Source organism: Pelophylax lessonae (assembly GCF_965119305.1).
Source record: "Pelophylax lessonae genome assembly, chromosome: 7".
NCBI classification, from domain to species: Eukaryota; Metazoa; Chordata; class Amphibia; order Anura; family Ranidae; genus Pelophylax; species Pelophylax lessonae.
Window position 1 is genome coordinate 13,665,668 of NC_138774.1, and position 72,089 is coordinate 13,737,756.

The following is a 72,089-nucleotide window of genomic DNA, read 5'->3' on the forward strand; positions in this document are numbered from 1 at the left end:
ACCTGTGGATCCCTTTACATTACACAGCCCCCACACCTCTGGACCCCTTTATATTACATAGCCCACACACCTCTGGACCCCTTTACATTACACAGCCCCCGCACCTCTGAACCTCTTTACATTACACAGCCCCTGCACCTCTGGACCCCTTTACATTATACAGCCCCCACACCTCTGGACCCCTTTACATTACACAGTTCCCGCATCTATGGACCCCTTTACATTACACAGCCCCCCCCACCTATGGATCCCTTTGTATTACACAACTCCCACACCTGTGGATCCCTTTACATTACACAGCCCCCCACCTATGGATCCCTTTATATTACACAGCCCCCGCACCTCTGGATATCTTTACATTACACAGCCCCCACCTCTGGATCCCTTTACATTACACAGCCCCCACACCTATGGATCCCTTTACATTACACAGCCCCCACACCTGTGGATCCCTTTACATTACACAGCCCCCCACCTATGGACCCCTTTACATTACACAGCCTCAACACCTCTGGATCCCTTTACATTACACTGCCCCCGCACCTCTGGATCCTTTTAGATTACACTGCCCCCATCTATGGACCCCTTTACATTACACAGCCCCCCCCCACCTATGGATCCCTTTACATTACACAGCTCCCACACCTCTGGACCCCTTTATATTACACAGCCCCCACATCTCTGGGCCCCTTTATATTACACAGCCCCTGCACCTCTGGACCCCTTAACATTACACAGCACCGACACCTCTGGACCCCTTTAGATTACACAGCCCCGCACCTCTGGACCCCTTAACATTACACAGCCCCCACACCTCTGGACCCCTTTACTTTACACAGCCCCCATACCTATGGATCCCTTCACATTACACAGCCCCCACACCTCTGGACCCCTTTACTTTACACAGCCCCCATACCTATGGATCCCTTCACATTACACAGCCCCCACACCTCTGGATCCCTTTACATTACACTGCCCCCCACCTCTGGACCCCTTTATATTACACAACTCCCACACCTGTGGATCCCTTTACATTACACAGCCCCTCCACCTATGGATCCCTATACATTACACAGCCCCCACACCTCTGGATCCCTTTACATTACACTGCCCCCGCACCTCTGGATCCTTTTAGATTACACTGCCCCCCACCTATGGACCCCTTTACATTACACAGCCCCCCCACCTATGGATCCCTTTATATTACACAGCTCCCACACCTCTGGACCCATTTATATTACACAGCGCCCACACCTGTGTCTCCCTTTACATTAAACAGCCCCCCACCTATTGATCCCTTCACATTACACAGCCCACACACCTCTGTATCCCTTTACATTACACAGCCCCCACACCTCTGGATCCTTATACATTACACTGCCCCCCCACCTCTGGACCCCTTTATATTACACAGCTCCCACACCTGTGGATCCCTTTACATTACACAGCCCCCCCCCCCCACCTCTGGGCCTCTTTACATTACACAACCCTCGCACCTCTGGATCCCTTTACATTACATAGCCCCCCTCCATCTATGGATCCCTTTACATTACACAGCCCCCGCACATCTGGATCCCTTTACATTACACAGCCCCCCCACCTATGGATCCCTTTACATTACACAGCCCCGCACCTCTGGATCCCTTTACATTACACTGCTCCCGCACCTCTGGATCCTTTTACATTACACAGCTCACCCAACTCTGGACCCCTTTACATTACACAGTTATGCACCTCTGGACCCCTTTATGATACATAGTCCCCCCCCCCCCCCGCAGCTCTGCCCCTGTCTACCTTTTTTAGGCATGCAGAGCAGGAGACACAGGAGAGCGAAGCAGGGAGCAGGAGGCAGAACGGGTCCAGGAAACCAATCACCTACTGGTTAACTTGGAAAGGTAACTCTGACAGCTCTCACTGTCTATTCAGCACTGCGGTTTCTGTCTCCCGTTCTGCCTCCTGCTCCCTGCTCCACTCTCCAGTGTTAGTGAGCAGCGGAGGCATCCGGGTAAAGCCTGACACCACCTAATGTGTGGCACCTAGGGCATGCCCCCCCCCCCCGGGCAGTCGCCCCCCCCCCCCCCCTGTTGGTATGCCACTGGGGAAGCCTATATTTTTTGTGTGTGGGGTCCTCTATTAACATCTATACCAGACCCTTATCTAGTATAAAGGGATGGTATAGATCAGGGATCCTCAAGCTACGGCCCTCCACTTGTTGCGGGAACTACAGATCCCATGAGGCATTGTAAAACTGACATTCACAGACATGACTAGGCATGATGGGAATTGTAGTTCCTCAACAACTGGAGGGCCATAGTTTGAAGACCCCTGGTATAGATAAATGGGACCCCAGCTGCTTTGTTTATAACAAAAGCAAAGAAAATAGCATAGACATAGGATACCATTGTCACAATCAGGAACCCGCACCTTCAAATTCCATGAAGCCATCACTGGAGTTCATGTACACCTGAAGTAGTGGCAAAGAGGCTGTAGGGTATCAGCAGTGCTGATATGCCACATAGGACAAATACAATGTTTTTTTTTTTGTTTTTTTTTTTGTTTTTTTTTAAGAATTGTTTACACTGCACAGTGCTTTAGCTAACTCAATGTCCTTCAGTTAGACTCTACATCTTATTATAAAGGCCTGTGCCAAAAACATAACAGTGCTGAACCCCAGGAGCCAAGTCCAACTGCTTTATCTATTGTGAATAACAACACATTACTAATCAAACTGTCCCATTGTGAATATACAATATTTAGTATTATTCTTCCAATTACAGTCTGCAATGCCATTTTCCCTCCTTAAACATCTATGCTGCATTCTTACAAAATCAAATCAACAAGGCAGTTAATTTTTAATGAAAAATGCATTATTTAAATTGTATAGGATTTCTAATAAACTCACACAAAACAGAAAAAATAAATATAGGCTCACTATAATTATATTATTCTATTTGCATGCAATTACTTTTTATGAAAATATGGTGGCTTTACCTGTCTGGTTCAGAACAGCACTGTATGTGTGTAAAGCCAGATTTTTTTTTTATTTTTTTTTATTTTTTTTTATTTATTTTTTTTTTTTTTAAGTTTTGGATAGCATATGGAATGGTAAATAAAAGGAGATTCCGAATTCCTTTTTTTTTTTTTTTAATTTTGGATAGCATATGGAATGGTAAATAAAAGGAGATTCCGAATTCCTTTTTTTTTTTTTTTTTAAATTTTGGATAGCATACGGAATAGTAAATATAAGGAGATTCCTAATTCCTTTTTTTTTTTTTTTAATTTTGGATAGCATACGGAATAGTAAATATAAGGAGATTCCTAATTCCTTTTTTCTTTTTTTTTTTAAGTTTTGGATAGCATATGGAATGGTAAATAAAAGGAGATTCATAATTCCTTTTTTTTTTTTTTTTAAGAAAAAAACAAAGGCTCACTATAATTATATTATTCTATTTGCATGCAATTACTTTTTATTAAAACATGGTGGCTTTACCTGTCCGGTTCAAGACAGCACTTTTATGTGTAAAGCCATATTTTTTTTTAAGTTTTGGATAGCATATGGAATGGTTGAAGAAAAGGAGATTCCTAATTCCTTTTTTTTTTCATTATTCTATTTGCATGCAATTTATTTTTATGAAAATATGGTGGTTTTACCTGTCTGGTTCAGAACAGCACTGTGTGTGTAATGCCAGACTTTTTTTTTTTTTTTTTTACGTTTTGGATAGCATATGGAATGGTAAATAAAAGGAGATTCCTAATTCCTTTTTTTTTTAAAGAAAAAAACAAAGGCTCACAATAATTATATTATTCTATTTGCATGCAATTACTTTTTATGAAAACATGGTGGCTTTACCTTTCCGGTTCAAGACAGCACATTTATGTGTAAAGCCATATTTTTTTTTTTTTTTTTAAGTTTTGGATAGCATATGGAATGGTTGAAGAAAAGGAGATTCCTAATTCCATTTTATTTTATTTTTTTATGAAAAAAAAAATAGGCTTACTATAATCCAATTATTCTATTTGCATGCAATTACTGTTTATGAAAACATGGTGGCTTTCCCTGTCTGATTCAGAAAAGCACTGTATGTGTGTAAAGTCATTTTTTTTTTACGTTTTGGATAGCATATGGAATGGTAAATAAAAGGAGATTCCTAATTCCTTTTTTTTTTTTTTTTTTTTTTAAGAAAAAAACAAAGGCTCACTATAATTCTATTATTCTATTTGCATGCAATTACTTTTTATGAAAACATGTAGGCTTTACCTGTCCGGTTCAAGACAGCACTTGTATGTGTAAAGCCATATTTTTTTTTTTTTTTTTTTTTTAAGTTTTGGATAGCATATGGAATGGTTGAAGAAAAGGAGATTCCTAATTCCTTTTTTTTTTTTTTATATATAAAAAAAAATAGGCTCATTATAATCCTATTATTCTATTTGCATGCAATTACTGTTTATGAAAACATGGTGGCTTTTCTGATTCAGAAAAGCACTGTATGTGTGTAAAGCCATTTTTTTTTTTTTTTTTAAGTTTTGGATAGCATATGGAATGTTTAAATAAAAGAAGATTCCTAATTCCTTTTTTTTTTTAAAGAAAAAACATAGGCTCACTATAATTTTATTATTCTATTTGCATGCAACTACTTTTTATGAAAATATGGTGGCTTTACCTGTCTGGTTCAGAACAGCACTGTATGTGTGTAATGCCAGATTTTTTTTTTTTTTTTTTTTTTTAAGTTTTGGATAGCATATGGAATGGTAAATTAAAGGAGAGTACTAATTCCTTTTTTTTTTTTTTTTTTTTTTTTTTTCATTTTGGAAAGCATATGGAATGGTAAATAAAAGGAGATTCCTAATTCCTTTTTTTTAAAGAAAAAAAACAAAGGCTCACTATAATTATATTATTCTATTTGCATGCAATTACTTTTTATGAAAACATGGTTGTTTTACCTGTCCGGTTCAGGACAGTACTTTTGTGTGTAAAGCCATATTTTTTCTTTTTAAGTTTTGGATAGCATATGGAATGGTTAAATAAAAAGGAGATTCCTAATTCCTTTTTTTTTTTTCTTTTTTTTAATGAAAAAAAAAACATAGTCTCACTATAATCCTATTATTCTATTTGCATGCAATTTCTTTTTTTGAAAACATGATGGCTTTACCTGTCTGTTTCAGAACAGCACTGTATGTGTGTAAAGCCATATTTATTTATTTATTTATTTATTTATTTATTTATTTTTAAGTTTTGAAAAGCATATGGAATTGTTAAATAAAAGGAGATTCCTAAATCCCTTTTTTTTTTTTTTTTTTTTAGAAGAAATATATACATACATGTGTATGTATTTTTAATGAGAGATATTGCTAATGGATGTCGGAAATTGATAATTATGGTAAACCTCAGAGATTTTATGAAAACAATTAATAAATTCATTCATAAATAGGATTAAAATAATGTGGCAATCCACTCCTGTATATCAATACAATATGCATCCATATAGGCATGTGAATCTATATACAGTCATGTATGTCTGAAACAAATATAGCCTGTAGGTATTCATAATATGATGGCAATCTCGATACCCTCATTGAGGCCACCAGGTGAAAGAGAATCCAGGAAGTAGATCCAATATGTCTCTCTGGCACATAGTTTCTTATAACGTTCAGCTGCTGTAAGGGTTTTTGTTATCTGTTCAATAACCCACACAGTTGGACCTATATTGCATAGGAGGGGAGGTTTGGGACTTTGAATGAGGCGCACAGTGGGAGTGCTGTGCGACTCCATCCCGGTTCAATTGTAAAGGAAAGGAGAGGTTAGGACTTTGAGTGAGAGGCGTGACCAGGCTGGCAGAGAACAGTCGGCATGTTTATTGGTACATATAGTACAAATGACATATACAGTGTTTTACAAAGATTTACTGGGTATTGAAAAACAAATAAATAGTCCCATGGTCCAATTGCATAGAGATCAACAGAGTGGGATTCCATATATGATGGAGTATTGAGGAGTATACATAGTATCACAAATAAGAATTCCAAGTAGTAATGATATAGTAGTAGGATTAAGAACATCATAGGCTCTACGTGTTTCGTGGCCCGAATCGCCACTCATCAGGAGCAGATGAACATAATCTAAAAGGAAACATATAAGGAAATTGGCACAATGCTGATAATATGTATTGGAGAAAGGGGAGAGGGAGAAGGGGGGGGCGAACCCCCATACATACCCATGCTTGTATAAGGCTCAGATAGTATTTGGAGGGGAGAGTGGGTATGACCCCATGAAGTCTCACCGGGAGCTGAGGGCACACCAAGTCAAAATTGGACCTATAGTAGATCCCTGGTGAGCCTCAGCAAAGTGTCGAGGAACACTCCACTTGTCTTTGCCAAGTTCTATAGAACGTCTATGTTCTCCAAAACGTTGGCGAATTGGACAAATGGTGTGGCCCACATAGACCAGCCCACATGGACAGGACAGGCCATATATAACAAAATCTGATGAGCAGTTAAAAAATTCACCCAGATGAAAACTCTTTCCTTTTGTTTGAAAGGAGATTTGGCCGTGCTTGACAAACGAACACATTTTGCATAAAGGTTTCCGACATTGAAACATTCCTTTAAGGGGAATGAGGATTGGTACAGAAGTAGTCGTAGTGCCTAGGGTTCTGGGTCATGCCCTTTTTTTTTTTTTTTTTTTTTTTTAAAGAAAAAAGCATAGGCTGAGTATACTTCTATTATTCTATTTGCATGCAATTACTTTTTATTAAAACATGGTGGCTTTACCTGTCTGCTTCAGAACAGCACTGTATGCATGTGAAGCCAATTTATTTATTTTTTTCTACGTTTTGGATAGAATATGGGATGGTTGAATAAAAGAAGATTCTTCCTCTTCCCCAACCACTGCTTTCTAGCTGCTATTAAACATGTGCATGACGAAAAAATGTATTTTGTTTCATTTAGATTCGTTAATCTAGTTATTTTGTTTTGTTAAATTCGGTTGATTCGTTCAATTCATATTAGGGATTCGCATTCGGAATTCAAAATTTGTATTTTTCACATTTTCTTTGAGTTTAACAATTTTATCGTTTTGAAATGTTCAAGTCGATACATTTCGAAGTAACCAAACATCTGATTGGTATTTATACACAATTATCTTGTTTGTATTAATAATACATTTATTCAAAATATGCAAAGTGTTCTAATTATTTAAACTAGTATCTTACTTTCAACATGTTACTATTGTATTTGTACAATACTTGGCAGAAGTTTTAGCCAGCTGAGAAAAAATAATGTCAAGTACAAATGCTTTTATATATTTTTATTTTACTGTTTTTTTTTTTTTAATCAATTTTACACTTGCAAAGTGAACGAACAAAGGAAAAATCTTCATCAAATGATTACAATGACTCTTTAAATAACCTTTGGCTTAACAAAAACAGCATTATCTCAAAATGGTACTCTAATAACACGCAAAGTCTTTGATTTCAACAATATGTTTACAGTTCGAACTCGAATGGAATTCGATGTAAAATGTGAGTCGAATTTCAATTCCAAATTCAGAATTTCAAACGAATTTTGTTTCGTTATTCTGAGAATTCAGTAAAGTTGGTGTGTATTGTAATTCAGGGATTTCGGACATATCCTAATCTCCGAATAACAAAAAATGTGTCTGAATATTTATTTAGAACAAAACAAACCGCACATGTCTAGCCGCTATTGCCAGAAAATTCTGGCTGTAAAAATGACAGCAGGGACTTGCTCCATATCACATTATCAAATAGAGTTTGGAAGTGTGTCTGAAGTGTTCAGAAACTTTAGTGAGAAATTTGATGTAACAAATTTGTTATTGCTGATTTTATTTATTTATTATTTTATAAATTATTTATTTATTTTTTTATCTGATTGACTCTTAGGCCCCGTTCACACTGGGGCGACGCTACTTCCCGGGCGACCTCACAGGTCGCAGCGCGCTGCTCGGAGCGGCCGGCACGGACTTCATAACATTGAAGTCTATGCAGGTCGCTCCGGGTCGCCCCAAAGAAGCTCCGGACCCTTTTTCTAAGTCGGAGCGACTTGTGTCGCTCCTATTAGAAGGGGTCCACAACTACTCTATGGCAGGCGACCTACGGCGACCTGTCAGGTGACCAGGTCGCCTGACAGGTCGCCCCAGTGTGAATGGGGGCTTAGGGGATCAGGAAGGAATTGTGTATATGGAGGTTTTCCATTTGTGTTTTTTTTTTTTTTTTTTTTGTTTTTTTCAACCAGACTAACTATGTAACTATATATGTAACTATAAAAAGTGGAACACATAGTGCTCAAAAAACAGTTTGGGACTTTATATGAAATGTGGCCACTGTACACATGATGTTATAAAAGATAATTCATATACCTAGGCTGGTAAGCACAAAACAAGTATAGAATCAATAAACATCACGTGTTTTAATAATATGTAAAGATGGCAGTTAACAATAATATATTAAATAGAATGCAGCAATAGTAAAAACGGTATGTATATATAAATTCTGATAAAATCTGTAACAATGTAAACAGACAGTGAGAAGGTGTTACAAAACATTCATGTATGCATGATGAACCTTGTAGGTGAATTATTTACCTCGTAAGCTCGACGCGTTTCGTGAAATACATTTTCACTTCCTCAGGAGCAGGCATAGTCATAGCATCTAAAATATATATATATATATATATATATATATATATATATATACACATACAGTACATATATGATATTGCATAAAAATAAAATAATGTTTTGTAATAGTTGCGTAAGAGATAGGACTTACACAAGAATATGGAGTGTCAATGAGGTAGTAGGATCGCCCGGAAACAAGTCCAAAGTGGGAACTGAGAGAGCGGTCACCCCAAACACAGTCAAAACGCAAGGTCCATAGTGTGATAAAGAAATCAGGAGGAGGTATTGAAGGGCTTGGCTTGGTAGTAGCATAAAACTGTATAAAAGAATATATACAGTATATATATATATATATATATATATATATATATATATATATATATATATATATATATATATATTTATATATATATATATATATATATATATATTTTTTTTTTTATCAAGCCAGTGATCTATGTACGAAGATCATAAGCATGAGACTATAAAAGAAATGAGCCCAGATCATATAAAGATGTATTCCCCTTTCCCTATATTATCATATTGATCTAGGGATGGAGATGTGCAACCAGTGGTTCTATTTTTGTATCTTAACCATACATTTGGCACTATGCTTATTTATATGTTATAAACACTTGCATTTGGTATTGTATATTAATTTCCAATGTCATTCCTACCCTTATACCTTCTTCATTGATTGTCATGGGGTCCCTTGCATCTCCCGTATGGTCCACTCCTGGGAACTGCGATGCACCCCGTCCGCATCCGTCCTCCTCCCCCCTCCGACCCATTGGTCGGTGTGGGGGCGGGGCTTTCGGTTGCGGCCGCGACGCATCGGCGTCACATCCATCCGTGCGAGGCACGACGTCATACGTGGCGTCGGCGTCCTCACACGTGACTCCATCAGCGTTCATTTGAGGGAGACCACTCTGGGCAACACATGCTTGCCTGATGGACTCCCTCTGTGTTGAACAGCATTGTGACGCTGAGAGCCTCCCTACCCGGTCCGAACGTAGGTCCTTTTGTTGCATTTCATTCACCTCACTATTTCAACTTATTTTCTAGTCACATTCTTTGGCACCTTCACCTATGGGATCTCTCTTTCTTAATATTTGGTGTTAGTCACTTCACTTCTGTTATCCTGTTAGCACCCCCAGCCTTGGTGCTGTAGGGGAGTCACTTGTCCATTCAGTTTCACATTCCCCACACATGTTTCACTTTTTCCTTTATATGGAATGACTGTTCTCACAACTATACACTCCTGCCGTATTGTTTGGTAATTTGATTGGGTCTCATTTTCTTTATATGATCTGGGCTCATTTCTTTTATAGTCTCATGCTTATGATCTTCGTACATAGATCACTGGCTTGATAAAAAAAAAATGTATATATATATATATATATATATATATATATATATATATATATATATACAGTATATATATATATATTCTTTTGTACAGTTTTATGCTACTACCAAGCCGAGCCCTTCAATACCTCCTCCTGAGTTCTTTATCACACTATGGACCTTGCGTTTTGACTGTGTTTGGGGTGACCGCTCTCTCAGTTCCCACTTTGGACTTGTTTCCGGGCGATCCTACTACCTCATTGACACTCCATATTCTTGTGTAAGTCCTATCTCTTACGCAACTATTACAAAACATTCTTTTATTTTTATGCAATATCATATATGTATGTGTATATATATTTTTTAGATGCTATGACTATGCCTGCTCCTGAGGAAGTGAAAATGCATTTTACGAAACGCGTCGAGCTTACGAGGCAAATAATTCACCTACAAGGTTCATCATGCATACATGAATGTTTTGTAACACCTTCTCACTGTCTGTTTACATTGTTACAGATTTTATCAGAATTTATATATACATACCGTTTTTACTATTGCTGCATTGTATTTAATATATTATTGTTAACTGCCATCTTTAAATATTATTAAAACACGTGATGTTTATTGATTCTATACTTGTTTTGTGCTTACCAGCCTAGGCATATGAATTATCTTTTATAACATCATGTGTACACTGGCCACATTTCATATAAAGTCCCAAACTGTTTTTTGAGCACTATGTGTTCCACTTTTTATGTATACAATAGGGATGGAGACCTAAGGCAGAAGTCTCATTTAAAGTCCCACTAATCCCCTATAACCTTTCCCACTGTCCCTCCCTTCCCCCCCCCTTCCCCCTCCCCTCCCATAATTTTCCTTCCCCTTTCATTTTATTATAATATATAAAACTATGTTTTTTTTTTCTGACCACTTGCATTAAAAATGTGTACAAATAATTTTGAAAAGCGTTTACATTTTTTTTTACATCAAATGTAATTTTATTGTAATTATATGCGAGGCAAATAATAGAATAAAAATGTATAAAACCAATAAATTAATACCCGCGCTTTGATGTATAAATAAGTGAAGATAAAAAATTGATAATAAATCCTGAAGCTGCTGCTCACTAGGTAAAATACCAGAAAAGTTAAAAATTCATATAAGGCAGCGCTAACAGGTAAAAGACAAAAAACTATATATATAGTGCTAAAGGTGTATAAAAATATATATCCGTGTAACTGTGATCAAAATATTAAAATACTAAAATACATATAAAATAAAGTGCATACGTGATCAACAAGTACAGAAATCAATACATATTAAAGTGCAGAAATATATTGCATCATGTGTCCATTGTGCAACCATATGCAAGGTGCAAAATATATAATAAAGTGCAGTCCAAAAAGATTTCTTTCAAAGAAACTATGGTGCTGGAAAGGTGCTCAAATCCATTAAGTGCCCAGGTGCTCTTCAGGAAAAAACCCCCTATGGGGATGCACTCCCTTGGCCAGATGGATAAATTAAATGCAACCTCGTTGAATGGCTCCCTTAACCACTTAAGCCCCGGAAGATTTTACCCCCTTCCTGACCAGGGGTTTTTTTTTCGATTTTTTACTGCGTGACTTTAACGGACAATTGCGCGGTCGTGCGACGCTGTACCTAAACGAATTTCAAGTCCTTTTTTTCCCACAAACAGAGCTTTCTTTTGGTGGTATTTGATCACCTGTGCGATTTTTTTTGATCATGCGCTATAAACAAAAAAAGAGCGTAATTTTTGCAAAAATAATAATATTTTTCACTTTTTTTTATATGAAATTCCCCCCAAAAAAAGTGTAAAAATCTAAATGTTTTAACATTTTCGGCCAAATTGTTTTCTGCTACCTATGTTTGATAAAAAAAATCACAAAAAGCGTATTTTGATTGGTTTGCGCAAAAGTTATGGCCTTTACTAACAAAGGGAAAGATTTTTGTCATTTTTGTTTTTTTGTTTTTAACGAGTAATGGCGGCGATCTGCGATTTTTTTGCGGTACTGCGACATTGCGGCGGACAGATCGGACCCTTGACTGACATTTTTGACACTTTTAGGGGTACCAGTGACATTACTGCAGTAATCAGTGCTATACATATGCACTGTTACTGCAAAAATGACACTGGCAGGGAAGGGGTTAAATGTATTGGAGAGGGAGGGGTTAAGTGTGTCCTAGGGGCGTGCTTCTAACTGTAGTGGGACATGGCTATTGGTGTAAAAACAGAGATCAAGGGTCCTACATAGTAGAACCGTCTGATCTTCATTTTTACACAGGGGAGAATGACAGGCGGCTTGTTTACATAAGCCGCTCTGCCTTATTCCCGCTGTACCGACGATCGGCGAGTGACCGGCGGACATCGGGTCCGCCGGTCACACGCCCGCACTCCTCCCTGAACAACCTGAGGCAGGCGCACGCCTCAGCGGGCGCGCACTCGCCTGCTATTGGCTCCAATACCAGTGACAGGCGAGTGATGTAGATCTACGTCACTCTGCCTGGCCGGGGCTGACTGCCGCAGTAAATATACTGTGCGCAGTCGGCAGCCAGTTAATGGTTCCTCTCCTCTCTCTCCCCAACAATGTGTTTCAAAAGAAAGGGAAGAAGCCAGACATAGTGAAGCCCGTAGGTATTTATTATAATCAAGCTAAAAAATGGTACTCACAAACATATCGTAGTAATCAGCATTGGTATAGCAAAACACTGCGTGTCACTCCACTTCCGTGTACGCTGCCGGCGTGCGTTCCACGGTGGTTACAGGAAATGACGTCGTGATGCTCCGCTGCCCGGAAGTGCGTCAACGCGTTTTGCCCGCCTTAATGGGCGTTATCAAAAGTAGAAAAATATTGTTATTTTTTCAAAATTGTGGCTCTTTTTTTATTAATATCGCAAAAAATGAAAAGCGCAGAGGTGATCAAATACTACCAAAAGAAAGCTCTGTTTGTGGGAAAAAAAGGACGTAAATTTCGTTTGGGTACGGCATTGCACGACCGCGCAATTGTCCGTTAAATTCACGCAGTAAAATAATTGCAAAAAACCCCCTGGTCAGGTAGGGGGTAAAATCTTCCGGGGCTTAAGTGGTTAAGAAGAGGTTCAAATTTCCGTAAGGAAAGAGAAAAAGTAGAGTGAAAGTTTAATATGCTTCATCAACACATGGAAAATATTTATCCTATCGCCATGATGTTTGTTTGTTGGGCCTATGATAAGATTATTTTTTTTTTTACAAGACATCAGTGCACACCTCACCCTTCCAAAAACTGTTTGCAACAAAACCGTCTCTCTCTCTTCTGTCGTCTAGAGGCAGCTTGCCAAAATTGTTAAATAAATAAAACACCTCAACCTCGCACGTGCAAATGGAATTTTTTTTTTTCCCTTCCTTTTTAATTGACAAGTCTGGTCGGTGTGAAATCAAAAAAACGCACTCTGGGTGTGGAGGCATGCAAGAGAAGAGCCATTTCTGAATGGTAATTAGCATCCGTGTAGATCAGGTGGAATCAGAAAGTTTTTTTTTTTTTTTTCGTTGAAAACGAAAGGCGAAAGGGGCATTGGAAAAACGGAGAGCCGTAACCAAGGACCCCTGTCAATTTTCAATCAAGTGGAAAAAAGGAGAGCAAAACCTTGCTTGATTGAATCCAATCAGCGTTTCAATGGTAATGAGGCTCATTATTGACAAAGAAAAAAAGATATACATTCTTCGACCTTAGTTCTAGTATAATATCTCCAGGGTAGGCACTCTTGGCTTTTTTTTTTTTCCTACCAACGATGAAAAATAAAATGCATGATGAATTAGAACATTTTAATGAATTTTTAATGCTTCTTTTTTTTTTTTTTCTGCTGTCAAAGTTAAAAAAAAAAAAAAAAACTGCAAGAAGTATCAGCGGAAGAAGTAACAGATCTATAGTCGAGAAAATAATTGGTAGCCCATCTGGTAAAGGCGTTTAAATGCGCCATTTATCTTCATCAAGAAACGTCCTCTTGGTCCTAAAGTCATTCCGTCGCCGGTACACGAGACATGGTATGTACAAACAAGTTCATTAAAATTGCAGGAGCCCCGCAGCCCGTTGATAACAGCTTGCCCGAAGGTTAACATTTATTGTTCCGTGCTCCCGACATCACGGCTTTTTATGGGGCATATTTATATGCTAAATTGCCTATTATGTTAAGCGGCATGTTCCCATTTAGCGACATCACGAATACGATTTGACTGGAGCTGTTTAGATTTTATTAGTCTGATGCCAGGCATCCAAAGGGAGCGGAAACTTCCTACAGGCTCATTTGTTTTTTTCTTTTTTTTTCTTTTCTTTTTTTTTTTTTTCTTCATTTTGCTGCTTCACAAAGGAATCGCCTTTCACATGAAGATGAATGATATACGATTATATATATAAAAAAAAGATGCAGCAACCTCCTAGTCAGGTGCTAGGTAAACGCATTGGGTTGCTTTCTTGCTTATCAGAGAGCAGGATTTCTAGTTTAGCCCCGTACACACGTACCGATTGTCGGCCGTAAATATTCGGCCGACGACCGATCGGCCGATTGTAGGCTTGTTAGTATGATGCTTCCGACACCCGACAGCGCATTTTCGGCCGAACAGAATCTGTTGTGCAGACTTTAAAATTTTTGTTGGCCAACACCAGAACAGCCGATTGTTCGCCAGTCAGTACAGATTTCGGCCGACGGACAGCAGATTTGCAAGACTGGGCATGCTCAGAAAAGAAAAAAGACAAGGAAAGTGAACCATCACATGACATCACTTCTGCAGTCGGCTGTTGTTGGCCGACAAAATTTGTGTGCAGTCTTTAGCAGTTTTCAACAGACACGACAGCCCTGGACAAAAGACAGCCGATCGTTCGGCCAACGATCAGTACGTGTGTAACGGGGCTTTAGGCCTGTTACATGTGTCCAGGTGTGCAGGGCCGGTGCTAGACTATTTTACACCCTAGGCGAGACCAGCTACTCGCGTCCCCCCCCCCCCAAAAAAAAATAAAATAAAACAAAAAGGGAAGGGTTTAAAAACTCCTCTATGTCATATTCAGTGACCCTGATCTGATGGTTCCTCCATGTAATTCTTTCATACCCAGTGACCCCCATATTCCTCCATGTCACACCCGGGGAGCCTGATGTCCCCCTATGTCACACCCAGGGACCCTAAAGTTTCCCCATGTCACATTCTGGGACCCCAATATTCCTCCACGTTGTGCTGTCATACCCACTGACCCTGATGTTCCTCCATGTCACACCCAGGGACCCCTGTGTTCCTCCATGTCGTGCTGTTATACCCAGTGACTCCAATGTTCCTCTATGTCACACCAGGGGCCCCTGATGCTCCTGCATGTCATACCCAGAGACCCTGATGTTTTTTTTATGTCACACCTGGGGACCTGATGTTCCTCCATGTCACACCTGGGGACCATGATGTTCCTCCATGTCACACCTGGGGACCTCAATCCCCCATGGCATACCAAGGGGTCACAATTCCTCATTGCACATCTGGTGACCCTGAACCCCTGTTACACTCGTGACCCCTATCCCCCATTTCATACCTTTATGACTCCGATTCCCCATGGCACACCTGGTGACCCCAATTCTCTTTCACACCAGGGATCCTCCATGTCACACCCAGGGACCCTGATCCCCTGTTCTGGGGACACTTACTGGGCAGTATGAAGAGAGTGGCCTGCACTCTGCCCTCATTCACAGTGATCCTGCTAAATTCCTTCTCCCAGGACACTCCTCTCCTGGACCACAGTGTTTACCACAGCTCCAACTGGCTCCTGGGGGAGGGAGAAGCAGCAGTCAGAGAGCGCCGCACATCCTTCATCACCAACCTCCTCAGACCATTCCGGTACCTCGTCGCTTCTGCTCCAGTAAAGGTGCCGCCCTCCAGTGCCGAGCTCCGGCTCAGGTTCAGCTCTCCTCCACTCCCTGCTTAATACTGACCCAGGGAAATGAACAGCTTCCCACCAGCTCAATGTAGAGAGTCACGTCCTGCCCAGGGTTTAGGCCGCTCAGCTCCAGGTGAAGAGGATCATTATGCAGGCAGCACTCCGGTGGGCTCCCTTCCTGCCTCTTGGGCCCCCCCCCCCAACAATGGTGGAAATCCAGGGCCTGGTAGTTCCGCGATTGCCCCAGACACCTGGCATCTTCCTCTGTCCCTTCTTCATTCCCCACTGCCGCACCTCCCCTCAGCTCCCAAGGATCATTCATGATGGAGAGTGAATGCTGACTCATGGCTGCGCCCCTATGTGGCAATGCGCCCTAGGCGGCTGCCTAGTTTGCCTAGTGGAAGCACCGACCCTGCAGGTGTGATTCACTTGGGCTGAGGGAGTGTCCCCACTGCATCCAATAGGGGAGGCTGTCGGATAGTGGAGGAAACCCAGCCAGTGCCTTTGTGGCAGTCCCATTGGGAGGGCACAACAGTGATGCATCCTGGAATTGACCATAAAAGCCAAGGGCACATGTGACAGAGCATCTTTGGCGGGAAGCAGAGTCCCTGGAGGAGGGTGACGGCTGTCTCTCCTCCTGTCAGGTTGGAAAGTGGTCACAGGCAGTCAGCCCAGTGGACCAGAGTGTGGAGCTGAGCTGTCAGGTCCAGGCAGGGCCATCTTATCGAATGGGCATGCTGGGCAGTTGCCCGGGGGCCCCACTTGCTCAGGGGACCCCACCTGCCCAGTGACCTAGCCCCAGCCAAGCATTAGTCCCGATTCCCACGTGTATTCTGCCACCGAACTTAGCAGGTGGCAAGCGCCTGTCAGCCCTGCGCTTCTGTCAGGCTACTTGGGCCATGGAGGGGGAGCCCATAACTGCAGGAATGCCTTTAATGCTCTTAAGATGGCACTGGGTCCAGGAGAAACTGACGGTGGAGCAGTGGCAGAGGTCCCTATGAAAATCAGTGTCCGTGAGTACCAGGGAGCTTGCCAGGGGTCTGCCCAGGAAGGGGGGCCACTCCAGGGAAAGTCAGTGGACAAGAATCAGCACACACAGTGGGTCAGAAAGGGGGTGCCAAGTTAGACCCTAAAGATAAGCTAAAGTACAGTTCATTAGTTAAATCTTCACCACAGTGGGAAAGTGAAGCAGCAACCTTGCCGCATCCACTGCAGATAGTTGTCCTCAAGTTGTGCATAGTTACTAGAAGGAGTATCCCACTCATCTCTTCTCCCATCCCATTATAAAATAAAAACACAAAAAACCAAATCCCCTGGACTGTTTATTGACTGAGCCAAGTGTAAAGTGAGGAATATTTTACAGACTGTTGCTATGGGTAACCCAGGGGAATTCGCTTTAAGCAGCTCCTACGGGGGCAGTGCTAAAAAAAATGATCTTACAGAATCTATGCATTCAATAGCTTTATAAAGAATTGTGACGAGGGGTATTGCTAATATTTTTAGAATGAAAAGATGGAGAACTTTTTGAGGGTTTTGGCATGACCAGCTGTTTGTAGAATGTTCCATGTGTTCCAACTTTCGGTAAATTAATACAGCTCATGGTCATTCTCTAGCAGCTCATGTTTGTGCACATGTACCAGCACACAGATGAGCTCAAGCCGGTACCGGCACACCCAATCCCAGGAATGGCACCAAGTTGCCTATTTAGAGGAGGCCTCTATTTGTGCTCATTTCTGGATGTTCTTCAGGTTCCCTGTGACCTGTGTTCCTGTGCCCCTGCTTTTGATGACTGATCTCTGTCAGGCCTCCCTCAGCTGAGCCTACTGTTTAAAGGGGTCACTCTGGTGGAAGACGCAGGCTAACCTGAGGTGCGGAGTCTAAGCGCCAACCGGTGTTCACCAGAGCTCCTGATAGTGGAGATGGACTTCGCTGCTTGTTGACACCAGGTCACGGTCCTCAGGGTTGCCCCACCAAGAGGTGAGCGAGTTTGGATCCGGGAGCGGAGGAACCGATAAGGATTAGACAGAAACGTAGTCACATGAAAGTCGTCAGCCAATGGGAATAGAGAGCCAGGAAGGTCGTCAGCCAAAGGGAATTTGAGAGCCAGGAAAGTCATCAGCCAAAGCCAGGTCAGGAACACGGTAAACAGAAGATAGCAAGCAGAGATGCACCTAGAAGCACAAACGCACAAGCAAAGGACTGCAAGCCAATAGATGATATATATATCCTGTGTCTAATCTCATCACTAAGTGATGCCCAGGAAGCAGCAAGAAGCGATGAAGCAATCAAGTCTATAAAAGACAGCAGTCAGCACATGTCCCAGATGGCTGCAGACAGGGAGGCAAGGTAAGACCTTGACAAACTCCAGTTGCTGACCGACCTTGCTCTGTGGATTATGAATACCAACCCTGGCTTGCCTCTGACTACGCTCTTCCTGCTTTCCTAGTACTGATTTCGGCCTACTCCTGGACCTCGCTTTGCCTGATTTTTTGTTACTGACCCTGGCCTGTTACCTGACTATCCTTCATTCCACCTTACCATGTAAACAAAAAACTGACCTAAGTCAGTAAGTCTGCGCTCAATGACTCACCTTACCATGTATGATCCTGGCTCACCCTTACTATATCTCTGACCCTGGTTGTAACTTGCGACCCAGTTACCAGCACCTATGTTTCTTTGAGCCTTGTACTTCTGTCACCATCCTCAGGGGGTCCTCGGACCAGAGCTGTAAAGGGAAGCCCTCTCGCCTGCCAGCCTCCAACCAGGGTACGTAACATTAAGCTCCTTGTGTCACTAAAACCAAGACCTAAACTAAATAGCCACTCTACTCTACACACCCCCACTGCACAAGCAGGAATGGGAGCGCCGAACATTCAAAGCTATTATAAAGCCACCCTACTGACCCAAGCCAGGCACTGGCGGGCTCATGATTCTCGCCTACCCTGGGTGCACATTGAGGAAATACTACCAAACATATGCTGGCAGCGCTATACTTACAAGCCAACCCACCACATTCCTTCCTTACCAGTGTGAAAGCTACCATAAAAGTCTGGAGCGCTATTGTTCAACAAGCTTAAATGTAAACCTGATTCATGAAATTTGACCTGGGCACATCTATCTCTAGTGTTTACCTATCTCACTTAAAAAGCCCTAAGTCCCGTGGCTTTCCCCTGCTCCGTTATTCTGTTATCAGCATGATAACTCCTGACAAGTTCTCTGTCAAATGAGATAAAACCAGGCTGAATTTTGTGTTGGGTTGGGTGCTATAAATCGCTTAGCAGAGAGCTGGTCTATTCACAACACAGCTCCTCAAGTTTCTGGCTATGTAGTGTATGCTAGGGATGATCGAACTTTTCAAAAGTTCGGTTCGACCAGAACTTCCAAAAAGTTTGGCCCGGATTTCAGAACCCCATTGAAATCAATGGGACCCAAACTTCGGTAATCAAAAAACCCCATTTGAAGCCCTAAAACCCAATAAATGCCCCTAAAAAGTGCCTAGGGTTCTGGGTCATGCCCTAGAGACTATTAATCACACAAAAAAAGTTCTTAAAAATTGTCATTTTTTAAGGAGAGAGCCAATTATTGAAAAAATGATTGAAAAAAAAAATGAGATTTTTTGATTTTGACTTTGGATTTAGTGTCTGGTGGGTCTAAAAAGTGTACCTGTGAAGTTTCAGCTCTGTAGCATGTCCAGAACCAGAACAAAAAAGATTGTTGCTATTAGGTTACTTATAGAACAGGGATATGGCTCCGCTATTTTCACACCTTGCCGTTTTTGTAGCAAGCGTTTTTTTTGGGCATTTTTTGGGGGTTATTGGAGGCAGGCATAACATCAGAACTTCTGTGTATGGGTATATATACACACACACTTATATGTATTTATACACATACACATATATAGGTGTGAAAGTAGCAGAACACTATGCTTGCGCTAATGAAATAATTAACACCCATATGGCTTCTCTCCTTTCACACCTATATATGTGTATAAATACATATAAGTGTGTGTGTATATATATACCCCTATACAGAAGTTCAGATGTTTTGCCTGCCTCCAAAGACCCCCAAAAAAATGCCCAAAAAAACCGCCTGCAATAACACACCTGGCAGGCAAAACATCTGAACTTCTGTATGGGGGTATATATATATATACACACACACTTATATGTATTTATACACATATATAGGTGTAAAAGGAGCGGAGCCATATGCCTGTTAATTATTTAATTAGCGCAAGCATAGTGTTCTGCTACTTTCACACCTATATATGTGTATGTGTATAATACATATAAGTGTGTGTGTATATATACCCCTATACACAAGTTCAGATGTCATGCCTGACTCCAAACATGTCCTCAAAAAAGCCCAATAAACGCCTGCAGCAAAAAGCAGGCTGACCGGCGAGAAGCCATATCGCTGCTCTGTAAGTCACATAAGAGAAACGATCTTTTCTCTATAGCGGTCACCCTGAAATGGAAGGGTTTGGTCACTCTGCCATAGCAGTCAGTGTCATTTCACCCTACACTACACTACGGTCACCCTGGCACTTAACACTTTCCCTACAGAAACTAGATTTTTGAAGCTAACTGAAGTGGAAAATAGCACCCTTACTACACTAGATATCCCTTTCCTCACACTAATAATTGCTAAATGACACTTTGAAGCAGAAGTAACAGAACTGCTTCCACTCTCTTCCAGATCCCTGTATTACAATGCTAGGAATTATCTTATATACTAGGGGGCGTATTCACTAATGATTGGCCTCTGGACCCCCTAGTCACTCCAATCACATTCCTAGCATTCTCCTGCCCCTTCAATTGGCTTTTACTGATGGTTCTGGTCCAATCATGGGCTTTTAAAGCCCATTTCCTGTCCCATTGCATTTTGGTCGGTTCTGGTTGCCGAATTCCAAACTTTTTCAGCAAAAAGTTCTAAATTCGGCCGAACCTCGAACAGTCAATGTTCAACCGTTCAATCATCCCTAGTGTATGCCTTTCCTCCAATCAGCTGTCTCACAGTGTATAGCCAAACATTCCTCCCATAGGTGATTAGTGAAAAAGAGGCACTGGGAGGGATGCAGAGAATTAGTTAAAAGGGGTACTGGGAGGGATGCAGAGGTAAGTGTTAGTGAAAAAGTGGCTCAAGGGCTCACAGAGGTGAAAGAAAGGTAGGGGATGCAGAGGTGAGCACAGGTGAAATAGGAATAGGGGAGTGCAGAGGTAAACATTGATATAAATGACATATGGGGGGGGGGGGGGGGTTGCAGAGATGAGTATTAATGAAAAAGTGGTACAGGGGCTCACAGAAGTGAAAGAATGGTAGGGGGTGCAGAGGTCATCACAGGCCAAAGAGGAATGGGGCAGAGGTGTGCATTGATGAAAAAAGGCATATGGGGGGGGGGGGGGGTTCAGAGATGAGTATTAGAGAAAAAGAGACACGGGAGGAGGGAAGAGGTGAGTATTGGTGAAAAAATGGTACAGGGGAGTTGCAGTGGTGAGTATTGATGAAAAATGGGTACAGAGATGAAGAGGTGACTATTGTTACAAAAAGGTGTACAAGGGCTGCTGATGTACCATCCAAAATTCGCACAGTGGGTGGCCTTGCTGGCCCTGCTACATTCAACAAAAGTTGATTGTTCGATCCACTTTGGCTGGAGGACCCTGCTGGAAAACACGTACAATATGCAATTAGCAATGTGATTTAAGGTAGACATTAAGACAAAAAACATATTTCTTATTTAATTTCGATATAGTAAATAAGTAAGTAGGGGCAGGAAATTAGAACGGGCGGCACACACACATAAATATTGACACTGATAGCAGTGTGCAGCATCACAGATGATGGTGACACCTCACCAAAACAACACGTCCCCCCCTGAGTCCCAGTTCCAGTATGTCTCCATGCCAGGTGGTCCCTTCAGTCTGCTGCAGTCCAAACAGCGCTGACAGCTCCGCTCCCGGCTTGTCTTACTCCCATCCCGCAGACCGGCTTTGGCCACTCCGCTCGACTCTCTTGCACCATGATATCACACGACACACTCAGGCACCACCTCCGCCAAACCCAGCTCCTACTGGCCCTTCCAGAACACACTGTAGCAGGCATTCGGATGACTCCTGGCCAGAACTTCACATGTGCGGTTTCAGAGCCAAGCGTCACAGCCATATTTTTTACTGGAAACCTTTTCCTGTAACTGGCATTAACTGGGGGGAGAAAAGTTCCCATTTTTATACTGGCTGCAAGTAAAAATATTTATGGTTGGAAACACTGGTGGAAGGGCGGTTGCATTTATACTTGAGTTGGACTTCAAGGCAGTGGAGGACAGAAAGCCTGGACAGAAAAGCCTGGCGTGCTACGGTCCATGAGGTCACGAAGAGTCAAACACGACTAAATGACTGAACAACACCGCTTTAGAATGTCAGTCCACCCATAACTAATAGGGATGGGGAGTTCCCAAATCAGAACATCCTCTGTACATATTATGAGGGGCTCCTAGTATCCGTGCTGGGTTGTGATTTGTTTTATATTATAGAAAATATATCAGGAGCCATTACCCACATAAATGGTCAGGAACGCTTTAAGGTGGACAGGAGCAGAGATGGGAATTATAACAGGGAGGTTTCATTATAGGTGTGTAGCGCTACCCCCCGCAAGGGCTGCTGATTTGTGTCCCAGCTCCTTTTTCTATTGTAACGGCAGCCAAGCAAACAGCAACATTCACTCCTCTGGAACAGTTTAGAGATTGCCTTTTTAAGGTTTATTACAGAGTAACTTGGATTGGGCTGAAAGGAGCTAAGAGATACTCTAGAACACTTAGACTCCATTTGTAATGATATCCTGTACTGGACACACGAAAAGCTGTAGCAAGCGGCCATGTTGTTCAGTCATAGGTCAGCCATGAAAGTCTTGCAGAAGAGTTATCCACGCAGTGATATTATTCCCCTCCCCTCCTCCTTTAGTTCATGGAATGCATAGGTTTTACTCTTCAAAAGAGCCATTATCTCAACTCAGAGACATCAAACCCAGCACTTAGACTTGTGCAAAACTGTAAACCGCTAATTGAGTCCTGGCAGGATGTCTGTTTCTTCAGTCCAGGCCTATCGTAAAACTATGACCAAATCCATTAGGGATAACCAGAACTAATGGGGATCCTAAAAGGCAATCATAGAGCCAAACCCAATTTAAAACTTAACAAATACACACACAATTCTTAAACTCAGACAGGAACATGATACCTTAACAATAAGTATATATTTGGATGAGAAATGTCATACTGAACGAATTAAGGTCTACATGACCACACTAGCACATATAGAAGGGATGTGTAACGCTCCTGCGTTTTTAGTATAGGCTGGATTTGCAGCTGCAAAATCTCCACTCAGTAGTCATGTAGAGATGTGTTGAATACCAGATCCAACTCTCCAGGACTCATCACCGTGGGCCTGTCATCTTCAACATACAGATATATACACACTCAATGAGATGTTCCTGGAGTGATAGGATGTATATGATAGTATGAAGGTGATGTGCTGAAGGGACAGGTGTGAACAGTGACAAGGATGGTAATCACTTGATAGGTTTGTATAGGAGAGTTCAAGATGGTATTTAGGAATGCAGATAGGTTAGTATCGAGTATGCTAACAGGTGGTGAGGACAGCAGATGACAAATACAGGATAGACTAACCCAGTGCAAGGATAGATAGTAGTAGACAGGAGAGCTAGCAATCTATGCAGCAGTGCAGATGATAGATGGTAGTAGGCTCAAGAGCTAGCAATCTATGTAACAGTGCAGATGATAGGATAGTATGGATAGGTAGTAACAGTCCTTAATGTGCATAGGTAGATAGTGCAATAAGGTTATGGAGGGTTCCCCTGCGGGGTACTTATCACTTGTAATGTTAGTAGTTTAGAGAGGTCCAGTAGATAAGGAATGATCCGGTAGCGAGATACAGGGATCAGTAGCGAGGTTCCGGTCTGCTCCAGGTAAAGGGAATAGCTGGAGGTTCCGATCGAGAGACAGGCTTGAAAGCATGTGGATAACAAGGCAGGAAAGCAGGCTGAGATAGCCATAAGTAGAAGCAGTATTCCAAGAGTGATCGGGTAGCGAGATACAAGATCAGTGAGTGAAACAAGTCCAGGTAGCGAGATACATGAGCGAGTAACATCAGGTATGGCTGCTTCAGGCATGGCTTGATTGAACCAACCATGCGGTTGAACGAACAATGTGAGTGAGACCGCCGGTGGTTGAAATAGCCGCTCTGCGGCGCTCAGCAGTGACATCATCGTTCTTAAAGGGATATGCGTACCACCTGAAGAGAAAGGTGGGACGCATTACAAAGAAAGTGGTGATTAAGGGTACCGGAGGTACCGGAATCTTACAGGAAGATAGCTGTCAGATTTTCCCTGGGTGACACGTTTATCTGAGATATTCTGTGTATAGTATCCCTGGATGCAAAATTACATGCTTAACGACAAACTACCAGTTTAAAGAATGTGACCGTTACATATTGGAGGATATGAATAGTGGTAAAAACTGTCCAAAGATGAGGGACCTGATATTGTCATAAACTCAGGACAGCCCATGACCACTCCGTTTTATTGGTTTATTAGCATCTGTTAACACCCCTTTGATCCCTGAGAAAAAGGGAGACCCCTAACGAGTTGACAGTTCTCATGGTAACATCAAAGCAGGAATATCTATCAAGTTTGAGAACCGATCACACCTGGCTCATCGATTGAACTCTGATAACACCCAGGACATTGACTGCAAATATCCTTCCTCCTTAATTCTACCTTATTTTTCTACTGCTGAATTATGTCTCTATTTCTTTGAAACACCTTTTTTTCTGTAAATATTTTATTTGCACCAAATTTGACCTTTTCAATATTAAAATCTTATTTTGAAAAGTGTTAACCTTATCCCTAAGCTCTTAATGCAAGCTAACAAAGAACCTGTCTCTTGAAGAGCGCTTCTGTATAAAACAAATCCTCTGAACATACCTGTCTGTGGTGACAGTGTGTGTTGCAGACAATTATTCTAAAATCGTAATTGGTATTTCTAAAATTACGAGCTTCCTCCTGCTCGGACCAAATGGAGGTGGTGGAAGTTAATGGGTTAATTGCTTAATTAGCCCAGTAACAATCGCTCTCAGCCTGCTCTGGCACCTAGATTGTGGTCCCGCGAGCTGAAAAATCTTTGTGCAGGGTGCAGCTGAGAGTGGCATTGTTACATAAGTGACAGCGGGGTGTGAGATTGGCTGGTCCTTTGTCATGAGTTACTGTGAAGGACAGGGATCTGATACCCGCGTCTGTCACACCGTTCACATATTGGCGATTCTGCCCGCGATCCCTAATCATTGCAAATCGTGGGACGTCCGTGTGATTCCCGTCACTTGTAACAGCACCCCAAACTCGGGGTGATTTTGTCATGATTGTTGTCTGACCAATCGTGGTAAAATCACGCAAACAGAATCGCGGGATGCTTTTTGGCCAAAAAAAGTACAAGAACTTCTTTTGGGCGACAGGCGTCCTGCGATTCTGTTTGGGCAGTCTTTACTGCGATTCCTCATGCGACAATCGTGGCAAATCGCACCCCATTTAGGGTCCAATTGCAAGTGACAGGAATCACACGGGCATCTCGCAATTTGAAATGATTCAGGAACGCTGGCTTTTCTGTGATTCTGCCCGTGATCCGGGACGCCAATATGTGAGCGGAGCCTTAAAAATGAATGTGAGGACACTCTTCCCTTTGTGGCTACTTCTCAGAACAGTCCCTTCAGCAGTAGGACATATAGTCCACAACTCAAAAATGTTGGAGCATGGAGGGGTGCCATACCGGCCCTGTGCTGGAAGGACTGGAGGATAGTTTTCTATATCTCCTTTCTCCAATCCCCTAGACCAGGGGTCCTCAAACTACGGCCCTCCAGCTGTTGCGGAACTACCATACCGGTCTTGTGCTGGGAGGATTGGAGGATAGTTTTCTATATCTCCTTTCTCCAATCCCCTAGACCAGGGATCCTCAAACTATGGCCCTCCAGCTGTTGCGGAACTACCATACTGGTCTTGTGCTGGGAGGATTGGAGGATAGTCTTCTATATGTCCTTTCTCCAATCCCCTAGACCAGGGTATTCTCAAACTACGGCCCTCCAGCTGTTGCAGAACTACCATACTGGTCTTGTATATAAACAAAAAAGGGGGGGACAGCGTTCAAAATTATGTTCAAAAACAGTGACTAGTATTCAAATATAAATAACAGTGTAAATATCAATAAATATCACATTTGAATAAAGTGACAGTGCACAATGCAAATTAAGTGACAGTGCATGAACTCTGTAATAATAAATAAATGGAGTTACATAAATCATAAAAAAGGCAGTCCTTATGTGCAAAATGCAAGTGCAATATATGCAGCAAAAAACAGTTTGGTGACTTTAAAGTGCTCAGTGTTCTAAAAGAAGTGCTTCCTTATGCTGAGATGGAAAGGAGGAAAGCAGAATCCACCACCAGATGCTCTACACACTTACCAGATGGCCTCTTGGGGTCTAGCATTGGTAAGTGGTATGCTGTATGCAGGATCCCAGTATGGATGGAATACCGGCCCCAGCTTGTGTGTTGATCTATCCGCTTACAAAGACTGGTAAACTCTTCCTCCAATGCTTCTCCTTAGACCACACTCTCACCCGGAACTTCCTGTCTGTCTGAGAAGCATTGGAGGAAGAGTTTAACAGTCTTTGTAAGCGGATAGATCAACACACAAGCTGGGGCCGGTATTCCATCCATACTGGGATCCTGCATACAGCATACCACTTACCAATGCTAGACCCCAAGAGGCCATCTGGTAAGTGTGTAGAGCATCTGGTGGTGGATTCTGCTTTCCTCCTTTCCATCTCAGCATAAGGAAGCACTTCTTTTAGAACACTGAGAACTTTAAAGTCACCAAACTGTTTTTTGCTGCATATATTGCACTTGCATTTTGCACATAAGGACTGCCTTTTTTATGGTTTATGTAACTCCATTTATTTATTATTACAGAGTTCATGCACTGTTACTTCATTTGCATTGTGCACTGTCACTTTATTCGAATGTGATATTTATTGATAGTTACACTGTTATTTATATTTGAATACTAGTCACTGTTTTTGAACATAATTTTGAGCGCTGTCCCCCCCCCCCTTTTTTGTTTATATATTCACCAACACATGTTGTTTTAGGAATAGCAGCTCAAAAAATAATGATAATTACAATTTAAATTAATTTAATTTAACAATTTTCTGCACTTACTTTCCTAGGCGCGGTCACGTGACCCATTGAGTCACTTGTTTTATCATACCGGTCTTGTGCTGGGAGGATTGGAGGATAGTTTTCTATATCTCCATTCTCCAATCCCCTAGACTAGGGATCCTCAAACTACGGCCCTCCAGCTGTTGCAGAACTACTATACTGGTCTTGTGCTGGGAGGATTGGAGGATAGTTTTCTATAATCTCCTTTCTCCAGTCCCCTAGACCAGGGATTCTCAAACTACGGCCCTCCAGCTGTCGCAGAACTACACATCCCATGAGCCATTGTAAAACTCTGACATTCACAGACAAGTCTAGGCATGATGGAAATTATAGTTACCGAACAACTGGAGGGCCAAAGTTTGAAGACCCCTGCCCTAGACAAAAATGTATATTAAAAAAGAATAGCGCGCAAATGCAAAAGAAATAACTACCAAATCTGAAGACAATCCATAAATAAAAATGGGGGTTTGGTCCCACCATATGGCCATATCGTGCTCAAGCCCACTACTGCGTCAAAGTACCCCATTGTCAGTGGGTCCTACACTATCCATGAAAAAGAGATGAATCCAGCCTTTCTAACCCTTGGAGACAACACTCCTTACTGGGAGAGATGTGCTAATGCACTACAAGGGACTCCTCCTATATCCACTTGATGGTGGACACTGATTGAGTACAGGTGTGTGTGGGGGGCTGGGGAGGGTTGCTCAACCTCGATAGTCTGGTCAGACCGAATACATAATAAACAGGCAAAAAATTTGGGGGAGCATACCCATGTATTTCTAAAGCTGCTGCAGCTATGAACCAAAAGACATGTATATTAAAAAAGAATAGCGCGCAAATGCAAAAGAAATAACTACCAAAGACAAAAATGACAAAAATGAGCAGTTAACCCATGCAGTGTGGGCACAGCCCCACCACATGGGAAAACATTTTTTTTGCCTGGAAGATGGGCTTTTTATTTCCACTAAACTTCAGCTGTAAAGATGTTATCCCGGGATGGCAATTTTTCCTTTGCTCTTCCAGCCTTTAAACGTCTCTTTCACTTCAGCAGAAAACTTGTTATCTAAGTCATGGTGAGTGATGTGTTTCGTCTTCTACTGGCGTTATTAGTCTCACTTTATGCCTAAAAACCGTCTGACAGGTTCCTCTGATAGCAGATTAATCACAGCGACATGGGAGGCACAACCACCATGTTTTGAATAAACAGCTGATTCCTCTTCTTCTATACCCTACGTGCTGAGTGAATCTATTTTACATATTGGCGTTTTATATACAGGTGTCCAGCAACATCATTGGGAGGGAAGCATGTAAAATGATATCACACGGGTAGTAAACCAACGCTCGAAACACACAGAAACCTCATTAGACGTTATAAAAAATGTAAACAGAGAAGCTCGCGGGATTCCAACCAGCAGCCAATCCACTTCAGCCAAGAAACATCGCCATGGGCATCCGGTCTGCAATGAGCGCCTGAGGCTAGTTCATCTCTCTCTGTTGCTCAGATATAACAATAAATATATGTATAGGTAATACAATTAAAAGCAAAAACTGCACAGCTGAGTTACAGTATCTACACTGAAAAAAATGATACACGCAACACTATTTTGCAGCCATTTTTCATTAAACGCAATTATAAACGCAACGCGTTTTTGCCCCCATTTTTCATGAGCTGAATTCAAAGATCTAAGACTTTTTTTATAGACACAAAAGGCCGATTTCTCTTAAATGTTGTTCACAAATCTGTCTAAATCTGTGTTAGTGAGCACTTCTCCTTTGCCAGGAATAATCCATCCACCTCACAGGTGTGACATATCAAGATGCTGATTAGACAGCATGATTATTGCACAGGTGTGCCTTAGGCTGGCCACAATAAAAGGCCACTCTAAAATGGGCAGTTTTATCACACAGCACAATGCCACAGATGTCAGGAGTTTTGAGGGAGCGTGCAATTGGCATGCTGACTGCAGGAATGTCCACCAGAGCTGTTCTCTGTGAATTAAATGTTCAATTCTCTACCATAAGCCACCTCCAAAGGCATTTTAGAGAATTTGGCAGTACATCCAACCGACCACACATAGCATTTTGTTTTCAGGTGAAAAAGTTTAATTTTGGTCTCATCTGACCAGAGCACCTTCTTCCACATGTTTGCTATGTCCCCCACATGGCTTCTCGCAAACTGCAAATGTGACTTCTTATGGATTTCTTTCAACAGGGGCTTTCTTCTTTGCATTTGTCTTTTTTTGCCTTAGCATCTTTTTTGGTGTTACCTGTGTTCCTCTTAGCTGACGGTGGACTTTTATATATACATTTTTTTTATCTTTTCTTTTTATTGTCTACTATATACAGTAGCGCCTGAATTTCTGTTTGTGCTATACTGGTATTCTTCTTGCCACTCTTCCATAAAGGCAAGATTTGTGGGGTGCACCACTAATAGTTGTCTTGTGAACAGATTCTCCCACCTGAGCTGTGGATCTCTGCAGTTCTTCCAGAGTTAGGGCCCTTTCACACGGGCTTTTTGATCAGTTTTTCCCTATGGAGCAGCAGGTGTCAGTGGTGACATGTCCGCTGACATCTGCTGCTATCTGATCTGATCCTATCCGTAAAATCCAGACAGATGGCAACCCTATTTTCCATCCATCTGGAGGATTGGATCGGATAGGATCAGATGAAAATGGACAGGTGGTCTGTTTTCAACCGATCTCCAATAGAGGAGAGCGGGGATCTGACAGGTCCGTCTCAGCACAGGGATCGGTATGGTATAACTCTTTTCATTAACCAATGCCCATGTAGACAGCTAAGGGGTCTAGGAGAGTCAGTGGGTGGGTTCTGAGGATCAGGTACACTTGCAGAGCCCACTTCCACCAATTATGTTCAATCTTGGGTGGCACAGTATAACTGTTCTTTTCGGGGAAGATTCCTGTAACTGGTGCCAAGAAGAAGGTTAAGAGGTCTAGGAGAGCCAGGGGGTAGGTTCTTTAGATCAGGTACCCTGGTAGAGCCCACTTTCACCAATTATGTTCAATCTTGGGTGGCATGGTATGCCAGAGCCAACTTCAACCGATTATATTTAATATTTGGTAGCACAGTATAACTCTGTTTTTCGGGAAAGATTCCTGTAACTAGTGACAATGGAGAAGGCTAAGAGGTCCTGGAGAGTCAGTGGGTTTGTTCTATGGATCGGGTACCCTGGCAGAGCCCACTTCCACCAATTATGTTCAATATTGGGTGGCATGGTATAACCCTTTTTTTTTCCTTGGGGGGGGGGGGGGCTATTCCTGTACCAATGCCCGTGCAGACAGCTATGAGGTCTAGGAGAGTGAGTGGGTAGGTTCTGAGGATCAGGTACCCTGACCGAGCCCACTTCCACCAATTATATTTAAGCTTGAGCGGCACGGTATACCTCTTCTTTTCGGGGAAGATTCCTGTAACTAGTACCAATGGAGAAGGTTAGGAGGTCTAGAAGAGTCAGGGGGTAGGTTCTTCAGATCAGGTAACCAGGTAGAGCCCACTTTCACCAATTATGCTCAATACTGGGTGGCATGGTATAGCCCTTTTTTTTTCCTTGGAGGGGGGATATTCCTGTCCCAATGTCCATGCAGGCAGCTATGAGGTCTAGGAGAGTGAGTGGGTAGGTTCTGAGGTTCAGGTACCCTGACAGAGCCCACTTCCACCAATTATATTTAATCTTGGGTGGCACTGTATACCTCTTCTTTTTGGGGAAGATTCCTGTAACTAGTGCCCATGGAATGCAATTTTTGGGTGGCATGATCTAACTCTTTTTTTTTTTTTGGGGGGGGGAGAGATTACTTTAAGCAATGCCCATACAGACAGCTAAGAGGTCTAGGAGAGTCAGTGCGTAGGTTCTATGGATCAGGTACCCTGGCAGAGCCTACTTTCATCAATTATTATGCTCAATATTGGTTGGCATGGTATAGCCCTTTTTTTTCCTTGGAGGGGGGGGGGGGATATTCCTGTACCAATGCCCATACAGACAGCTATGAGGTCTAGGAGAGTGAGTGGGTAGGTTCTGAGGTTCAGGTACCTTGACAGAGCCGACTTCCACCAATTATGTTTAATCTTGGGCGGCACGGTTTACCTCTTCTTTTTGGGGAAGATTCCTGTAACTAGTGCCCATGGAATGCAATTTTTGGGTGGCATGATCTTTTTTTTTTTTTTTGGGGGGGGGGGGGAGATTACTGTAAGCAATGCCCATACAGACAGCTAAGAGGTCTAGGAGAGTCAGTGGGTAGGTTCTATGGATCAGGTACCCTGGTAGAGCCCACTTCCACCAATTATGTTTAATCTTGGGTGGCATGGCATACCTCTTCCTTTTGGGGAAGATTCATGTAACTAGTGTCCATGCAGGCAGCTAAGAGGTTTAGCAGAGTCAGTAGGTAGGTTTTGTGGATCAGGTACACTGGTAGAGCCCACTTCCACCAATTATGTTCAATCTTGGGTGGCATGGTGGCATTATATACATCTTCTCTTTGGGGAAGATTCCTGTAACTAGTGCCCATGGAATGCACTTTTTGGGTGGCATGATCTATCTCTTTTTTTTTTGGAGGGGGGGGGGATTACCGTAAGCAATGCCCATACAGACAGGTAAGAGGTCTAGGAGAGTCAGTGGGTAGGTTCTATGGATAAGGTACCTGGTAGAGCCCACTTCCACCAATTATGTTCAACCTTGGGTGGCATGGTGGCATTGTATACATCTTCTTTTTGGGGAAGATTCCTGTAACTAGTGCCCATGCAGACAGCTAAGAGGTTTAGGAGAGTCAGTAGGTAGGTTCTGTGGATCAGGTACCCTGGCAGAGCCCACTTTCATCAATTATTATGCTCAATATTGGTGTGCATGGTATAGCCCTTTTTTTTCCTTGGAGGGGGGGGGGGATATTCCTGTACCAATGCCCATACAGACAGCTATGAGGTCTAGGAGAGTGAGTGGGTAGGTTCTGAGGTTCAGGTACCTTGACAGAGCCGACTTCCACCAATTATATTTAATCTTGGGCGGCACGGTATACCTCTTCTTTTTGGGGAAGATTCCTGTAATTAGTGCCCATGGAAAGCAATTTTTGGGTGGCATGATCTTTTTTTTTTTTGGGGGGGGGGGGGGGGGAGATTACTGTAAGCAATGCCCATACAGACAGCTAAGAGGTCTAGGAGAGTCAGTGGGTAGGTTCTATGGATCAGGTACCCTGGTAGAGCCCACTTCCACCAATTATGTTTAATCTTGGGTGGCATGGATTCATGTAACTAGTGGCCATGCAGGCAGCTAAGAGGTTTAGCAGAGTCAGTAGGTAGTTTCTGTGGATCAGGTACCCTGGTAGAGCCCACTTCCACCAATTATGTTCAATCTTGGGTGGCATGGTGGTATTGTATACATCTTCTTTTTGGGGAAGATTCCTGTAACTAGTGCCCATGGAATGCACTTTTTGGGTGGCATGATCTATCTCTTTTTTTTTTGGAGGGGGGGATTACCGTAAGCAATGCCCATACAGACAGGTAAGAGGTCTAGGAGAGTCAGTGGGTAGGTTCTATGGATCAGGTACACTGGTAGAGCCCACTTCCACCAATTGTGTTCAATCTTGGTTGGCATGATGGCATTGTATACATCTTCTTTTTGGGGAAAATTCCTGTAACTAGTGCCCATGCAGACAGCTAAGAGGTTTAGCAGAGTCAGTAGGTAGGTTCTGTGGATCAGGTACACTGGTAGAGCCCACTTCCACCAATTATGTTCAATCTTGGGTGGCATGGTGGCATTATATACATCTTCTTTTTGGGGAAGATTCCTGTAACTAATGCCCATGCACTACAAGAGGTTTAGGGGAGTCAGTAGGTAGGTTCTATGGATCAAATAACCTAGCAGAGCCCAATTCACTGTGACCCATCACTCAACTAGGGAAATCACAATTTTTACAGACACATGTAAATAGCTCTTTTCTTGGTAACTGCACAGCTGAATTTTGTGTTTTGCCAGGGGTTGCACTATAAAGTCTTGAGAAAATTCATGATTTGCTAACGAATCCTACCCTACAATGATGTCCCTTGACATATCAGGCAGCGACTCTTCATGACCTTTGGGCCCAGTGACTGCTACATATTTCAGCGTCCCCGGGGTTAAACTGTGGCACCACTAGACATTAGCTTACATATTCTGTCCCACATACATGACATATGGGTTCAAATTCAACTCATAAAACTTTCAAAACGCGGGCAAGTATAAAGAGCTACGAGACCGAGCGGGAGAGACAGCGGACAGGGCAAGAATACTTAATCACGTCAAAATGCTGAGATGCATATGACAGCAGAAAAGATGGGAAAAAAGCTTTTGTTTGTTTGTTTGGTATTTCTTTTTTTTTTAATCCCAACAATAAAAGAATAATGAAGCTCCCTCACATGTTAATTCTGCTAGAGAATTCATTAATATTCATAAATCGTCTTGGATCTTCACAAATCTGCAGCAAACTAAGTGAGTACATAGACGTGTTTCAGAGACAGCTGTTTGCTCTGGAATAGAAATAATTTAAGAAGGAACGTTCGCGTTGATTGAATTTCTGCCACCGCCACTTTCTGAGAGACCGGCGCGGTTCACATTCTGCGCCCGCCATAAATATTAGGTTTTAACTAAATTAAAGTAAGGGTACATACGGGCAGTAGGGGTGGATGTAAAATTGTGTTGCAGAAATACACTTAGTAGAATACTTAAAATTAAATGTAGCGCTAGGATAACATTGTTAAAATAATGGTTTAAAAAAGGATATAAAATAAGTCTGGAATCTGAGAAGGGTCAGAGAGATCACATCCACAGAAACGGACAAATGAATAAGAAAACGAATGGCCACAAATTTGCATTAATTAAAAACTTAAAAAAAGGGGGATCAATTGTATGGTCTAAAGGAATTCTGCTGCAGTGTGCATGGTTCAGTCAAATTCTAAGAAGTTTGGATGCCAAACCACCAAACCTCATTAAAATCAATGATACATAGGCGTGCGCACAGGGTGTGCCAGGTGTGCCTGGGCACACCCTAATCACTCTGGGTGGTGCAGATTCCCCCTGCTTAAACCCCTGATATTTTACCAAAGTCCCCTAATGGGCCTCATAAAAAATGTGTAAAAATGATTAAAAAAAAAAGTGTAAAAACAGAATAAAAAATAAAATAATACAAAAAAAAAAAAAATACACCAATCTCTGCCTTACTGACACTGTTCACTGCTCTACTGACACTGTATATATATATATATACATATATACAGTGCCTTGTGAAATTATTCGGCCCCCTTGAACTTTGCAACCTTTTGACACATTTCAGGCTTCAAACATAAAGATATAAAACTGTAATTTTTTGTGAAGAGTAAACAACAAGTGGGACACAATCATGAAGTGGAACGAAATTTATTGGATATTTCAAACTGTGTAAATAAAAAACTGAAAAATTGGGCGTGCAAAATTATTCAGCCCCTTTACTTTCAGTGCAACAAACTCTCTCCAGAAGTTCAGTGAGGATCTCTGAATGATCCAATGTTGACCTAAATGACTAATGATGATAAATAGAATCCACCTGTGTTTGTATTTAAGTCTCCGTATAAATGCACCTGCACTGTGATAGTCTCAGAGGTCCGTTTAAAGCGCAGAGAGCATCATGAAGAACAAGGAACACACCAGGCAGGTCCGAGATACTGTTGTGGAGAAGTTTAAAGCCGGATTTGGATACAAAAAGATTTCCCAAGCTTTAAACATCCCAAGGAGCACTGTGCAAGCATTAATATTGAAATGGAAGGAGTATCAGACCACTGCAAATCTACGAAGACCTGGCCGTCCCTCTAAACTTTCAGCTCATACAAGGAGAAGACTGATCAGAGATGCAGCCAAGAGGCCCATGATCACTCTGGATGAACTGCAGAGATCTACAGCTGAGGTGGGAGACTCTGTCCATAGGACAACAATCAGTCGTATACTGCACAAATCTGGCCTTTATGGAAGAGTGGCAAGAAGAAAGCAATTTCTTAAAGATATCCATAAAAAGTGTAATTTAAAGTTTGCCACAAGCCACCTGGGAGACACCAAACATGTGGAAGAAGGTGCTCTGGTCAGATGAAACCAAAATCAAACTTTTTGGCAACAATGCAAAACGTTATGTTTGGCGTAAAAGCAACACAGCTCATCACCCTGAACACACCATCCCCACTGTCATACATGGTGGTGGCAGCATCATGGTTTGGGCCTGCTTTTCTTCAGCAGGGACAGGGAAGATGGTTAAAATTGATGGGAAGATGGATGGAGCCAAATACAGGACCATTCTGGAAGAAAACCTGATGGAGTCTGCAAAAGACCTGAGACTGGGACGGAGATTTGTCTTCCAACAAGACAATGATGCAAAACATAAAGCAAAATCTACAATGGAATGGTTCACAAATAAACATATCCAGGTGTTAGAATGGCCAAGTCAAAGTCCAGACCTGAATCCAATCGAGAATATGTGGAAAGAACTGAAAACTGCTGTTCACAAACGCTCTCCGTCCAACCTCACTGAGCTCGAGCTGTTTTGCAAGGAGGAATGGGAAAAAATTTCAGTCTCTCGATGTGCAAAACTGATAGAGACATACCCCAAGTGACTTACAGCTGTAATCGCAGCAAAAGGTGGCGCTACAAAGTATTAACTTAAGGGGGCTGAATAATTTTGCACACCCAATTTTTCAGTTTTTTATTTGTTAAAAAAGTTTGAAATATCCAATAAATTTCGTTCCACTTCCTGATTGTGTCCCACTTGTTGATTCTTCACAAAAAAATTACAGTTTTATATCTTTATGTTTGAAGCCTGAAATATGGCAAAAAGGTCGAAAAGTTCAAGGGGGCCGAATACTTTCTCAAAGCACTGTATATATATATATATATATATATATATATATATATATATATATATACATACACACACACAATATCTCACAAAAGTGAGTACACCCCTCACATTTTTGTAAATATTTTATTCTATATTTTCATGTGACAACACTGAAGAAATTACACTTTGCTACAATGTAGATGTAGCCTTGTCGCAAGTCCCAGCTGAAGTTGTTCAGACTGTTTGTTCTGTTAGTAAAGCTTCTAAAAAGTAATGAATCATTGAATTATGGGAGATGTAGTTCTGGGAGGAGTGAAGAATATGGATCGTCTGTGTGACTGAACTATTCTCCCAGGGAGCCTTGGGACTCGCAGGGGCAGTTGGGAGTGTCTTTATAAAGGGGGCGGGACCAACATTCGCACTCTTGCCTCGAGGACAGCGCGCTGTGAGGAAGGGGAAGAGCTGCTGCAGAGCGCAGAGAAGGATAGGCCGGAGGCCTTGTGGACAGACACCGGAGAGAGAGCAGTGTGCGGACGGATCTCGGTGGAGGGAGAGGCTGCGAGTACTCCTGAGGAGAGCAGGACGCTGGTGGTTCGGACTGGGGAACACAGAGTTCATCACATTTGGGTGAGAGAGATCCGATTTAAAGTATTTGCTGTACTACTAGACTAACCCAGGGCGGGTCTGCAAAGCAGTTTAACAGAAGGCCGCACTAGTTCTAACGGTCGCCACAGTGCGTGGCGGATCAGAAGACCTTACCCCTCCTTTTCAGTTCTAGATTGGCTACCAGATGTGGAGTGTGGGAACCTATCTCCTCCCTTTCTGTGTGGATTACAGTTAATGGTTATTCCTATGGTGGATTACAGTTAATTAATTACCTTTACCGTGGATTACAAATACTTTCCTTGGATTGGTTAAGGATACCTTTGCTGGCGAAGACTAGCAAGGCCTTGCTCATTCCGGAGACTCTTGTAAATCTAGCATAAAGGGGGGCCCCTATAGGATACTGAGTGAACTCTGATATATATATATATATATGGTCTAGCTTTAATATATTAGAGTCACTGAGATAAGTTAGTAAAAGTTTGGGGTTACATTTTATCATTATTAAGCATTGATTTGTGGTCACTCTCGCATTGCATCTGAAAAGTACTGTATTGATAGATTACCAATACATTAATCTTTCATTATATAATATATATATATATATATGTTGGGATTGTTCTTTTAGATCCTGAGTGCTGAATCTCATCCAGTCCTAGGTTGAGGATTCAGGATCTCTTTTATCATTGATCTTCTTGTATTGAATGTTTCATTGAAACTGTGCATTTTACTAAACTCAAGTTAAAGATAAGTAAATCTGATTCTTTACCGCAATCTGGTAGTGTCTAATCATTCAGAATGTCAGAACCGATAGTGTCAAGTGGGTTGGACAACACTCAGGGCAACAGAAGTGAGGAGTATGTGTGTGTACTTAGCCACTCCCCAGGGGGCAGGGCTACATAAAGTAGTGAGTGTACAGCTTGTATAACAGTGTCAATTTTCTGTCTCCTCAAAATAACTCAACACACAGCCATTAATGTCTAAACCGCTGGAAACAAAAGTGAGTACACCCCTAAGTGAAAATGTCCAAATTGTGTCCAAAGTGTCAATATTTTGTGTGGCCACCATTATTTTCCAGCACTGCCTTAACCCTCTTGGGCATGGAGTTCACGAGAGCTTCACAGGTTGCCACTGGAGTCCTCTTCCACTCCTCCATGATGACATCACGGAGCTGGTGGATGTTAGAGAACTTGCACTCCTCCACCTGTTTGAGGATGCCCCACAGATGCTCAATAGGGTTTAGGTCTGGAGACATGCTTGGCCAGTCCATCACCTTTACCCTCATCTTCCTTAGCAAGGCAGTGGTCCTTTTGGAGGTGTGTTTGGGGTCGTTATGTTGGAATACTGCCCTGCAGCCCAATCTCCGAAGGGAGGGGAATCATGCTCTGCTTCAGTATGTCACAGTATATGTTGGCATTCATGGTTCCCTCAATGAACTGTAGCTCCCCAGTGCCGGCAGCACTCATGCAGCCCCAGACCATGACACTCCCACCACCATGCTTGACTGTAGGCAAGACACACTTGTCTTTGTACTCCTCACCTGGTTGCTTCCACACACGCTTGACACCATCTGAATCAAATAAGTTTATCTTGGTCTCATCAGACCACAGGACATGGTTCCAGTGGTTCCTTCTGGGATGACAGCCATGCAGACCAATTTGATGCAGTGTGCGGCGTATGGTCTGAGCACTGACAGGCTGACCCCCCACCCCTTCAACCTCTACAGCAATGCTGGCAGCACTCATACGTCTATTTCCCAAAGACAACCTCTGGATATGATGCTGAGCATGTGCACTCAACTTCTCTGGTCGACCATGGTGAGGCCTGTTCTGAGTGGAACCTGTCCTGTTAAACCACTGTATGGTCTTGGCTACCGTGCTGCAGCTCAGTTTCAGGGTCTTGGCAATCTTCTTATAGCCTAGGACATCTTCATGTAGAGCAACAATTCTTTTTTTCAGATCCTCAGAGAGTTCTTTGCCATGAAGTGCCATGTTGAACTTCCAGTGACCAGTATGAGAGAGTGAGAGCGATAACACCAAATTTAACACACCTGCTCCCCGTTCACACCTGAGACCTTGTAACACTAACAAGTCACATGACACCGGGCACGGAAAATGGCTAATTGTGCCCAATTTGGACATTTTTAATTAGGGGTGTACTCACTTTTGTTGCCAGCGGTTTAGACATTAATGGCTGTGTGTTGAGTTATTTTGAGGGACAGCAAATTTACACTGTTATACAAGCTGTACACTCACTACTTTACATTGTAGCAAAGTGTCATTTCTTCAGTGTTGTCACATGAAAAGATAGAATAAAATATTTACAAAAATGTGAGGGGTGTACTCACTTTTGTGAGATATTGTATGTAACTTTTTATTACATACTGATATTGGTATATTATGGACTTTATTTTATGTGATTTTTACTATTCACATCACTGTTTAGGTGATAGGTGTTTTATATCCTAATTTTTAGCACAATATTTTTTATTTTTACTTTTATGCTACAGTGCCTTGAAAAAGTATTCATAACCCTTGAAATTTTCCACATTTTGTCATGTTACAACCAAAAACATAAATTTTATTGAGATTTTTTTTGTGATAGACCAACACAAAGTGGCACATAATTGTGAAGTGGAAGGAAAATGATAAATGGTTTTCAACATTTCTTACAAATAAAGCTGTGAAAAGTGTGGCTGCATTTGTATTCACCCCCCCCCCCCCCCCCCCCCGGAGTCAATACTTTGTAGAACCGCCGTTCACTGCAATTACAGCTGCAAGTCTTTTTGGGGGATGTCTCTACCAGCTTTGCACATCTAGAGAGGGACATTTTTGCCCATTCTTCTTTGCAAAATAGCTCAAGCTCTGTCGAATTGGATGGAGAGCGTCTGTGAACAGCAATTTTCAAGTATTGCCACAGATACTCAATTGGATTTAGGTCTGGACTGTGACCGGACCATTCTAACACATGAATATGCTTTGTTGTAAACCATTCCACTGTAGCTCTGGCTGTATGTTTAGGGTCATTGTCCTGCTGGTCTCTAGTTTTTTGCAGACTCTAATGCCTCGTACACACGCATCGATTATTGGCCGGGAATTTTCGGCCGACGTCCGATCGGCTGATTTTCGGCTTGTTAGTATGATGCTTCCGACAACCGACTCTGACTTTTCGGCCGGAAAAAAAGTCAACACAACGGCCGATTTTCCGTCAGTCAGTACAGATTTCGGCAGACAAAAATCTGATGACCAAGACTGGGCATGCTCAGAGAAGAAAAAACACACGGAAAGTAAACCAGCACATGACATCACTTCTGAAGTAGAGTTTTGTTGGCCGGGAAAATTTGTGTGCAGTCTAGGCACATTTCAACCAACAAAACACCACTCTGGACAAAGGTCGGATGATCGGTCGGCCGATAATCGTTGCGTGTGTACGAGGCATAAGGCTGGCTTTACATGGGTCGAATTTTGAAAGAATTTTCTTTCAAAAACCTTATGTAAGAATTTTCGTTCAAATTTTGCACCATTAGTGGGCCACAGCATTGGCTGATTTTGATGCGGTCATCAAACTTGAATGATCGGCATGTTGGAAATTTTTTGAAAAACAAACGACTTTCTAATCAATGATGGGAGAAATATAATTGAAAAAGAAATTTGCATGAGTGCAAGAAAAGAAAAATCCCACAAAAAAACAGGAAAATTCCCGGACACAAAATCTCTTTTCTGTAGCAACATGAGATGAAATTGAAGGCTTGGTTGGTCGAATTTCGAAATCAATGGTGGCACCATCGAATCACAAAATGCACAAAATTTCAGATTTGCGAAAGAAGATTATTTTTAAATTCAACCCATGTATGACCAGCCAAAGGCCCCTTTCACGCGGGCTTTCCGATCAGGTCCGCCTGTCAGTTTTCCGGCGGACCTGATTGGATGCTTAATGCACCCGTATGGAGCAGCGGATGTCTCCGCTGACACCCACTGCTATCCGATCTGATCCTGTCCATGAAATCCAGACGGATGGAAACCCTGAAAATGGACTGGCAGTCCCTTTTCATCCGATCTCCCATGCGATCTGACAGGTCTGTCTCAGCATAGTGAACGGACACAGACTTCCCATCCGCCTGCTCAGAGGGGGTCGGCGGATCCATCCCCGCTGAGCAAAACGGAGTCCACTGGGCGGAAAGCCCATGTGAAAGGACCCTTACAGGTTTTCTTCTAAAGCCCCGTACACACGTACCGATTGTCGGCCGTAAATATTCGGCTGACAACTGATCGGCCGATTGTCGGCTTGCTAGTATGATGCTTCCGACAGCCGACAGCGCATTTTCGGCCGAACAGAATCTGTCGTGCAGACTTTAAAATTTTTGTTGGCCGTCACCAGAACGGCCGATTGTTCGCCAGTCAGTACAGAATTCGGCCGACAAACAGCAGATTAGCAAGACTGGGCATGCTCAGAGAAGAAAAAACACACGGAAAGTTAACCATCACATGACATCACTTCTGCAGTCGGCTGTTGTTGGCCGACAAAATTCGTGTGCAGTCTTTTGTACTTTTCAGCCGACAGGACAGCACCGGACAAAAGACGGCCGATCGTTCGGCCGACATTCGGTACGTGTGTACGGGGCTTAAGACTGTCTTCACAGAACAGCTATATTCATACTGAGATTAAATTACACACAGGTGGACTCTTTTTATTAATTAGGTGACTTCTGAAGAATTTTGGTTCCACTAGATTTTAGTTAGGGGTATCAGAGCAAGGCCCCTTTCACACGGCTCCATTCTGTCGACTGAGCCATTCTGCTCAGCGGGGGATCGATCCGCCGATCCCCGCTGAGCAGGCGGATGACAGCTCTGTCTCCGCTCTGTGTGTGGAGACGGAGGTGTCAGATTCCCACTGTCCTCTATGGGGGAATTGGATGAAAAGGGTCCGCCTGTCCGTTCTCATCCGATCCGATCCGCCAGACGGATGGAAAATAGGGTTTCCATCCATCCGGATTTGACGAACAGGATCGTATCGGATGTCAGCGGACATGTCTCCGCTGACATCTGCTGCCCCATGGGGCATCCATTCAGATCCGCCTGAAAAACTGACAGGCGGATCTGAACGGTCCACATGTGGGAAAGGGGCCTAAAGAGAGCTGAATAAAAATGCACACCACACTTTTCAGATCATTTTCCTTCCACTTCACAATAATTATGTGCCACTTTGTGTTGATCGATCACATAAAATCCCAATAAAATAAATTTACGTTTTTGGCTGTAACGTAACAAAATGAGGAAAATTTCAAGGGGTATGAATACTTTTTTCAAGGCACTGTATGTTATGTAGAAAGTGTGTAACAGGTGAGTAAACCCCTGCTGACAAAGTCGTTTGATTGACGTAACGCGTACGGGGGCAGAGCTTGCGCACGGAGGAAGACGCCGCATCCAGGTTGATTCTCACAGTACACAGATAGACGAGCCTCTGAAAGCCCGCAATGCTGAAGTGCTCGGGATTGTGAGTGTACATCTGTTTTGTCCTGGTTAAAATAAACTTTTATTCAGAGAGCATATAGTATATTTTTTTGCCTCTGCCACCGTGAGTTTGAAAGGAGGAAGGAGGAGAAAACTATCTTACTGCATTTGACACCATTGGGTGTAACAGGGTGTCTGGCTCATTGGAATATATGAGTCAGATAGTAAGGTGAGCCGCTACTGAGCACGGAATTGAAACACATGGAGCACCTGTGTGTGGATGGAGCACCAGCACCTTATATTTATTGCACAGACAGCACGGAAGGATCTTTTATTAATTGTCATATTATTTATTTATTTATTTATTTATTTATTTAATTATGGACTTTTTATCACATGATTAGAGCCGGTTCACACCATTACGACTTGCCAGGCGACTTGGTCCGCCTGGCAAGTCGCGCACCATCGCGGTCCATTGAGTAGTACAGGAACGGTTCTAAAAGGAGCGACACAAGTCACTCCGACTTAGAAAAAGGGTCCTGTACTACTTCGGGGCGACCTGGAGGCGACTTGCATAGACATTCATTATATGAAGTCCGTACAAGGTCGCTCCAAAGTCTCGGTGCACGCGACTTCACAGGTCGTCCCCGAAGTCGGAGCGACGTAGTGTGAACGGGGGCTCAATGTGCACAAGAGATACTATTTACCGTAATTGTATAAGTGTTGTTTACTGTTCACTTGTTTTGCACTAGATCAATTCACAATATTGTCAGTTTGTAATTATTTGGGGTTTATAATTATTTATTTTGCCATTGCAGGTTTTGTGATTGGAATTTTTTTTTCGCGAGTTATTTTACCTCTGGCGCTGCATTATTTGCATATTTGCGTTGCTATGGATAATGTGTGGTGACTATAAAGTAAGTGAGTTGCAGCTCCCACTAGAACCAGTACTCATTAAACTTGCTAAATATGAATAAATAATAATAAGTGGTGCGCTACTCATAACGTGAATAAATCATGATAATAACAGCAAATGAATTAATACATCAAAAACATTTAAACAAAAAATTGCATATATATATATATATATATATATATATATATATATATATATATATATATATATATATATATATATTGTATTGTATTTGGGTACAGCGTTGCACGACCGCGCAAATGTCAGTTAACCACTTTACCACCGGAGGATTTTGCTGTCTTACGTCTGGGCCACTTTTTGCGATTCGGCACTGTGCGACTTTAACTGACAATTGCGCGGTCATGCGACGCCGTACCCAAACGAAATTTACGTCCTTTTTTCCCACAAACAGAGTTTTCTTTTGGTGGTATTTGATCACCTGTGCGATTTTTACTTTTTGCGCTATAAACAAAAAAAGAGCGTAAATTTTGAAAAAATAAAAATATTTTTCACATTTTTCTATATGAAATTCCCCCCCAAAAAAATGTAAAAATCAAATTTTTTTAAAATTTTTGGCCAATTTGTTTTCTGCTACCTATGTTTGGTAAAAAAAAATCACAATAAGCGTATTTTGATTGGTTTGCGCAAAAGTTATTGCGTTTACTAACTAAGGGAAAGATTTCTGTCATTTTTGGTGTTTTTTTTTTTTTAACGAGTAATGGCGGCAATCTGTGATTTTTTTTTTGCGGCACTGCGACATTGCGGCGGACAGATCGAACCCTTGACTGACATTTTTGACACTTTAGGGGGTACCAGTGAGATTTCTACAGTAATCAGTGCTATAAATATGCACTGTTACTGTAAAAATGACACTGGCAGGGAAGGGGTTAATTTTATTGGAGAGGGAGGGGTTAATGTATGCCTGGTGCTTACTAACGTGTGTGGGGGGAGGTGACTGAGTGACACATGGACAGATCGGATGTCCAGCTATGCTGAACACTCCGATCTGTCACTCCATGTCACTTAGGAGATCCGCCCGCTCTGTTTACACAAGCGGGCGGATCTCCAGACTCGATTCCCCGACGATCGGGGAAGAGCGGCGGTTATCACCGCCTCTCCCCCCCGGCCCGACTCCCGCTGTGACTGAAAACAGCGGGAGCGAGCCTCCAGTGGCGCGCGAGCGCCGCCCACAAGGGGAGGAGTCCAGCGACGTAGGTCTATGTCGCTGGACGGAATCGAGCCACTTTGCCGCAGTACAGTCCCCGTGACTCGGCGGCAAGTGGTTATAGCAACGCAGTGCCGAATCGCAAAAAAAACGGCCTGGTCATTAAGGGGGTAAAACCTTCCGGGGGCTGAAGTGGTTAAAGATGTGATACTCTGCTTTAATTAGCCAAAAAAAAAAAAAAACTCATAAATGCATCCCTTTCAGCTTTGGGCTGGTTGACTCTCCTTCTCATAATTACATTCCCGAGGCGTCGCACGTTGCACCAAATAAGTCCAAACAAGCACAGAGACTAATTTTCGAAAACCGCAGACTTCCAATTCAATTGAATTTTAGCAAACCTGATTCACCGATGCTTAGAGATAGAGAATGATTATACTTTAACTTGATTAGAATTTCATCAAAACATGTTTGGTCTATCACACACAGCGCAGGTGATTATGTGCAGCTAAAAATAATGCACGCTGACTTCCCAACTTAACCTTTTGATGTCGGTAGAAACAAGCGAATGACTAACAATGGAAGCCGGAGACTTTTTTTTATTTTTTATTTTTATTTAATTTCTGAAGGCGGTGTCGCAATTCCCAGCAAAAGTGTTGTTGCAATCAAAGCAGTTAATTTCCTAATCGTAGCACGGGTTTCGTGCAAATTGCACTCGCAGGCAATTCATTCTTCTTTTTGTCATTTCATTAATACCTTTAATTACTCATTTAACAATGGCAGGGCTCTCTGACTTTATGCTAATTGGAAGTTAATGAACACGCACCTTTTATAAAAGCTGCCTAATTACACATACTTTTGGGTACTGTACCTCGCGTAAGTCTCGTTCATCTTATGACCGCCGGGAAAATGCAGAGGATTTTTCAGGAACAGGTTGACTTTTTTTTTTAACTGGAAGAAAAAACTGTTTAACCATTTTTTTTTTTTTTTTTATTATTATTATTATTATTATTCGCCTCTATCGTTTTTTTTTTTTTTTTGTGAACTTATGAAAATGTTTTATCTACCAAAGGTTTGGAAAATACTCGGTACATTATTTTGTCTGTTTTATTTTCATCCGTTATAATCCGTTTTCATCCATTGTCATCCATTTTCATTCGTTGTCATCCGTTTTCATCCGTTATAATCCGTTGTCATCCATTTTCATCCGTTTTTCATCCGTTTTCATCCATTTTCATCTATTGTTATCCATTGTCATCCGTTTTTCATCCGTTTTTCATCCGTTTTCATCTGTTGTCATCCATTGTTATCCGTTTTCATCCATTGTCATCTGTTTTCATCTGTTTTTCATCCGTTTTCATCCATTGTCATCCATTTTCAACCATTTTTCATCCGTTTTTCATCCGTTGTCATCCGTTTTCATCCATTTTTCATCCGTTTTCATCCATTTTTCATCCATTTTCATCCATTTTCATCCGTTGTCATCCGTTTTCATCCGTTGTCATCTGTTTTCATCCGTTTTTCATCCGTTGTCATCCGTTGTTATCCGTTGTCATCCGTTGTTATCCATTGTCATCCATTGTCATCCATTTTCATCCATTTTCATCCATTTTTCATCCATTGTCATCTGTTTTCATCTGTTTTCATCCGTTTTTCATCCATTGTCATCCATTTTCATCCATTTTCATCCATTTTCATCTGTTTTTCATCCATTGTCATCCGGTTTCATCCGTTGTCATCCTTTGTCATCAGTTGTCATCCGTTTTCATCCATTTTGATCAGTTTTCATCCGTTTTTCATCTGTTGTCATCCATTGTCATCTGTTTTTCATCCATTGTCATCCATTGTCATCTGTTTTCATCCGTTGTCATCCATTGTTATCCATTTTCATCCGTTTTTCATCCATTGTCATCCATTTTCAACCATTTTTCATCCGTTTTTCATCCATTGTCATCCGGTTCCATCCGGTTTCATCCGTTATCATCCGTTGTCATCAGTTTCCATCCATTTTTCATCCATTTTCATCCGTTTTTCATCTGTTGTCATCTGTTTTTCATCCGTTTTTCATCCATTGTCATCCGTTTTCATCCGTTGTCATCCATTTTCAATGGTTTTTCATCCGTTGTCATCTGTTTTCATCCGTTTTTTCATCTGTTATTATCCATTTTCATCTATTGTTATCCATTGTCATCCGTTTCTCATCCGTTTTTCATCCGTTTTCATCCGTTGTCATCCATTGTTATCCGTTTTCCTCCATTGTCATCTGTTTTCATCTGTTTTTCATCCGTTTTCATCCATTGTCATCCATTTTCAACCATTTTTCATCCGTTTTTCATCCGTTGTCATCCGGTTTCATCCGTTGTCATCCATTTTCATCCATTTTTCATTCGTTTTCATTCATTTTTCATCCATTTTCATCCATTTTCATCCGTTGTCATCCGTTTTCATCCGTTGTCATCTGTTTTCATCCATTTTTCATCCGTTGTCATCCGTTGTTATCCGTTGTCATCCGTTGTTATCCATTGTCATCCATTTTCATCCGTTTTCATCCATTTTCATCCATTTTTCATCCATTGTCATCTGTTTTCATCTGTTTTCATCTGTTTTCATCCGTTTTTCATCCATTGTCATCCATTTTCAACCATTTTCATCTGTTTTTCATCCATTGTCATCCAGTTTCATCAGTTGTCATCCTTTGTCATCAGTTGTCATCCGTTTTCATCCATTTTGATCAGTTTTCATCCGTTTTTCATCTGTTGTCATCCATTGTCATCTGTTTTTCATCCATTGTCATCCATTGTCATCTGTTTTCATCCGTTGTCATCCATTGTTATCCATTTTCATCCGTTTTTCATCCATTGTCATCCATTTTCAACCATTTTTCATCCATTTTTCATCCATTGTCATCCGGTTCCATCCGGTTTCATCCGTTATCATCCGTTGTCATCAGTTTCCATCCATTTTTCATCCATTTTCATCCGTTTTTCATCTGTTGTCATCTGTTTTTCATCCGTTTTTCATCCATTGTCATCCGTTTTCATCCGTTGTCATCCATTTTCAATGGTTTTTCATCCGTTGTCATCTGTTTTCATCCGTTTTTCATCTATTTTCTTCAGTTTTTCATCCGCTGTCATCAGTTTTTCATCCGCTGTCATCCCTTTTCATCCGTTTTTCATCCGTTGTCCTCCATTTTCATCTGTTTTATATCCGTTGTCATTAATTTTCATTCATTGTCATCCGTTGTCATCCATTTTCATCTGTTTGTCATCCGTTGGAAGAAAAAACTGTTTAACTATTTTTTTATTATTCACCTCTATAGTTTTTTTTTTTTTTTTTGTGAACTTATTAAAATGTTTTGTCTACCAAAGGTTTGGAGAATATTCGGTACATTGTTATCTGTTTTATGTTTAGGGAGATAAAGAGCGTGCCCAGGGGGCGGAGCTGGGTATTTAAAAATCCAACAGTGCAGCGTGCTAAACATGAACATCATACAACACATGATCCTATTTATAGCATTAACATGCACTATATTGTCAAAAGTATTGGAACGCCTTGGTCCGTAGGGTTCAATATTGAGTTGGTCCACCCTTTGCAGCTATAACAGCTTCAACTCTTCTGGGGAGGCTGTCCATAAGGTTTAGGAGTGTGTCTATGGGAATGTTTGACCATTCTTCCAGAAGCACATTTGTGAGGTCAGGCACTGATATTGGAAGAGAAGGCCTGGCTCGCAGTCTGCGCTCTAATTCACCCCAAAGGTGTTCTGTCCGGTTGAGGTCAGGCCAGTCAAGTTCCTCCACCCCAAACTCACTCATCCATGTTTTTATGGACCTTGCTTTGTGCACTGGTCCAAATCATTTGGTGGAAGAGTGATTGAGGTGTGGGGTTGTATATCAGGAGTTGGGCTTGGCCCCTTAGTTCCAGTGAAGGGAACTCTTAAGGCGTCAGCATACCAAGATATTTTGGACAATTTCATGCTCCCCACTTTGTGGGAAGAGTTTGGGATTGGCCCCTTCCTGTTCCAACATGACCGCGCCCCAGTGCACAAAGCAAGGTCCATAAAGACATGGATGAGCAAGTTTGGAGAGGAGGAACCTGACTGGTCTGCACAGAGTCCTGACCTTAACCTGATAGAACACCTTTGGGATGAATAGAGTGGAGACTGTGAGCCAGGCCTTCTCGTACAACATTTCTCAGGTTTACAGAGAATGGTCCATCAAAGAGAAATTATCCAGTGAGCGGCAGTTGTGTGGAGGAAAATGCCTTGTTGATGTCAGGGGTCAGAGGAGAATGGGCAGACTGGTTCCAGATGATAGAAAGGCAACAGTAACTCAAATAACCACTCATTACACCCAAGGTATGCAGAATACCATCTCTGAATGCTCAACGCATCCAACCTTGAAGCAGATGGACTACAGCAACAGAAGACCACACCGAGTGCTACTTCTGTCAGCTAAGAACAGGAAACTGAGACTGCAATTGGCACAGGCTCATCAAAATCGGCACATAGCGGATCGGGTGGACAGATTATTGGGTGGGGCTGGGGAAGACCCAGCTGTCATAGTACACGTGGGTACCAATGACATAGGCAGAGGAAGACGGAGAGTCCTAAACGATTTCAGGGACTTAGGCGCTAAGTTGAGGACTAGGACCTCCAAGGTAGTATTTTCCGAAATACTACCTGTACCTCGAGCCACACCAGAGAGGCAGCGGGAGATTAGGGAAGTTAACGAGTGGCTGAGGAGCTGGTGTAGTAAGGAGGGTTTCGGGTTCCTGGAGAACTGGGCCGACTTCTCAGTCGGTCACCGGCTCTTTGGTAGGGACGGATTGCACCTAAATGGGGTGGGTGCAGCCGTACTGGGTGCGAGGATGGCCGAAAAGTTAGAGGGGCTTTTAAACTAGGGAATGGGGGGGAGGGTACAGATGTAGAATTACCCAGTGGAAAGCAAGTTTCAGAGGGCAGAAATGGGGGCATTAGCGGTAGGGTGTTCGGAGCTCCTATACCCAGGGTGGGTACGGGGAAAAATCAAGAGAGCAGCCTAAAAACATCAAAAGAGGATAAATATAACCAATCAAAATTACGAGGTTTGTATACCAATGCCAGAAGCCTGGCCAACAAGATGGGAGAGCTGGAGCTGCTGATGTTTGAGGAGGACTTAGATTTTGTGGGGATAACTGAGACTTGGTTTGACAGCTCTCATGACTGGATGGCGTCCATTCAGGGGTATTCCCTTTATCGCAGAGATAGAGAAAGTAAAAAAGGGGGAGGGGTATGTTTGTATATTAAGAACAGTATACAGGTAAATATGAGGGATGATATTAATAATGGAGCTATGGACGAGGCAGAATCCCTATGGGTAGAGCTTCAAAGGAAAGGCACGGTGGGGAAGGTAATATTGGGCGTATGCTATAGGCCCCCCAACCAGAGGGAGGAGGGTGAGGCGGACCTCATGTTACAGATAGGATTGGCAGCAAGGATGGGAAATGTCATTATAATGGGGGACTTTAATTATCCAGATATAGACTGGGCAGAAGGAACCGCACACTCAGCCAAGGCTCGGCAGTTCCTAAATGTTTTGCAGGACAATTTCATGGGTCAGATGGTGAATGCACCGACAAGAAACAATGCGGTACTTGACCTACTGATTACCAACAATACAGACCTGATCACGGATATAGAAATACGGGACAACTTAGGGAACAGTGACCATAGGTCAATTGGTTTCAGTATTAATTACAGTAATAGGAAACACAAGGGTAATATAAGGACGCTGAATTTCACAAGAGCCAATTTCCCTAAACTGCGCTCGCTGCTAGAAAATATCAAATGGGATAGAACCCTGGGAACAAAGAACACGGAGGAAAAATGGGAGTGCTTCAAGAGCATACTTAACAAGGGAGTGGGCCAGTGCATTCCACAGGGAAATAAATTTAAAAGAGCAAAACTAAACCCTGGGTGGCTAAACTCCAACATTAAAATGTATATTAGAGCTAAAGAAAAGGCCTTCAAAAAATACAAGACTGAGGGGTCATTGGCAGCATTTAAGCATTACAAAGAGTGTAATAAGAAATGTAAAGATGAAATCAGGGCGGCTAAAATAGAACACGAGAGACATATAGCGGAGGAGAGTAAAAAGAACCCCAAGAAATTCTTTAAGTATATAAACAGTAAGAAAGCGAGGTCAGAACACATTGGCCCCATAAAAGATGATAAAGGAAAAATGGCCACTGAGGACAGAGAAAAGGCGGAAGTGTTAAATAATTTCTTTTCTTCAGTCTTCACAAAGGAATCGGGGGGCTACACGAAACCCGCTTGTAAGGCCGAACTAAATAATACACCTCAGGAAGTGCCGCCATGGCTAACAGAGGATAGACTTAGAGCTAAACTAGAGAAACTTAACATAAATAAATCCCCGGGACCGGATGGCTTGCACCCGAGGGTTCTTAATGAGCTCAGCCAGGTGATTGCCAGACCATTATTCTTGATCTTTAAGGATAGTTTACAGACGGGTATGGTGCCAGCTGATTGGAAAAAAGCCAACGTGGTACCAATATTTAAAAAGGGGCCGAGATATATCCCGGGTAACTATAGGCCGGTCAGCCTAACATCAGTAGTCTGCAAAATTTTGGAGGGGATGATAAGGGACCACATACAAGACTTTAGTAATGAAAATGGTATTATAAGTAGAAATCAGCATGGATTCATGAAAAATCGTTCGTGCCAAACCAATCTGTTAACCTTCTACGATGAAGTGAGCTGCCACCTAGATAAAGGTAAGCCTGTGGATGTGGTGTATCTGGACTTCGCAAAGGCCTTTGACACCGTTCCCCACAAACGCTTACTGTACAAACTAAGGAAGGTAGGTATGGATCATAAGGTGAGTACCTGGATAGAGACCTGGCTCCAGGGGAGAGTCCAGAGGGTGGTGATTAATGGGGAGTACTCGGATTGGGCGGGTGTGGAAAGTGGGGTCCCCCAGGGTTCTGTCCTGGGACCAATCCTGTTTAATTTATTCATAAATGATCTAGAGGAGGGGATATCTAGTACAATCTCAGTATTTGCAGATGATACTAAATTAGGCATGCCAATATCTTCTATGCAGGATGTGGAAATCTTGCAAGCAGACCTGAACAAAATAACGGGGTGGGCAACTACATGGCAGATGAGGTTTAATGTAGAAAAATGTAAAGTAATGCACTTGGGTGCCAGAAACCAGAAAGCAAGCTATTCACTAGGGGGGGAACCTCTGGGTGAGTCTAGGATGGAAAAGGACTTGGGGGTACTGGTAGACAACAGGCTTGGCAGTGGCATGCAATGCCAAGCCGCCACAAGCAAAGCCAACAGAATACTGGGATGTATAAAAAGGGGGATTCACTCCAGAAATAAAGAGATTATTCTCCCGCTCTACAAGACTCTGGTCCGGCCACATCTGGAGTATGCTGTCCAGTTCTGGGCACCGGTCCGCAGGAAGGATGTGCTGGAACTGGAGAAAGTCCAGAGGAGGGCAACAAAAATAATTAGGGGAATGGAGGACATCGGCTATGAGGAAAGACTACAAGCACTGAACCTATTCTCTCTGGAGAAGAGACGATTGAGGGGGGATATGATATCAATGTACAAATACTGTACTGGCGACCCTAGCATAAGGAACAAACTATTCAGAGAAAGGGAATACAATAAGACACGTGGCCACTCACTAAAACTTGAGGAAAGGCGGTTTAACCTTAAAGTGCGTAAGGGGTTCTTCACTGTAAGAGCGGTAAGGATGTGGAATTCTCTTCCACAAGCAGTCGTATCTGCGGGGAGCATAGATAGTTTCAAAAAACTATTAGATGTACACCTTAAAGACCACAACATACAGGGGTACACAATGTACGGTTAAAAGCAAACACACACGCATCATGGTTGAACTGGATGGACTTGTGTCTTTTTTCAACCTCACTAACTATGTAACTATGTAACTAAAAAATAAAATTGGACAATAGACGATTGGAAAAACGTTGCCTGGTCTGATTTCAGCTGCGACAGTCAGATGGTGGGGTCAGAATTCGGAGTAAACCTCATGAAAGCATGGATCCATCCTGCCTTGTATCAACAGTTCAGACTGGTGGTGTAATGGTGTTGGGGATATTTTCTTGGCACACTTTGGACCCCTTAGTACCAAATGAGCATGGTTTAAATGCCAGGGCCTACCTTAGTATTGTTGCTGACCATGTCCATCCCTTTATGACTACAGTGTCCCCATCTTCTGATGGCTCCTTCCAGCAGGATAATGCACCATGTCACAAAGCTCCAATCATCTCACCACTGGTTTCTTCACCATGACAATGAGGTCACTGTACTCCAATGGTCTCCACACTCACCAGATCTCATCCAATAGAGCACCTTTGGGATGTGGTGGAACAGGAGATTCGCATCATGGATGTGCAGCTGACAAATCTGCAGCAACTGTGTGACGCTATGGACCAAAATCTCTGAGGAGCGTTTCCAACACCTTGTTGAATCTATGCCACGAAGAAGGAAGGCGGTTCTGAAGGCAAAAGGGAGTCCAACCTCTTGAATGGCAAATGAGCGACATCTCTGTTATACCTGCAAAAAAATGTGCAATTATTATTTTTTTTTAAAGGTGAACTTATCCTTTAACTCCTTTTTTTGAGAGACTGTTCCAGCATACCTCCCAACTTTTGAACTTGGCAATGAGGGACACTAAAAGAGGAATAGAACCTGCGGTGCGCGTAGCGGCAAATTGTGGGTGTGGCCAATTGCATAGCAGTGGGAGGGGCTTAAGGGATAGGGTAAACAAAACCCAGACTTCCTAGTACTTATAAAATACGCTTTGATTGCTCAGCCTACCTTAAAGAAGAACTTCATTAAAATAGTCAGAGACTGCATAGCAACCAGCAACTGTTGAGACAATAAAGACTTTGGTGAGAAGTATATAATGTACAGTATTGTGTATATAGTGCAGGAGTGTGTAATGTACAGAATGCAGGAGACAGGAGTATGTAATGTGCAGAGCGCAGGGGACAGGAGTGTAATGTACAGAGCGCAGGGGACAGGAGTATGTAATGTGCAGAGCGCAGGAGACAGGAGTATGTAATGTGCAGAGCGCAGGGGACAGGAGTGTAATGTACAGAACGCAGGGGACAGGAGTATGTAATGTGCAGACCGCAGGGGACAGGAGTATGTAATGTACAGAGCGCAGGAGACAGGAGTGTAATGTACAGAGCGCAGGAGACAGGAGTGTAATGTACAGAATGCAGGAGACAGGAGTGTAATGTACAGAGCGCAGGAGACAGGAGTGTAATGTACAGAGCGCAGGAGACAGGAGTATGTAATGTACAGAGCGCAGGAGACAGGAGTGTAATGTACAGAATGCAGGAGACAGGAGTGTAATGTACAGAGCGCAGGAGACAGGAGTGTAATGTACAGAATGCAGGAGACAGGAGTGTAATGTACAGAGCGCAGGAGACAGGAGTATGTAATGTGCAGAGCGCAGGGGACAGGAGTGTAATGTACAGAGCGCAGGGGACAGGAGTGCAATGTACAGAATGCAGGAGACAGGAGTGTAATGTACAGAATGCAGGAGACAGGAGTATGTAATGTGCAGAGCGCAGGGGACAGGAGTGTAATGTACAGAGCGCAGGGGACAGGAGTATGTAATGTGCAGAGCGCAGGAGACAGGAGTATGTAATGTGCAGAGCGCAGGGGACAGGAGTGTAATGTACAGAGCACAGGAGACAGGAGTATGTAATGTACAGAGCGCAGGAGACAGGAGTGTAATGTACAGAGCGCAGGAGACAGGAGTGTAATGTACAGAATGCAGGAGACAGGAGTGTAATGTACAGAGCGCAGGAGACAGGAGTGTAATGTACAGAGCGCAGGAGACAGGAGTATGTAATGTACAGAGCGCAGGAGACAGGAGTGTAATGTACAGAATGCAGGAGACAGGAGTGTAATGTACAGAGCGCAGGAGACAGGAGTGTAATGTACAGAATGCAGGAGACAGGAGTGTAATGTACAGAGCGCAGGAGACAGGAGTATGTAATGTGCAGAGCGCAGGGGACAGGAGTGTAATGTACAGAGCGCAGGGGACAGGAGTGCAATGTACAGAATGCAGGAGACAGGAGTGTAATGTACAGAATGCAGGAGACAGGAGTGTAATGTACAGAATGCAGGAGACAGGAGTATGTAATGTGCAGAGCGCAGGGGACAGGAGTGTAATGTACAGAGTGCAGGGGACAGGAGTGTAATGTACAGAATGCAGGAGACAGGAGTGTAATGTACAGAATGCAGGAGACAGGAGTGTAATGTACAGAATGCAGGAGACAGGAGTGTAATGTACAGAGCGCAGGAGAAAGGAGTGTAATGTACAGAATGCAGGAGACAGGAGTGTAATGTACAGAGCGCAGGAGACAGGAGTGTAATGTACAGAGCGCAGGAGACAGGAGTATGTAATGTGCAGAGAGCAGGGGACAGGAGTGTAATGTACAGAATGCAGGAGACAGGAGTGTAATGTACAGGATGCAGGGGTCGGACTCTGCACCATCCACCCCCCAGCTCTATACACCCCAAATGCCTATCCCAGCTCCATCCATCCCCTCACCGGCTCTATACACCCCAAATGCCCACCCCAGCTCCATACACCCCCCGAGCTCCATCCCTCCCCCAGCTACACACCCCCCCTCAGCTACATTCACCCCCTTCCCAGCCTCCCATCCCAGCTCTGTAATGTAATGTACAGAATGCAGGAGGCAGGAGTATGCAATGTGCAGAGCGCAGGGGACAGGAGTGTAATGTACAGAATGCAGGAGACAGGAGTGTAATGTACAGAATGCAGGAGACAGGAGTATGTAATGTGCAGAGCGCAGGGGACAGGAGTGTAATGTACAGAATGCAGGAGACAGGAGTGTAATGTACAGAATGCCGGAGACAGGAGTGTAATGTACAGAGCGCAGGAGACAGGAGTATGTAATGTGCAGAGCGCAGGGGACAGGAGTGTAATGTACAGAGCGCAGGGGACAGGAGTGCAATGTACAGAATGCAGGAGACAGGAGTGTAATGTACAGAATGCAGGAGACAGGAGTGTAATGTACAGAGCGCAGGAGACAGGAGTGTAATGTACAGAGCGCAGGGGACAGGAGTGTAATGTACAGAATGCAGGAGACAGGAGTGTAATGTACAGAATGCAGGAGACAGGAGTGTAATGTACAGAATGCAGGAGACAGGAGTGTAATGTACAGAGCGCAGGAGAAAGGAGTGTAATGTACAGAATGCAGGAGACAGGAGTGTAATGTACAGAGCGCAGGAGACAGGAGTATGTAATGTGCAGAGAGCAGGGGACAGGAGTGTAATGTACAGAATGCAGGAGACAGGAGTGTAATGTACAGAATGCAGGGGTCGGACTCTGCACCATCCACCCCCCAGCTCTATACACCCCAAATGCCCATCCCAGCTCCATCCATCCCCTCACCGGCTCTATACACCCCAAATGCCCACCCCAGCTCCATACACCCCCCGAGCTCCATCCCTCCCCCAGCTACACACCCCCCCTCAGCTACATGCACCCCCTTCCCAGCCTCCCATCCCAGCTCTATCCATCCCAAACACCCTGCCCAGCTCCATATACCCCAAATGCCCAACAAAGCTCCATCTACCCCCCAGCTCCATACACCACAAATGGCCACCTCAGCTCCATCCAACCCCCTAGCTACATCCCTCCCCCCAGCTTCATACACCCCAAATGCCCACCCCAGCTCCATACACCCCTCCCCTAGCTACATCCCTCCGTCAGCTCATTCCACCCCCCCAGCTACATTCACCCCCTTCCCAACCTCCCTTACCAGCTCTATCCATCCCAAACACCCACCCCAGCTCCATATACCCCAAATACCCAACAAAGCTCCATCTACCCCCAGCTCCATACACCCCAAAATGCCCACCCCAGCTCCATCCAACCCCCCCCTGGCTAAATACCTCCTCAGGTCCATCCACCCCCCCTGGCTAAATACCTTCCCAGGTCCATCCACCCCCCCCCCAGCTACATCCCTCCCCCAGCTCTATCCACCCCAAATGCCCACCACAGCTCCACACATCCCCCCCCGGTCCATCCAACCCCCCAGCTACATCCCTCCCCCAGCTACATCCACCCCAGCTCCATACACCCCCCGGCTAAATCCCTCCCCTAGATCCGTCCATCCACCCCCCTCAGCTACATCCTCCCCAAATGCCCACCCAAGCTCCATACACCCCCCTGGCTACATCCCTCCCCCAGGTCCATCCACCCTCCCAGCTACATCCACCCCAGCTCCATACACCCCCCGGTTAAATCCCTCCCCCAGGTCAATCCATCCACCCCAGCTCCAAACAAACCCCCCCAGCTACATCCACCCCTCCCCCCGGTTAAATCCCTCCCCCAGGTACATCCATCCACCCTGCTCCAAACAAATCCCCCCCAGCTACATCCACCCCAGCTCCAAACAAACCCCCCCAGCTACATCCACCCCTCCCCCCCAGTTAAATCCCTCCCCCAGGTACATCCATCCACCCCAGCTCCAAACAAACCCCTCCCCCCAGCTACATCCACCCCTCCCCCAGGTACATCCATCCACCCCAGCTCCAAACAAACCCCCCCCAGCAACATCCACCCCAGCTTCAAACAAACCCCTCCCCCCAGCTACATCCACCCCTCCCCCAGGTACATCCATCCACCCCAGGTCCAAACAAACCCCTCCCCCCAGCTACATCCACCCCTCCCCCAGGTACATCCATCCACCCCAGCTCCAAACAAACCCCCCCCAGGTACATCCATCCACCCCAGCTACAAACAAACCCCCCCCAGGTACATCCATCCACCCCAGCTCCAAACAACCCCCCCAGATACATCCACCCCTCCCAGCTCCAAACAAACCCCCCCCCAGCTACATCCACCCCTCCCCCAGGTACATCCATTCACCCCAGCTCCATACAACCCAACCCCCCCCCTCGGCTAACACCGCAGCAAGAGGTAGGGAGTTCCAAAAGGGACACTAACCTCTCGGGAGACAGGGAGATCCAGAGAGTAGACAGATGACAGGGATCACAGAGACCTCAACTCCCGGGTCCCGCTGCACCCGCCCGCAGGTCCTGCTACTCGGCACTTCCTGTATGTGTCAGGGGAAGATAACTCAGCAGCCGCCCGACACAGACGGTAGTTTAAAAGTGCAGGAGTGAATCTCGCTGCAGAATTAACTACAGACTGTGTCAGGCGGCCGCTGAGTTATCTTCCCCTGACAGAACGGTTCCTCTGATTGTTCCCCGCTGCAGCGATCGCGGCCGGCGCTGAGACGCACGTTCGGGAGGCGGAGCTGGGAGGAGGAGGGGGGAGCAGAGATGGCCGGCCACATTTTCCGGGACTTCAGCCCGGCTCCCGGGACCGCGGGACTCCTGCCAAATTGCGGGACAGTCCCGCGGAATCCGGGACGGTTGGGGGGTATGGTTCCAGAGTTGCTGTCTCAGAGCTGCTTCCAGAGTAGGAGTCCCCTGAACTGTGTATCCGTATTCTCTTGCACAAGAGGCCTACCCTGAAGAGGTTAGCTACTACCAGAGACTGTCCTCTGGTAATGTTGCACTAGATTTGGAGTATCCTAAGGCTCACCCTATAGCAAAGATCCTCAAACTACGGCCCTCCAGCTGTTGCGGAACTACACATCCCATGAGGCATTATAAAACTCTGACATTCACAGACGTGACTAGGCATGATGGGAATTGTAGTTCCTGAACAACTGGAGGGCCATAGTTTGAAGACTCCTGTCCTATAGCCTCCAAGTTCTTCAAGAAATAAATTCTAAAAATTAAACCATAGAGAAGGGGTGGGGAACCATTTTTCTGCCAAGGGTCATTTGGATTTTTGTAAAATTAGGGGGCCGTACAAAATGATCAACTTAAAAATTAGCCTGTTATATAATATAATACAGACTGACCACAGCATGTTCCCATCAATGCAGACTGACCACAGCGTGCCCCCATCAATGCATACTGACCACAGTGTGCCTCCTTTCAATTCAGAGTGACCACAGCGTGCCCCTTTTCAATGCAGACTGACCACAGCGTGCCCCCATCAATGCATACTGACCACAGCGTGCCTCCTTTCAATTCAGCGTGCCCCCTTTTAATGCAGAAAGCCAGTGCACTTACCTGCAGTGTCGGCTTCTCCTCGAGTCCTCCCGCCTCCTCCTCGACCAATGGCATGATTTCGCCTTTCGGCCAATCAGGAAGCGGGTCGCGGACGATTGTGTGGGCCGCAGGTTCCCCACCCATGCCATAGAGAATAGCGCACACTTACGCAAAAAAAAGTTGCTTTCAAATGTGTGTTTAGTGCGTGCCCCCTTATCTTTTCTTTGATAAATTCTAAAAACGACACTTTCTGCCTGGTTTTTAGGTAGAAAGAATGGGAAGCGGCTGTGTGCCTGGCTGCTTGTACCCACTGGGAAATAGAAAGTAAGAGAAAACAGCGGGCCCTGTCAGGGATCTATATACTACAGCTCATTGTCCTAGCAACGTTTGGAGGAATCCTAGGGTTCCACAGAGCCCTAGTGCCAAAGCTTCCAAACATCCCTGATTTTGAGGGATTGTTCTGAACAAAGTCCCTTTCTCCCTCTTTCCTCCTCATTTGTCCCTCATTTTGGTCTGATCTATATAGTTATATATAAAATACACTACTTATCTATTAAAAAGTGTTTCCCAGTGCTAAACCTTTCATTCAATTTCTAAATCGCTGCATTTGTAGGAATAGTATTGGTAAAAAAAAGTACTTGTGGGATTAATCAATAATTTTCTCTGTACAATTATCACAAATGGTGTGTCCTATGCCTACATACTTTTACTAATAGGGCAGCCATCATAGATTTTGCACAGCTTTAGGCCTGGGCTCCACTGGGCCTGTCCACCAACATCCCCTAGGGCCCACCAACTGGCCATCCCATTGAATCTGCCCACTGGCCATCCTGATGAGTCCTTCATGAGATGGTATAATGAGAAGGTGAGGCAGTATGGGGGTTAGGTGAGGCGGTATGTATTTGAAGCGGTATGAGGGGGTGGTATGGGTAGTAGTTGAGGTGCTATGAGGGGTAGGTGAGGCAGTATGGGGGGGGGTAGGAGGCAGTATGAGTGGTGGATAAGGCGATATGATGGGTGGGTGAGGCAGTATAGGGGGTAGGTGAGGTGGTATGAGGGGTAGGTGGGGATGTATGGGGGGTAGATGAGGTGGTATAATTGGATAGGTGAGGCAATATGGGGGTAGGTGAGGCGGTATGGGGGGGTAGTTGAAGCGGTATGAGGGAGAGGTGAGGTGGTATAGGTGGGTAGGTGAGGCTGTATAGGGGGTAGGTGAGGTGGTATGAGGGATAGGTGAGGCCATATGGGGGATAGGTGAGGTGGTATGAGGAGTAGGTGAAGCGGTATGTCGGGTAGGTGTGGCAGTTTAGGGGGTAGTTGAGGCAGTACGTAATGTAGTTGTATCGGTATGAGGGGGTATGGGTGGTAGGTGAGGTGCTATGAGGGGTAGGTGAGGCAGTATGAGGGGTTGGTGAGGCAGTATGGGGGGGGTGGGAGGCAGTATGAGGGGTGGGTAAGGTGATATGATCGGAGGGTGAGGCAGTATAGGGGGTAGGTGAGGTGTTTGAGGGGGTAGGTGGAGAGGTATGGGGGTAGGTGAGGTGGTATGGGGAGAAGGTGAGGCAGTATGGGGGGTAGGTCAGGCAGTATGGGGGGTAATTGAGGCGGTATGGGGGGTCGTGAGGCAGTATGAGTGAATAGGTGAAGCAGTATTGGGGCAGGTGAGGCGATATGGGGGAGAGGTGATGTGGTGTAGGTGGGTAGGTGAGGCTGTATAGGGGGTAGGTGAGACGGTATGATGGGTAAGTGAGGCCATATGGGGGATAGGTGAGGTGGTATGAGGAGTAGGTGAAGTGCTATGAGGGGTAGGTGAGGTGGTATGTAGGGTAGGGTAGGTGAGGCAGTATGGGGGGTAGGTGAAGTGGTATGAGGGGTAGGTGGGGTGGTATGTAGGGTAGGTGAGGCAGTATGGGGGGTAGGTGAGGCAGTATGGGGGGGGTAGGGGAAGTGGTATGAAGGGGTAGGTGGAAAGACATTTTTGCAGGTAGCAGGATATTCAGCTCACCCAAGTCCCTCTGTGCCGCTTGTCAAACTGGAAAGCCTGTGCAGAGCCTGCCCTGTGTCCCATTTTCCTGCCCACAGTGATGTCCAAGTATCTCTGGAGGAGGAAGTTCTGTCCTAATCCTCCTCCTTCTCTGAATGTCGGGGCCTGGGGGCGGGGCAAGCAAGTGATTGGTTGCTATGACCTCTGTTGTCCTAGCAACCAGTCACGTGCCTGTCCCCCCCCCCCCAGGAGGACAAGAACGGAGGAGGGGGACGTTTAGGGACTACTAGCGCTGATGCTGGATGCCCCTTCCGCTCAGCCTATATTCTCTGCAAATCTAAATGTGGTTGCTGAGACTGAGTAGCAGCAGGGACTAACTGGACATTGAGGCAGGGTGATAATACTCATATGCTGGTGCCAGCCCTGCCTGGGCCCCTCGGGATGCCCGGGCCCCCTACATGTGAATGCGCTGACTCCCCCCTGATAGCGGCCCTGGGTGTCCCAAATTCCTATCTCACAAAGTTGAGATGATATGTAATTCCGGAAGACTGGTCTAAGTGAAAAAAGTGATGTGATTGACGTAATTTGCTGTCCTGCCTTCCAGAATGGCCAGGAACGTGGAGAAAACGGAGTCACGCTTTAAATACGAGCAGACTGAAAATCAAAGCCGAAATAGTGGACAGATATGGTCAGTCCATCTGACTCCATCAAGCATGACACTTTGTTGATTGCTTCACCAGGCGATGAAAAAAGCAAGGAATAATAGCCGTCTGGAGCGCAGAACGACTGGTGACGTGACGGGAACAGGGAATCATTTTTTTTTTTTTTTCGCAAAGCATAAAAAAAAAGAAAAAGGAAGAAAAAAATGTTTGCACCGTTTCATAAAGACGATTAATTACACCTGTCTCACGCCAATAATGCTGGCCAGGCCCGATCTATCGGCCCCGGCGGTCGTTAGCGCTAAACCCTCAATGACAGCTGCAATGCATGGCTATAAATAAGCCCAGTAAGTAGACAATTTGTAGTGGTGATTTTTTTTTTTTTTCTCCAGTCAATATCTGTCTATTGCAGGAAGTGGACTGAAACTAACAGCTCATTTTGCACAGGCCACTGAGCAGCCATTGGAACCCGCATAGATTTGTCACAGCAGATTCCGCTCTCTCTGATGTTTCATAACAGGTAATAAAGGGAGATGGATATTAACCTCCACAAATCCAGGGAGATTTAAACCCGCGTCCCGTAAAAATTCTGCAATGCATGACGAGCTCCTTGCATTCATACTGGAGTCGTCAAACTGCAACAAACTGCCAGCTGTCTATGGCCAACAGCTATGTGGCGTCAGGTCAAGTCACATCCAGATGGGTGGACCCGCCTACTATGTCTTCTCTAGCAAATTCTGTTGATCTGCAATTTAAAAGCTAGACTGGTATAGCCAGTGTTCCTGTGTGAAGCTAGGAAGGGAATTAGGGCTTCAAAGAGTAAGCTCAAGAGGGGGGCGAAACGCGTCTGAGGGACCTCTCCTGTGGGTGGAGAGCAGAGCTTAAAAACCACTTTCACCTCCTTCCTGCCCAGGCCAATTTTCATCCTTTAGCGCTGTCATATTTTGAATGACAATTGCGTGGCCATGCAACGCTGTACCCAAACTAAATTTGTATAATTTTTTCCCCACAAATAGAGCTTTATTTTGGTGGTATTACAAATAAAAAAAGACTGAAAATTTTGAAAAAAAAAAAGTTTTTCTTAATTTATGTTATAAAATTTAGTAAATAAGTACGTTTTCTCCTGCACTGAGCACTGATGAGGCTGCACTGATGGGCACTGATGAGGCTGCACTTATGAGGTGGCACTGATGGGCACTGATGATGAGGCACTAATATGCAACACTAATGGGCACTGATAGGCGGCACTGATATGTAGCACTGATGGGCAATGATAGGCAGCACTGATTGGCACTCATAGGCGGCACTGATGGGCACTCATAGGCGGCACTGATGGGCACTGATGATGAGGCACTAATATGCAACACTAATGGGCATTGATAGGCGGCACTGATATGCGGCACTGATATGCAGCACTGATGAGGCGGCACTGATGGGCACTGATGAAGCAGCACTGATGAGGTGGCACTGATGATGAGGCACTAATTTGCAACACTGATTGGCACTGGTAGGCGGCACTGATATGCAGACCTGATGGACACTGATAGGTGCAACTGATAGGTGGCACTGATATGTAGCACTGATGGGCACTGATAGGCAGCACTGATCGGCACTCATAGGCGCCACTGATGGGCACTCATAGGCGGCACTGATGGGCACTTTTAGGTGGCACTGATGGGCACTGATAAGCGGGACTGATAGGCAATGATAGGCAGCACTGATGGGCACTGATGGGTGGCAATAATGGGAACTGATGGGCAGCACTGATGGGCACTGATAGATGGCACTAATAGGAAGCACTGATGAGGAGGCACTGACAGGCATTACTAATGGGCATTGATTGGCATCCCTAATAGGCACTGAGTGGCATTTTTGATAAGCACTGATTGGCATTCCTGGTGCCCTAAGGTTGGCATCCCTAGTGGCAGGGGTTGGTATCCCTGGTGGGGCTCTAGTGGACATCCCTGATGGGTCTGCACTGATAATCAATGCGCTGATAATCAGTGCCCCCCCCCCCCCCCCCGTCAGGAGAGCCACCGATCGGCTTTCCTCTACTCGCGTCTTGTCAGCACGAACTGAGGAAAGCCGATAAACGGCACTTCCTGGTTACCATGTGATCAGCTGTGATGCAAGTAAATTAAAGCAGTTTATTGGAGCAACAACAATAAAGGCACAGTAAGAGTGAGGAGCGAAATCAGGAACAACCAGGGTCAAGTCCAGAGCGGGTAGTGATCCAAGCCGGGATCGAGTCTGGAAGCGGGTAGTCATCCAAGCCGGGGTCGAGTCCAGAGGCAGGTAGTGATCCAAGCCGGGATCGAGTCTGGAAGCAAGTAGTCATCCAAGCCGGGCTAGAGTCCAGAGGCGGGTAGTCTGCCGATGCCGGGTCATCTGCCGATGCGGAATCGAGGGCCAGGAAAGTCGTCAGCCAAGCCAGGTCATGCACGGAGGAACACGGAGAACAGAAGACTGCTAGCAGTGATGCACCTTGGAGCACAAACACAAGGGCAAGGACTGGAAACCAACAGGTGATATATATAGTCAGGTCTTAAACATCTTAACTGAGCAACTCCCAGGCAGCAGGCAAATAATGATGCAAACAGAGTTTATAAAAGACAACAGTCTGCACATGTCCGAGATGTCAGCCAACAGGAAGGCAAGGTAAGACCTTGACACTTGGTTCACAAGTAACTGTGTGACCAAGTGCGGACACATTTCTGCACATATTTCATGCATTCCCAAGCGTTGGGTGCTGGCCAGCCCATTCACTTCAAGGGACTGCCCAATGTGTGAAAAATGCAGAAACAGAGTCCTTGATTCTTTTCCACACCACATGCCACGCCCATGGTAACAACTAATGGCACCACTGTGCATATGCTAAAGTGCAGCACGTTTCCCTGCGTGTCAGGAAAGCGTGACACTGTGTGTACATTCCCTACATGCAAAAGTCTGAATTAAGCCTAAAAGGGTCACTACTATACCCAAAAGTGATATTTTAGGCTAGGTTCTCACACGCAGAGAAGCAGTGGCGGGCCGGTGCGTTGGGGGCGCCGCCACCCCTATCCATTCGTCCGGCCCCCTAATCTACATGCGGGGCACCGGACGCATGGAGTTCAATGGGGCTTTTTTTTTCACTTCTGAAGCACGTGATTAGAGCCAGAGGCTTCAGAAAAGGGGGGAGCCCACCCATCGTGTGACAATAGCGAATGAATATTCGTTATTGTCACACAGATCCTCCTCCTGGCCAATCAGGAATCGGGTCCAAGACCCGTTTCCTGATTGGCCAGAAGGCAAACTTTTGCCATTGGCCAAGGAGGAGGAGGAGGACTCAGGAGACGCGGAGGACTGACGAGAAGCCGCCGCTGCATCAGGTAAGTGCACTAGTCTCTGCACGCTGTGGTCACTCTGCATTGAAAGGGGGCACACTGTGGTCACTCTGCATTGAAAGGGGGCACACTGTGGTCACTCTGCATTGAAAGGGGGACACACTGTGGTCACTCTGCATTGAAAGGGGGACACACTGTGGTCACTCTGCATTGAAAGGGGGCACACTGTGGTCACTCTGCATTGAAAGGGGGCACACTGTGGTCACTCTGCATTGAAAGGGGGCACACTGTGGTCACTCTGCATTGAAAGGGGGCACGCTCTGTTCACTCTGCATTGAAAGGGGGCATGCTCTGGTCACTCTACATTGAAGGGGGCACGCTGTGGTCACTCTACATTGAAAGGGGGCACGCTCTGGTCACTCTACATTGAAAGGGGGCACGCTCTGGTCACTCTACATTAAAGGGGGCACACTGTGGTCACTCTACATTGAAGGGGGAACGCTGTGGTCCCTCTGCATTGAAGGGGGCATGCTGTGGTCACTCTGCATTGAAGGGGGCACGCTGTGGTCACTCTGCATTGAAGGGGGCACGCTGTGGTCACTCTACATTGAAGAGGGAGCACACTGTGGTCACTCTACATTGAAAGGGGGCACGCTGTGGTCACTCTACATTGAAGGGGGTACACTGTGGTCACTCTACATTGAAGGGGGCATGCTGTGGTCATTCTGCATTGAAGGGGGCATGCTGTGGTCACTCTGCATTGAAGGGGGCACGCTGTGGTCACTCTGCATTGAAGGGGGCACGCTGTGGTCACTCTACATTGAAGAGGGAGCACACTGTGGTCACTCTACATTGAAAGGGGGCACGCTGTGGTCACTCTACATTGAAGGGGGCACACTGTGGTCACTCTACATTGAAGGGGGCATGCTGTGGTCACTCTGCATTGAAGTTTGCATTTTTTTGCCGCAAAGCAATGCCTATTACATTTTTCTGTTTGCGCCCTCCCAAATATTTTGAGCACCAGCCGCCACTGCAGAGAAGTGTGCAGCACTTTAGCAGTTAGGCGCGCCAAATCACATGGTGCAGCTGCTTCATGAGGTTCCGTGGAACACGTTTGTAGAAAAAGGGTCCGGGAGTTCTTTTCTGTGTTTTTCATGTGTAGGGCAGCCCATAATAAATGAATGGGCTGCCCTACACGCAATGCATGGGAACGCGTCAAAAACAAGCAAAAACACACTCACGCTTGGTCGCACCTGTGGGTGTGAATCAAGTCTTAGTTATTGGTAGTGTTTGGTAGGCTGAGCCCTATCCAATTTCCTCATATGCCTTGGTAAGTGGATAAGGCCTTATGCACATGGATAGTTCTGTGCTTCTGACGTAAATTGCAGGCGAGATACAACTGCATTGTACAGCCATCTGTAGTAGTCAATGACTGCATGCGGGTGCACAACATGCTTTAACCACTTCTGGACCGGAAATTTCCCCCTTAATGACCAGGCCATATTTTGCGATTCGTCACTGCGTTACTTTAACGGACAATTGCGCGACCGTGTAGGGGATGACACAATCAGGAAGGTTATGCCAGTAAATAGAATGATACATCAGGATGAATATCTGTGTGCAGGCACAGGCGGGCACATGATTGCACATATGTGCATGGAGGTGCAAGATCACATAGTCAAACATGTGCCTATCTGTCACTTATACTGGTGCCAAGCAGTCTATTTGAACTTACAGTATCTGCTGCACATGACTAGTGTTGTCTTCTCTACAATGTTTCTTTTAAACCTGCTACCTGCAACTCTGCATTTGACTTATCATCCTGAACTGCCTTGACTACTCCTGATATCCACCTGTGCTGACCCTGGCTTGCACTTGGACTACACTTCTGCCTCCTCCATCAGTTCCTAACCTGTTCATCCGTTGCTGACTCTGGCCTAAATTCCAACTACAACTACACTCCTGCCTACATGATTATACTCAATCTGATCATCAGTTATGACTCCAGCTTGCCTGACTTCTCTGAGCACCTGCCTGCTACCCAGCCAATCTCAGAAGTTCATCTGCCTTCTACCCAGCCAGTCTTAGCTGTTTGGCTCCCTGCTGTCCAGCCAGTCTCTGCTGATCACCTGTCTGCTGCCCAGTCTGTATCTGCTGATCACTTGTCTTCTGCCCAGTCTGTATCTGCTCATTGTCTTCCTGTTGCTCAGCTAGTCTCTGCTGATTATCTGCTTGCTGCCAAGCTACTCACTGTTAAATGTTTGCCTGCTGCCCAGCCAGTCTCTGCTGATCACCTTCTTATTGCCCAGCCAGTCTCTGCTGATCACCTTCCTATTGCCCAGACAGTCTCTGCTGATTGTCTGCCTGATCCCCAGCCAGTCTCTGCTAATTATCTGCCTGCTTCCCAGCCTTTTTCTGCTGATCACCTTCCTACTGCCCAGATAGTCTCTGCTGATCATCTGCCTACTTCCCAGCCATTCTCTGCTGATCACCTGCCTACTTCCCAGCCATTCTCTCAGCTGATCACCTGCCTACCTCCCAGCCATTCTTTGCTGATCACCTGCCTACTTCCCAGCCATTCTCTGCTGAACACCTGCCTACTGCCCAGCCAGTCTCTGCTGATCACCTGCCTACTTCCCAGCCAGTCTCTGCTGATCACCTGCCTACTTCCCAGCCATTCTCTGCTGATCACCTGCCTACTTCCCAGCCATTCTCTCAGCTGATCACCTGCCTACTTCCCAGCCATTCTTTGCTGATCACCTGCCTACTTCCCAGCCAGTCTTTTGATGCAATCCTTTTGACTGAATAACTTTTTTTCTATGCTGAAATCTCCATTGAGATATTTATAAATTGCTATCATGTCCCCTCTCAGGTGTCTCTTCTCCAGGGAGAATAAATCAAGCGATTGCAGACGCTCTTCCTAATTAAGGTCCTCCAATCCCCTAATTAGTTTAGTTGCCCTTCTCTGTACTCTCTCCAGCTCCAACACATCCCTCTTGAGGACTGGCTACCAGAACTGGACGGAATACTCCAGATGCGGTCGGACCAGAGTTTTATAAAGTGGTAGGATTATAGTTTTATCTCTGGAATACATCTCTTTCTTTATGCATGCTAATAAAGGTTAAAATCGCATAGACACCTTAAACGTATCTTCCAGTAGGTAAAAGTGATACATTGCTAACTTTATTCCCATCCTTGTAAAACTCAAATAATCAGACCGGAATATTTAAGCTCAGTTGGGAGGAAAAAAAAAAAAAAAAAACATAAACAAACTCAAGGCAATAAATCTTCTGACAAAGTGACAAGGAAACAGGTTTCCCTTTTAATGCTTTAGTGATGGATAAATCATTTCTCCTTTTTATGTTTCAGTAGATCAACAGAATAACTGCAGGCATAAATCAAACCATAATAAAAAAAAAAGAGAACTATTACCTAAAAAATAAGGTAGGAGCAAAATGAATTAAAAAAAAAAATATCAAAAATCAAAAAGCTTCACTTCTCCAGCACAACTGGATGTCTTCACTGATGAAAATATCATTTTCGGGCTTAGAACGTGAAATAGGTAATTGGTCTGCATGCTGAGAGATAACTAGAATAAAGATCAGGGCTTGTTTACATGACCACCTGCAGCCCCGTATCTCCCCGTCATGTTTCCTGTATTAGGGAATAACATATCACGGGAAAACAGTCATTCTGGATGCATAAACAGATCTCTACACGCGGGTGGATCTGAAATAAGAGAGATGTCAGGAGAAATGCAACATTGTTATTACAGATGACCTACTTAGGAATGCTGAATAAGTTCCAAATAGAATAGATAACAATCCTCCAACCTTCACGTCTTGTATGGAATCGCACTTGTCAGGTGCATAACTACAGGGGTTGCAGGGGTTGCAATTGCAACCGGGCCCCATGCTCCAGGGGGCCTGTGCAGCTCTCCTGTACACCTGGATAGGAGGGGCGGCATGTAGAGAAACCACTGTCCTCCTTTTTCCTCCTGTAGCTGCAGTAGGAAAATGGAGGAGATTGGTTACTGTGTATGCTGCCCCCGCCACTCCTCCTATCCAGTTCACTTGTGTTCTGCTGTCTCTGAGCCCCTGTGTGCTCCCCTGCCCCCCCCCCCCACCCCCAACTGTGCTCCCTCCCATCTCCTGCCGGCTGCTGCAGGGGATGTGTCACAATAGAGAACCAGGAAGGGGTCGGTAAATATTTTATTTACCAGCTCCTTCCTTTTCTGAATGGACAGAGTCATAGTCAGTCACATTGTAAAAAAATAAAATAAAATGATAAAAAATAATACAATTAAAATTCCAAAAAATAAGACTTACTGACACCAGTGGGTGAACTTCCAGAATTGCAAATATCACACTTGCGACCGGGGCCTGGCATTCCACCACCGTGGGGAGGTCCAAAGATGGAAGGAAGGGGGCCCACTGCAGAAGTTGTGAAAGGGTCCCCGCTGCGGGACCATAATAAAGGGCCCCGCAATGAGAGTAAAGGGCCCCAGGATCAGTGGGAAGAGCCCCAGGCTTGAAGGGAAGGGCCCCTGCAAGGGGTCTGGGGGGCCCTTCATGGATTCTGGCACAGGGCCCATGAAGGTTCTAGTTACGCCTCTAGCACTTGTTCTGATATGTTGATATAATTGACCGTTGGGTGCAGGGCCGGCGCTACCATGGGTCCCGCTGGGACCATCGGACCCAGGCAGAACTTTGAGAGGAGCAGCAAATTGATGCCCAAGATTTTTTTTCCAGCAGTTTTGTGTGTCATCAGTTTGCGGCACATTACAGGCGGCATTTTCCCATCTCATACTGCCACCGGTAGTGCAAACTGACGAGTATGTGGAGGTGGAGCGTCTCCTCCGGGGAACGTCCCTCGCATGATTGTGGTGTGCGCAATGACGTCAGACCTTTAGACAAACAAAATAAAACTGGAGATTCTGGTTTGGAATTGAACATAATGATATGTCATATGATTTTGCATATAGACAAGGAGCTGTTGCATGTAAATCTAACTTCCTAGTTTTAATTATCATGATATAAAATAATGGATGCGGGGAGAAGCTCCTCCTCATATGGGGATGCTGCACGGGTGTTAGCTTGCTCCATAATGTTACCGGTGTCTACGAGAGCTGCTTCTCCTTGCACTAGAACGCCATCCCACTGCTTGCCACCAATGTAACAGATCAACCGGCACCCCGACTGGGTACCTTCATGGATGCTCCTAGTGCTTCCCAAGGGCTCCAAGCACTCCACCAGACACCTTAACCATCTCAGACTCCACAAACCACCACAGCTTGGTTGGGATCTCACTGTCTCCTACCCACCCTGGACCTACGACAAGGCTCCAGGTTCCAGTGGGTGAACCTCTCTTTTCCCAGAGAGGGAAGCAGGAACAAGCGTATCCAAGGGAGTATGAAGAGCATAGCAATCCCTTGTAGCAGATTCCCCCAATGAGAGACAAGACTCTAGATTGAGGGTGAAGTATAACTCAAAGTTTAATGGTACAGCTGCTCTTTTATACAGTTTTCCCCCACAAGGTTACCGCCCAGGTGGACCTACTGGGAAACAGGCCCTGAAATTCACAATCCAACGAAAACAGAGTTTTACACTCAGTCACTCTCATACAGTGTACACAATCCCTCCCCTCTGCCTGATTACAGTATCATGTGCAGATAAAAATGTATACAGGAACAGAATTAACCTAAACAAACTATCTAGCCCTCTGGACAGAACAATGTGAGGTCATTAACATTTAACAATGGGACAGGCATAATCCACATTCCAGCTCAATAGATAGACAACAGGAAGAGACCCCAGTATCAGTCTGTCCATCTCCTACACTCCTGTACATGGAATACACATTATCTCAATACACAAACAATAGGGTCAGCCCGTCTGACATTCAGGGACATGGAATACACACATTATTTAGGAGTCACAGACTTCATGGTAATGGTTTACAGCAGTCTAAGTCTCTCAGTGTAAAGTAGAATTAAATCTACATATTTCTATATGAAGATATTGCTGACCAATTTTACTGTTCCACTTGAAGCAATCCAAACCATTAAGTATCTGTTTTTCACTTCCAGTGATGGTGAGTACCGTCACAGTGGCCTTTTGTTGGGCGTGATTTTTTTTTTTGGGGGGGGGGGGCAGCATTTCATTTTTAAACCCAGGCAGCACAATGTCTTGGGCCACCCCTGGTTGGGTGCCAGTATCAGACTCAGAGGTTCCTGGAGTCAGGGGCGTACCTACAGCATTTGGCACCCGGGGCGGATTCTATATCTCCCGCCCTCCCTCCCCCTGGAACCTATATCTGGCATCCCCACCCCCGACATGGATACTATAACTGGCACCCCCCCCCCCCAAATTTTTTAGTACACCAGGTTTTCATCATACAAATCATTAATTGGCTGTACCATACAACAACCCCTATAATGGGTCCTATAGTCCTTTCACATATGATCCCATTGGGGACAACTTAATACACCAAGAGCAGCCGTGTATAATGACCAAGCATCCAATCAACAGCTACAAGTCCAATGATGCCCCAGCAGCCTCAATGTGTGGCACCCGGGGCAAATTTTTGCACGAACAGATTGGATACCTAACTGACATTTTTGGGGGGACCAGTGACATTACTTCACTAATCAGTGCTAAAAAATATGCACTGTTACTGTAATAATGACACTGTAAGGGAAGGGGTTAACCCAGGGGCGATCAAAGGGTTAAATGTATGCCTAGGGGGTGTTTTCTAATTGTGAGGGGGATGGGCTTGTGGAATCTTCACAGAGACCTGTGTTCCTAAATAGGGGGCTCTGTGTTGATAGCTGAGGGAACAATGGTCTGCTGTGTTAACAACAGCAGACCATTGTTCTCTGTTCACGGGAAGTGATCGTAGCCACCGGCCCCATGAATCAGACGAACTGAAGGCCGCTATCAAAGCAACCTGGGCTTCCATAACACCTCAGCAGTGCTACAGGCTGATCGCCTCCATTCCGCATTGATGCAGTAATTCATGAAAAAGGAGCCCGACCAAGTTAGGGGTGCATACTAAACTGTTTATGGACAGACTTTTTAGTAAGTCAACATTTCTGTATTAAAAATCCTTTTTTTATTTGGTCTTATGTAATATTTACATTTTCTGAGATACTGAATTTTGGGGTGTCACTAGCTGTAAGTAGGGATGATCGAATGGTCCGGGTCGACTATCGGTTCGACCCGAACATTGACTGTTCGAAATTCGGCCGAATTTCAAACTTTTTGCTGAAAAAGTTCGGAATTCGGCAACCAGAACCGATCAAAATGCAATGGGACAGGAACTGGGCTTTAAAAGCCCGTGATTGGACCAGAACCATCAGTAAAAGCCAATTGAGGGGGCAGGAGAATGCTAGGAATGTGATTGGAGTGACTAGGGGGTCCAGAGGCCAATCATTAGTGAATACGCCCCCCAGTATATAAGATAGCCCCGCCAAATCTCTACCATTTTAATACAGGGCTGTGGAAGAGAGTGGAAGCAGTTCTGTTACTTCTGCTTCAAAGTGTCATTTAGCAATTATTAGTGTGAGGAAAGGGATATTTAGTGTAGTTAGGGTACTATTTTCCACTATAGTTAGATTTAATAATCTAGTTTCTGTAGGGAAAGTGTTAAGTGTAAGGGGACCGTAGTGTAGTGTAGGGTTAACTGACTCTGACTGCTATGGCAGGGTGACAAAACCCTTCCATGTCAGGGTGACCGCTATAGAGAAAAGATCGTTTCTCTTAGAACACATATGGAACATGAAGGTGGCTTCTCCCCTGTCACCCGGCTTTTTGTTGCAGGCATTTATAGGGCTTTTT